Here is a 53,748-nt window from a genome sequence, read left to right as displayed (position 1 = left end):
TGTAGGTAAAATCGCTGCAAAATTAAATTATTTTTCTCCAAAAATTGATGATTTTTGCCCAAATCTTCCAAATTATGCGTGTTAGAGTATTGATTGATGTTCCTCTTGCATCCAGATGAATTTCTGCCTTGTTTTGAGAAAAGTCAATTTTTGGCCAATTTTGACTAAAAATGTAAGGCTAACCCCTTACATTTTTTTTCAATTTTGGCCAAAACATGAAATTTCTTGAAAGTTGCTAGAACGATGCCTTAAGGGCCCTGGAACGCATTCCTAATCGATTGCTGGACAGATGTGCTATTAAAGGGGAAATTCCGCCGAAAAATGTAGGAAAAATCGCTCAAAAATCAATGTTTTTTCCTTCCAAAAATTGATGATTTTTGCCCAAATCTTCCAAATTATGCGTGTTAGAGTATTGATTGATGTTCCTCTTGCATTCAGATGAATTGCTGCCTTGTTTTGAGAAAAGTCAATTTTTGGCCGATTTTGACTAAAAATATAAGGCTAACCCCTTACATTTTTTTTCAATTTTGGCCAAAACATGAAATTTCTTGAAAGTTGCTAGAACGATGCCTTAAGGGCCCTGGAACGCATTCCTAATCGATTGCTGGACAGATGTGCTATTAAAGGGAAAATTCCGCCGAAAAATGTAGGAAAAATCGCTCAAAAATCAATGTTTTTTCCTTCCAAAAATTGATGATTTTTGCCCAAATCTTCCAAATTATGCGTGTTAGAGTATTGATTGATGTTCCTCTTGCATTCAGATGAATTTCTGCCTTGTTTTGAGAAAAGTCAATTTTTGGCCGATTTTGACTAAAAATGTAAGGCTAACCCCTTACATTTTTTTCAATTTTGGCCAAAAAATGAAATGTCTTGAAAGTTGCTAGAAAGATGCCTTAAGGGCCCTAGAACGCATTCCAAATCGATTACTGGACATATGTGCTATTAAAGGGGAAATTCCGCCGAAAAATGTAGGTACTATCGCTGCAAAATTAAATTATTTTTCTCCAAAAATTGATGATTTTTGCCCAAATCTTCCAAATTATGCGTGTTAGAGTATTGATTGATGTTCCTCTTGCATCCAGATGAATTTCTGCCTTGTTTTGAGAAAAGTCAATTTTTGGCCAATTTTGACTAAAAATGTAAGGCTAACCCCTTACATTTTTTTCAATTTTGGCCAAAAAATGAAATGTCTTGAAAGTTGCTAGAAAGATGCCTTAAGGGCCGTAGAACGCATTCCAAATCGATTACTGGACATATGTGCTATTAAAGGGGTAATTCCGCCGAAAAAATTAAGGTAAAATCGCTAAAAGATATTAATTTTTCTCAAAAAATTGATGATTTTTGCCCAAATCTTCCAATTTATGCGTGTTAGAGTATTGATTGATGTTCCTCTTGCATTCAGATGAATTTCTGCCTTGTTTTGAGAAAAGTCAATTTTTGGCCGATTTTGACTAAAAATTTAAGGCTAACCCCTTACATTTTTTTCAATTTTGGCCAAAAAATGAAATGTCTTGAAAGTTGCTAGAAAGATGCCTTAAGGGCCCTAGAACGCATTCCAAATCGATTACATGTACTGGACATATGTGCTATTAAAGGGGAAATTCCGCCGAAAAATGTAGGTAAAATCGCTGCAAAAATGAATGTTTTTTCTTCCAAAAATTGATGATTTTTGCCCAAATCTTCCAAATTATGCGTGTTAGAGTATTGATTGATGTTCCTCTTGCATTCAGATGAATTTCTGCGTTGTTTTGAGAAAAGTCAATTTTTGGCCGATTTTGACTAAAAATGTAAGGCTAACCCCTTACATTTTTTTCAATTTTGGCCAAAAAATGAAATGTCTTGAAAGTTGCTAGAAAGATGCCTTAAGGGCCCTAGAACGCATTCCAAATCGATTACTGGACATATGTGCTATTAAAGGGGAAATTCCGCCGAAAAATGTAGGTAAAATCGCTGCAAAATTAAATTATTTTTCTCCAAAAATTGATGATTTTTGCCCAAATCTTCCAAATTATGCGTGTTAGAGTATTGATTGATGTTCCTCTTGCATCCAGATGAATTTCTGCCTTGTTTTGAGAAAAGTCAATTTTTGGCCAATTTTGACTAAAAATGTAAGGCTAACCCCTTACATTTTTTTCAATTTTGGCCAAAAAATGAAATTTCTTGAAAGTTGCTAGAAAGATGCCTTAAGGGCCGTAGAACGCATTCCAAATCGATTACTGGACATATGTGCTATTAAAGGGGTAATTCCGCCGAAAAAATTAAGGTAAAATCGCTAAAAGATATTAATTTTCTCCAAAAATTGATGATTTTTGCCCAAATCTTCCAAATTATGCGTGTTAGAGTATTGATTGATGTCTCTGTTGCATCCAGATGAATTGCTGCCTTGTTTTGAGAAAAGTCAATTTTTTTGCCGAATTTGACTAAAAATATCAGGCTAACCCCTTACACTTTTTTTCAAATTTGGCCAAAAAATGAAATTTCTTGAAAGTTGCTAGAACGATGCCTTAAGGGCCCTAGAACGCATTCCTAATCGATTGCTGGACAGATGTGCTATTAAAGGGGAAATTCCGCCGAAAAATGTAGGAAAAATCGCTCAAAAATCAATGTTTTTTTTCCAAAAATTGATGATTTTTGCCCATATCTTCCAAATTATGCGTGTAAGAGTATTGATTGATGTTCCTCTTGCATTCAGATGAATTTCTGCGTTGTTTTGAGAAAAGTCAATTTTTGGCCGATTTTGACTAAAAATGTAAGGCTAACCCCTTACATTTTTTTCAATTTTGGCCAAAAAATGAAATGTCTTGAAAGTTGCTAGAACGATGCCTTAAGGGCCCTAGAACGCATTCCAAATCGATTACTGGACATATGTGCTATTAAAGGGGAAATTCCGCCGAAAAATGTAGGTAAAATCGCTGCAAAATTAAATTATTTTTCTCCAAAAATTGATGATTTTTGCCCAAATCTTCCAAATTATGCGTGTTAGAGTATTGATTGATGTTCCTCTTGCATTCAGATGAATTTCTGCCTTGTTTTGAGAAAAGTCAATTTTTGGCCGATTTTGACTAAAAATGTAAGGCTAACCCCTTACATTTTTTTCAATTTTGGCCAAAAAATGAAATGTCTTGAAAGTTGCTAGAAAGATGCCTTAAGGGCCCTAGAACGCATTCCAAATCGATTACATGTACTGGACATATGTGCTATTAAAGGGGAAATTCCGCCGAAAAATGTAGGTAAAATCGCTGCAAAAATGAATGTTTTTCTTCCAAAAATTGATGATTTTTGCCCAAATCTTCCAAATTATGCGTGTTAGAGTATTGATTGATGTTCCGCTTGCATCCAGATGAATTTCTGCCTTGTTTTGAGAAAAGTCAATTTTTGGCCAATTTTGACTAAAAATGTAAGGCTAACCCCTTGTTTTTTTTGAAATTTTTGTCCAAAAAATGAAATTGCTTGAAAGTTGCTAGAAATATGCCTTAAGGCCCCTAAAACGCATTCCAAATCGATTGCTGGACAGATGTGCTATTCAAGGGGAAATACCGTCCAAAAATTAAGGTAAAATTGCTCAAAAATACCTTTTTGTTCCTCTAAAAATTGATTATTCTAGCCCAAATCTTCAAAATTGTGCACGTTAGAGGATTGATTGATGTTCCTCTTGCATCCAGATGAATTTCTGCCTTGTTTTGAGAAAAGTCAATTTTTGGCCAATTTTGACTAAAAATGATTGTTTTTTTTTTTAATTTTGGCCAAAAAATGAAATTGCTTGAAAGTTGCTAGAAAGATGGCATAAGGCCCCTAAAACGCATTCGAAATCGATTGCTGGACAGATGTACTATTCAAGGAGAATAAATGAAAATGAAAAAAATTAAATAAAAAATCACTCAAAAAATGGATTTCTTTTTCTCAAAAAATGGTATTTTTGCCCAAATCTTCAAAATTGTGCATGTTAGAGTTTTGGTTGATGTTATTCCATATTTTGGCCATTTTTGGAAACGTAAGGGTAACCCCTTGCATATTTGTCAATTTAGGCCACAAAATGAAAATGCTTGAAGTTGTTAGAAAGACCCGTCACCCCCCCCCCCCCAAAAAAAAATATAATTACTTTTTCTGAATAAAAAAATATCAATAAGTACATGAACGAAACAAAACAGATGGAAACAGAAGGCGGCATTGATTTTTGATGAGTAAATCTCATTTTAATGTTCTTTCAACCTGTATAAAATAATAACATATGTTCTTTGTTACAATGTTGCTCTGGATGCATAAAAATTCACGTTAAAAAAGGCACAAGTTTATATTATAAAATGGGACACCTTCTGTTTACACGGGTACGTTAAAAAGGATTGCTTGAAATACTTTATCCAGAAAAATAGCTGAATTAGTTACTTAACATTGATTGAAAATTGAATGGACAATTTCTTATGGTAATTACACGACTGTTAAATTGGGGGATGAGGAAATCTGGCCAATGTTGTCAAAAATGCAACATCACAGTTTTTGAAAAGCGGATAAACCTCTAACATGAAACAATGTTTAAAATAAAAATATTATAATGCTGTTATTAAGGAATAACTTTTTACTGATCATTAAATGCATGATTGTTTACGTTTTGTATATTTACATATCAACCAATTAATACACAAATAGTTTCAATACTAATAATCACATTACAAATGTACAATTATGAGGTGATTTTATTTTCTGAGAAAAAATTAAATGATTCAAAATTTCGCAAAAAGAAAAAGGAAATTGGTCTTCCGCCATCTATAGAGTACTCACTTTGACTTCAAAAGAAATTATCAAAAATACCACTGCATAGAAATCGCATGGACTGGCACAAAATTGAACAAAATAGCATTTTTTTCACACCAAGTAAACTGCAAAATGAAGAAACGATAAAAAATATTAGAAGCATTGCAAGACACAAATTCCACAACAGCCAGCTGAAACATAATGCAGGGAAAAATGTGTAGAAATTCCATCAGTATATGATTGAAGTAAAAATAACAATAACAATAAAAAATAAAACAATAATAAAGAAATACTTGACCCTGTGTTTTTTATTAAGCATTTCACAATGAGATGAAATGCTGTACTTAGAAGCAAGAAAATGGTATCAGAAATTCATAAATTGGTTTTGGTTCAATAAATTCCTTGAAAAAGTTGCTTTAGTCATTCTCAAAAACAAAATTGTTTCGTAACTACATGTAATTGAAGAGTTTATTTCCAATATGCAACATATCCATTTGAAAAAGGTGAATATTTTGCACGGTTATGAAACGTTAAAGAATTAAAACAGCATAACAGCTGTTTCTAAACTTAATTGTTCGCCTTAATGTATTCTTAAGTTGTGTTGAATGTAGAAGTAAAGATCGGGGGGGGGGGGGGGGGGGGGGCAGCATGACGTCAGTTTACATCAGTGGCTATGTGTATTACCATTCAGCACTCTAGTATTTTTCATCGGTTGCTGTGTGTTAACAATCAACACTCCAAACTCAAGAACCATTGAGTTTCAAGAACATAGGTCTGGGAGCTAGTTAGGCCAATGTAAAACATTCCTGCATGTCCGCACTCACGTAACAGTCGATTCTTGTTAATACAAACTCGTTCGGACCTAGCCAAGTTGTTTGTTATATCAGAATTTTATATTAAGAGGAACATCAGTTCCATTCATTGTGCACATAAATGCACAGTTGGGACCAAGGCTTTATGTTTGTTATAACCAGAATTTGTATTAACAGTGTTTGTGCTATAACGATCGACTGTAACAGCCTTCAAAATTGACTTTAGACAGCCAGCAGAGAGTGGGATTCCAAAAGAGAACAAAATGACGTACATCGCGTTTATGAAATAAAGACATCTATAGACCATTATCATGTTGCGGCCATCTTGATTTTTTTCCATTCAAATCAACGTAACCAAAGCAAGGCTGGAAGGGAACTAGTCTGGTTCCTTTTTGCACAAAAACCATTATCATTCAGTACAGTTATTGGATACAGGGAACATGACTGAAATGGTGGCAGCATGATCAAGGTCTATTGGAGTCCTCTCTTGACTCACAAAACGATTTAGCACTGCAACAGATATGCAAATGAGTTTAACAAACCAATGCATGTGATTGGGTAATGATAACCATGAATATGAATATTCAATACATGTACTTTCAAATCAATGACCATTGGTAAACAGTGTGGCAAAATTATCTCAAATTCATCACTAAAATGTCAATCCAATTGACTGTACGTGTATATCAGATTTAATGAGAATTATGACCACCCACATGATTATGAAAAACAATCAACTGAAATTTGCAAACTAAATCATATTTTTTTTGTCTGTGTTGTTCATAACTGAACTCCACAAGACGTGATTAGTGCATTACAAAAGCCAATGCTGTGAAAACGCAAGCAGAAGCTGCCACTCAGAAAAGTGTAATAAAAATAATGCTACACCTGCCAAAATGCAGGGGGGTTGCTCTTGCACAATAACACAGCCTGAAAGCGAAACACTACCATTTACATAGCCCACATCATGCCTCTTCCGCCTGCTGTTCCATCTTTGGTTCTTCCTCCTGCTGGGCTTCCTGCGTTTGTGCTTGCTCCTCTGGCTTAGTAGTCTCCTCTTCAGCCTGGTTAGTCTCCTCTTTGTCCTGGTTAGTCTCCTCTCCAGCACCTTGTGTTTCTTGCTCCTTTTGCTCATCTGTTGGACTCCTCCGCTCCTCTCTTGATTTTGTTCGTCTTCTTTCGTTCCTGGATGATTTACGACCTGAGCGGCTTGTTCCATTAGCTTCAGCTTCCTTTCTTCTCCGCTATAACAAAAAAAAGGAAATGGTCAAAATTTAAAGAAAAATTGTTTTGATCCTACAAAACTTTTCCATTTTAATTTGTTTTAAGACAGCCAGAAAAAAAATGGTTTAACCGATTTTGTCATTGTACCTCCCCAAAATGCCCTGCCTGTTACTTCTTAAACTGCATGCTCAAAATTAATGATAAATAAATAAATACAATAAATAAAAGTAAAGTCTGTCACGAGCCAATGTGGCCCATCAGACCGGTGTTTCAGCAGCATTAAAATGATTGAGAATATTCTTCTCCCCTGGATGGGATGCTATAGTCCATCGCAGGTTAATAACGGTACCCATTTGTACTCCTGGGTGGAGGGAGGCAAGTGGGGTGAGGTGGCTTGCCCAAGGACACAACATGACCAGCAGCTGGATTCGAACCCACTGATCATGATTCACAAACCCTATACCACTAGGCCACATTCCCCAAATACAGTGTTATACAATTTAATACGAGGGCTAATAAGTTCAGCACAGGTTCTAAAGCATTTGACTTTCTTTTTCAAAATGTAGTTTTTAGCATCGATTTGACATATTCCCATTTTGCATGTACCAGACACAAGCTAATGTATGGCACACTTAAAAAGGCCAGCACGCAACAAACTATATTTAGATAAATCATCAATAATTCAGCCATTGATAGACCAGCTGCTCCTTCGCAGTTCTCGGAAGTGTTTGATGAAGGCGGCTCTGTCTAATTATGACACAATTTTCTTACAAAAAATATTGATCGTACAGCCAGGTTGCATGTTGACACCCTAGAATTTTTCGAGCGCTTCGTCTTCACTAATTATTACCATCTTGTGCTTGAAGAGCCAGCATCGATTTGCAAGATGTATTTTTTGTTGTAATGGTTTGCTGTGTTTGGAGAATTTAATAATTATTCTCAAAGCCTTGGTACGCGTATGCTGTTAAATCCACCAAGTTGGATACAGCTAGAGGAAAAAAGAGGACTAAGAATTTTTTTGTGGGGGGGGGGGAGAAATATTTATATTTATCAGTTTAAATTTTAAAACTTAAAATTCCATCTTTCATAGTTTAAAAAATGTTGTCGAACTCAAATGCAGTATTATAATGACAATGGTACTGCTTGATTTGGTTTTTAAAAATATAATTTTGTCTCAAAAAGATCATTATGAAGTACTCAACCTAATAAATTCATAATGTTTATGTTAAGCTTTGATATTAACCCTCTTGCTTTTTAGCTGACTTGAAAAACTTCCTGGAATGTTTTTCATAAAAAATAATCTCTCACTCTTTTATTTGCACGGGACTAAATGTATCGCCTAGCTGGCTTGACAGTCTTTGATAAGTTCTGCAGTTTAAATGCAACGGGCAATTAAGATAAAAACCCTCATTGAAATTTTGATGTGTTGCCATGGCATCTCTGATAATAAGTACGGCTGGTAAGTGACGACCTTAGAACTAATGTGTTGCTAGGCAACTCGTGACAGTGGGCTAGAAAATGCTCATGCTAGTTGAATCAACAGGTCGATAAGTACCTACTCAAACCTACAAAAAATATGAATGACAATCAATACCAGTAATACTTAAGATGTGTAGAAAATAAAAAAATTAGGCTGAGGAAAATTATTGCCTATATGTCTAAAATGCAACGGGAAAAGAACAAATTACAAAAAAAATTGATATTTGACATAGTGTTCATTGCCATATGTTATTCCAATCTCTTAGGGTCATTAAAATTCTCGTACAACTTTAATAATTTCTCCGGGTCATTTTTTTGACATTGTGGTGTTTTCTGGAAAAGTGTGACTGAATACACACATTTAAATAATAACAGGAAGAAAAGGAAAACAGGGGGGTCATTTAATAAACAAAGGGAGAAGGTTTTGATTGTTTACAAAAAATTAATGAAGAATTTATTTCCAAAATGTAATAAACGCCGTCCTGTAATCTTTTGAAATCCTGCTCTCTCCTGGTTGTGCAAAATCAGTTTCGAGGGGTTTTATAGTTAAACACAATATAAAAACGAAAAACGAAGTTTAAAAACAGCTGTTATATTGTTTTATTCTTTAAACTTTGATAAACTGTAAGCAATTGTTTAACTTTTTCTCAAACGGATATCTCGTGTTTTGGAAATAAAGTCTTCAAAAGATCCTTTTTAATGAATTGTCTCTCTGACATGTGTGTGAGTTTCAGGCCAACCAGGGACATCCTGGGTCGAGCAACTGGGACCGACCAGCAAGGTTGACAGCTCTGCAACCAGGCTACAAACCGCGGACACATGCGGTAGAGTGAGTGAGTGAGTGAGTGTTATTTGAAAAATTCGACTCACCTCTTTGGCCTCTGCCCGCATTCTCTCTTGTTCCTCTTGTTCCAATTCCCACCAGTTTCTAGGGTAGCGAGCGATGTTATCCATAAATGCTTCGTTCTCCTCCCATTCCCGTTGCCACTGTTGATGGTTATACTCTGGCTCCCGCGCTAGGATACGCTTCAAGATCTCCTGGTTCTCCCGTGTCACTCGCAACAGCTCACGTTGTCGTTTCTCTTTGTTCAGACTGCAACGTAAAGATTCACTCCAAAGGTTAAACAGTTTCTTTAAGTATTTTACTGGACTGTTTCGGTACAGTTTGTCCTCTTTCACTTAAGTACTCTCTTTCATTGACATTAGAATCATCACAAGTTTTTCTCTGAAAACAAGGTTTTTATTTAATTTTATGAAGATGTTGGATCATCTGTGAGTGCAATAAGGCCATTTTTGAAAAAAAAATTAGAAATGAGGTCAAAAAGACTTTATACAATTGTTTTTAATTCAATTCAAGTGAAGTTAGACAATACTGATTTCATTTTATGAACGTGTTCAGTTATTTCCAAATCTCATTTTGATAGTTATGAAGCAAATATAGGATGAGGCCATTACCTTCTATGGATGTAGTTGTTTCTGTGGTCGACCCGTCCGGTAGTCCTCATAATCTCCGACATCTTCTCAAGAAGAATGCGATTGTCTCTCTCAATGACGGACAAACGCTCCTCCTCAAGCTGATTAGAGAAATAAAAACAGAAATAAAATGTGCGCCAATTTACAAATTTTCATACAAGAATTTAAGTTTCAAACACCATTCGTTCTTCAATATGATCCACTGTTCTTAACAAAATTGATAAGAAGAATAATGTTACATCTCAACGGTTGGCTCAACTGTTACATACCTATTTTACATCAGTAAAAAGTTAAATCCTAGTTGTTTGATAAGGTATGTGGTCTTTCACATACTCACTCACTTCAAAACTTAAGCAAGTTTAAAAGAAAATTAAGTTCATACATGTACATCCTAATCATATGCAGGCAGGTAAAATTTCAACTTCACAATTTTACATAAAAATAAAAATGACTCTTTCGTTTAAACCATCCTCACCTGTAGTTTCTTCAGCTTCAGATGTAGATGGACATAGGTTGTTGGGGCTTTTGTGTCAACCATCGGTTGGGCCTGGCGCACCTGTTAATAAAATTAATTGATTGATTATTTCTAATTCAATTCAGAAAAATAATGGTTCGACCAGACCAAGAAGTAAATATGATTTCTGTGCGACTTTATTCCAGTCTTCTGCCCAGCCATACAACCGTATACTTTTCTACACAGTTTACAAAATATATTCCTAAATTATTAATACAAAAGATCCTGAATTGAAAGGATTGCATTTTTAATTTTTTTTTTTATAAATTACAGACATTCCAATTATGTTTCAATGACAGAAATAAAAGCTATCATTTGTAACACTTAAAAGCAAATGACGACTTGTACACGCCACTGTTCCGCCTGAAACAAATCAAGTTTATCTATTTGTTCAGTGTACGTTGAAGGGTCCTTGAGCAAAGACTAAGCCTATCTGGGCAGGCTGAAGTACACGACGCAGAGTTGATTAATTGCGATGCCGATGAAACAAGTCTGGGAAAGTGCCCAGACTGCTTCGGTTTGAAGTGTTTACTGCTCATGGTCAGGTAATTAACAAGTCCCTCGATGGACTTTTGGGTTGTTTTCTGGGAAAAACATGTGTAAATATAGTACAATCTACAATGGGGTGCTTCTGTTTGGCAGATACTGAACTGATTTCTTCTGAGGTTTACAGCGAACGCAGAGCACAAAGCGACGCCGCTTGGCATTTCGCGATGTTGCCGCTGAGTTTTATACAGCAAGCATTAAACACAAAGTAAAAGGCAAAACACTAGGGGATGTATTTTGACGATAATCTCACGCATTTTTGATATCATTCCCCAATATTGAAAATTACGATACTTCAATATGATTAAAAAATTGATATCGGCGATAACGATATTGTAATAATATAGAACGATCGAGTAATATCGATGTATCGGCGGTGCTTACCCAGGATGCCTTGCCAATTATATTCAGCAGAATGCCACTTAAAACTTATGAAAGTAATTTTTTTACTTGTTAAAAGTTCTCTGCAATGAGGGTAATGGGAAACTCAACTTCATTTTGCCCCCAGTTATATATAAGAAAGGTTTTGTAAAGCTTAAAATCAAAACAATTGGCAACGAACACATCTAACAAAATGAACTTCTGAAAGTTTCACTTGATTCCGGAAAAAAATCGCACAACATGAGAGCTAGAGTGCAGCCAAAGTCGTTTGAAGTTCATATTTCAATAAGTTGGGGTATTCAACCTATCACAGTAAACACGATCTTCACTGTAAATGCATTGCAAGTGTTTGCAATGCCATCAACGAAACTTGGGTCAACTTGACCCAACTTGATACAAACCTTCTGCAGGTGTTCCTCGTAATATTTTTGGTCCCATCTCGCCTTCAGGATCCTACTCTGGCACGGCAGAGTCGACTGATAAGACTTATGCATGATTACACCCTGCTTCACGCCGTGTCTAGACGGTCTTAAAAAACAGCACTTCGCGGTGAAATTCTAGCGAAGAAACTACGAGAAATTACACCACTCTTGTTTGGGGTTCGTCCGGTGCAGCCAAACTCAATACGCCAATGTGTAATGCATACACCTGCGCCGCACGGTCGGTAACTAGGCAATCAATTATGCGGCGGCGGCGTGTGGCTTCTGTTTAGTCACATGACGCGGAAGTGTAACTACGGTGGTTACGAGGCTGGTGGCGCGACGACTGTTGTATATTGGCGACGGCTGTTTTGTGACTCGCACTTTTAACTCGGTGCAGGACAAAATGCTTACCCGGGAAATTTAAAAATGCTCTCCTTGGATGTGATGAAAAATAGCAATGGGATGAAAATATATGCGGATATTAAAATAAAGGACTCCCTAAAATTTAAAAAAAAAGAGGTGGGGGGATCATAATTAAGTTAAGAAAGTCACGAAAGGATGAACATTATAACATTATAGCATTATTAAAGGGTTATTTTATTTATTTGTCATTTCAGTCAATTGTTTCAGTCATTAAATTATTAAATGATTACTTTGAATTCAGTTATTCCATGGTGTTTTGTTTTTAATAAGTTAATGACATTAACAGGCAATCTTTAGCCTTTGGGCATAAACACTCCTGAGCTTTGCATAAAAACTGTCCACTAAAATAAAATTCACAATTTATCATTATATGTCCCCCACAGGGGGTACATATTGCATAAACATCTGCTTTCTGTATCAATTAAGCAATATATCATGTCATTTTTTATAAGCAATTAAAGTTAATGTGTCTGTTATGAAATACAAAAGGTACTAGTTATTGTAACAAATGGAAAAAAACATCTATCTATACATTAGAGAGTGGCCAGATATGTCATACTAGCAAGGATTTTTTTCAGAGCCAAAAAAAAAAAAAAAAAATTATAAATTTGCCACTTTTTTTGGGGGGGGGGGGGAGTAACACAAAGTAGTAACAGCTACGTGATATGCTATTAGAAGGTAAAATATTTTCACACATCAAAAAACGCTCCATTTTAGAACTAAGCAATTTCTAGCCCTGCTCCGTCCCAAGTTGGTTTTCCAGCCTCGATTTCCTTGAGCTTTTCTTATAATCTCTACTGCTATTTCATACCGTTCAAATATTTCAAATATTCAATTCAACTTCACATTTATTTCCATGCTTCTCGAAGAAAAATATCTATGTATACAATATACAAACTTTACTAGAGAAGGGTTAAACCATGAAGCAGTAAATATCAAATTAACAACAAAATAAAAAAAGCAAATAGAGCATGGTGCTGTTTTAATAAGCAGAAGCTTGTGGAAAACAGGCCACAGAAACAACACAGGACAAACAAACAAACAAACAAACAAAAAACCAACCAACAAACAAACAAAGACATTGCAATGGTAAGCACACACGAGACAAGGAACATTAAACTGATGATGTCAGAGGCAAAACGATGAATAGATGGCAAAAAGCTGTATGAGCAAAAAAAAAAAAAAACCAAACAAACCAACGATAAACAAACAAAAACAATATTTGAGGGATAAAGAAACGTAGTAGACTCAATCAGGAGAGACATCTCATCAGACCAGCTTATTTCATTCTCTGGTTTTACTACTGAATACCTTCACAGGTGTATAATGTTGCAAGTCCAACACAAGTCCAATCATATGTAAATCTCAAGTTCATCACAAGTCCAGTCACAAGTAACAGTGGATGAACAATAACAAAGGAATGCCTTTATCGAAGCTCCTTTGAATAGCTTGTGAGTTGAATCGGGCCTGGAGGACTTGTGATGGACTTGCAGGGACTTGTGATGGACTGGACTCCCTGCATGGTGTTACATTATGGAAGCATCGTGTGATATTTGACGCCAGGAAGAACACACAGCATCTCAAATAACAGGTTAGCGGCAATCAAGGCTGTGGTACCCAGGGGGTCATAGGCGGGACAAACCTAAAATAAAAAAAAAATCAACAACAATTAATCACAGATACCAAGTTGTAGTTCAATAATCAAGAGCCTTTCACACTATCATCTCACCTACCCGTGTTAAAATCACCAAGGGTCCCTTGGGGGCTTGGGTCAGAACGAACCCAGGTCTGCACGGTATGCCTTTCACACCTACACTAGTTTGTACTGTTTTTCTACCCAGGTTCAGAGCCTCCAATCCTGGTCCAGACTAGGGTTTAATTGTACCTGTGAATGCTGCAGCCAGACCCTAGTAGTATGTCATGGGCCAACGTGGCATGAAATGACTGACAATATATCCATTCCCCCTGGATAGGATGTTAGTTACTCCCAAGCTATTGCAGGTACCCGTTTAAAACTCCTGGGTGGAGAGAGGCCAGTGGAGGTAAAGTAGCTTGCCCGAGAACACAATTACCAGCAGCTGGATTCGAACCCCTGACCTTCTGATCATATAGCCACAAACCCTGACCACAATGCCACACTCCCCACACAGCCGGACACTATAGGGGCAGCCAAAATCTCAGGGTTTGATCCAGGTCAACACGGACATTTCTAACAGTGTAAAGGCTTTCAAAAAACTGAATTGTAAGTTGGTAGATAGTAGGAGATTTTACAACTGAGAACGATGACAACCTACCTCAACCATGTCCCCGCCGATGATGTTCAATCCCCTACAACCCCGGAGTATCTCCATAGCTTGAATGGTTGTCAGTCCGCCCAGCTCCGGTGTGCCTGTCAAATTGAACCAACAGGTTGAGGACATGTATTAAGCATTATATGACGTCACTAATCAGCAGATGCTTTTGCAAAAGAGCCTAGCCAAGCAGGCCCAAATTCACGGCTCTACCAACAATGAAATTCGGCACTACTGATCAAAATCTATGCTTACGTACCGCACTGTCCCGAAAAATTAATTATGGGCCAAATATAGAATGCTTGGTTACGAGATCTACGCATGCATAAAAGCAAAAATTCCTTGCTAACGTATGAAATGCGCTCAGAACAGCTATTAAAGTTAGCCCAGTTCAAAAACAACATGGGATGGAAATGCTGTTTGACATCAGGATTTGTTTTAAGCCGACCGCCAAATTTAAGAGAGTTTAGATCCTCACCAGTTCCCGGTGCAACTGAAGGATCCAAAGCGTCGATATCAAAGCTGATGTAGACTGGGATGTCGGGCCCAATCATCGCCCGGACCTCATCCATGAGAGGGACCATAGACTTGTACCAGCACTCCTCCACGACAACCACCTTGACACCCTGAAAAAAAAATGATGGCCAGTGACATTATTTCTTTTTCGTCACTGTCAATGAGCCCCCCGTCTTCAATTATTTTCTCATGGTCATGATCACTATCATTATATCGACATTGTCTTCAGCATTGCCACTGTTATCTATTTGCCTACTGTAAGCCCATGGATGCAAGGGTGCCCGCTACAAAGGATCAAGACCTGTTATGATAAAACAAAGAGGTATGGGGAGTTTTAAGCTGTGACAGTGAAGCACGACAGGCAGACACTGAGGCACAGATATGCTGATGGAGCAAAAACACATTCCAGAGCACCCATTCTTGTTTTACTCTACTCTCGGGGACAATGCTTTGTGTTTTCTTTTGTCCCTGTAATATAACACTCGCCCATAGACTAAGCACACAAACTTACTACAGAGGATTGTTTCCAACAAAAGACCCAACTCCCGAGGACTGAAAGGATCTGTTGTTCTCCCTTTGTGTGTCGGTCCTAAGGGGTTATGTAGAACACGTACACAATCACTAAGCTTTAACACAGCTTACCAGATCTTTCTGCCATTGATGGCAGTTGGCAGAGACCTCGGATCCCCGCAGACCGATCTGGACCATCTTCTTGGGATCGATAATCCCTTCTTCTAGAGACCGACGGAACGGCGTGCCGTGTGCAATCTTCTCTCCTAACATGATGTCCTCGCAGTCGTTGTGAGCGTCGATGTGCACCAGTCCAATCTGGCCATATTTCTCCTGAAAGACGATCGAGATAACAGATAACTGCTGAATTCTTAAAACTACAGACTGCATGTTTTTTGGCATGACGAGGAGTTCTAGGTGAGACGGTCCCAGGCGGTCCCCAGGGACTTATGCTTTTGACACACTTTATTTGAATGACAACATGTAACAACTTGGCTCGGGACAGGATGACTTGTGAGTGACTCATGTCACTGATTTGTGAGGACTTTTTAGCACGCTTAACGCCGGAGGACGTGTAAGTATATTCGCAGGGGCGGGTGACGGGTTAAATCATCAAGCTTTCACCAAACCCGGCAGTGGACGTGTACACATGTCATGGTTCCCATTGGATTTGCACACACCGTGCTTTGAACTTGAGCTTGGCCACTGTGCACGGCCTGTCGTCGTAGCAAATATCGCTCCGTGGCGGGGCCGCAGAGTGTTGCAAAATATGAAGTTGCGGTGAGAAGTATTGTACAAAAAATGTACAAATGACTCTCAAGAGAGTCAGTATTTGTGGTGTTTGACTTGATTTTAAAATTTGGCCACTAAAATTTTGTCTTTTTAAAAAGTGTTTTTTTTTCCGGCCGAATCGCGTCCTCACTGGACGATAACTCCATCGATCCGAAAAGACTCTGGTTCACTTTGATTTACCTTGACAGCTTGTAGTATGGGATAGGTGAGTGTGTGGTCTCCACCCAGAGTCAGTGGTGTACAGCCGGCAGCAAAGATCTTGACGTAGGCCTCCTTGATCATCTGAACGGCCTTCTTGAGATCGTAGAGGTTGATGTTGACATCACCAATGTCTGCCACTTGGAGGGACTCATAAGGAGCTGCCCCTACTCGGAGACCAAAGGAACTGTTTTAGAGTTGAACAAAGAAATTGACTGGGGCAGGGTTTGAACCTGCAACCTCTGGATTGCCGTTCCAGTGCTCTACCAACTCAGCTATCCAGCCCTATGTCGGTGGTTCCCTAGTTTATCAGTGTCTTTGTTCAAGGGACACTAGTCATCCGAAGCCATGAACTCATATGCCATGTAGCCAGGGATCACGCCCAAAGTCATGATGCAAGCAACATTAGCAATATGCTGCAAACCTGGGAAACAGCAAATACATGTAGGATCACTCCAGATTCAGCTTATTTTATTTATACCAAAATAGCTTGTGTGATTTGAGGCTATAAAACATGATGAGAGTACAAATTGGGAGAAGTTTGAATTTTCACATGTGGCTCTATCATTCAATGTTTAAAGATTGAAGCGTTTTTCTCTAAAGTCTTATTTACCGATTGTGTTGACGTTTCGGACGAGAACGGATTCCATCCTGATTTGGCGGGGCCCCAACCTAGCTCCTGAACGGTTGGATGTTCCTATGTCCAACGGTATGCCCACAAAACCAACATCAAGTCCTGAACAAAAAAAAGCAGGGAGATTTACAATTAGGTAACATCAGTGATAGAAACATTTCAATCAACAATGCGAAATTATCCATCAAATTTAGCAAATGGGACCTTGTAATTCACGGTAAATCGGGGTTAGGAAGTATAATGCCGGCGCCTGCAAAATATTCACTGCCTTTATTCGACCAATCAACTAGCTTGTCCGCACCTTTTGGGTCTTTTTGGAATGGTAGTCGGTACATGGTAGCAATTCCACCGGCCCTTGCACACTCCATGCCGTTCAATGGTTCGTTGAATGGTCGACCGTTTTTAGTTGGGCAACTTGAGCTAATGTGACGTGTCTGTGAAACACTTCCATTGATCAAATGTTTCAACGGAAAATGTAGCCGTGATGATAACATTCTCAGGTACCCCGCCATCTCTGTATGATAATGAAATACAAAATTAATATACAGTTCAGTTACATACAAGCACAATGCATTTTCTCCATTGTTGATCTATATTTTTACTCCATCCAAAAAAAAAGCATAAATTAATAAGAAAACGAAAATGAAACTATTTTTTAATAAATATCTTTAGCAACAAAGAAGGTTTGATATTATCACTGCGGAAAAAAGTACCAAAAAAAGGGCTAATCGTGAATACCTACTTCTACCGCGCCAGGACGAGTACTCGATCGAGTATATGAAAACCACGATTAGAACAACGAGTAGCAAACACTACTCACGAGTACTCGGGATACTCACCGAGCAGCCCAGCACTAGGTTTGGAGGAATTTTTTTAAAGGGAAATATAAGTTGAGAACCAATCGGTTGATAATCTGGTTCCAATAGCCAAAGATCCTGACGTTGACTATGATCAGGTCAGGGAACCAGACGGTCCACTGCCGTAACAACTTTTTGTTGAAGTAACGTTTCATTTCATTTTATTTCCTTAGTGCTCCTTGGCTTTGGAGGATCTTTTCTTGGGAAACAAAATCCGAGAACCATTCGGTTGATTTGTACTCTGTAGTTTGGTTCCAAGAGCCAAAGATCCTGACATGACATTGAATATTGTCCGGTCATGCAGGCCAGGGAACCAGACAGTTGACTGCCGTAACGATAGCTACTGACTGCGAAAGTTAAACCGCATGCCTACATTTATCATGTTTATAGTTAGTACATCCATCACCCATGATAAAGAATGTAGCTGCAGTAAGTACTAGTACTACTACTAGGGTAAGACCGAAATTTGTACTGTCCCTGAGCACACATACTATCATTCTAACAACAGGTGTTCCACATTACACCCCAAGGTCTTCACGTCACTCTTTTCCAAGCAATACACCCACAGCATACCAAGACTGTGATTTAACCCTTGTACAGGGGAAAGTGACCTCATAAGGGTACTCCCCCAGACTGACCATTACGTCAGTCTATGGTCAGTCTACCTTTACTCAGAAATGATGTCATATAAGTTATGTTTTCCTTATATGACATCATCTCCTATTTTCACTCCAAGTGGTCCCTCTGAAACTGTATAAAATGTCCACATTTTCCCACTTTATTGAGTTCTTCTTCTTCTCCCTGGGAAACCAGAGGCATAGCCATAAGCTGATTGGCATCAGGTCAACTCGGACCCAAACCAAGTCGGACCCATGCCAAGTCGGACCCACGCCAACTCGGACCCACGCCAACTCGGACCCACCACCAACTCGGACCCACTACCAACTCGGACCCAAGACCAACTCGGACCCAAGACCAACTCGGACCCAAGACCAACTCGGACCCAAGCACGACCAACTCGGACCCAACAATGACTTAATCATTAATTTCAGAGATTATATTTATAGGTCATCTTAATGTTACAGTGCTTATATAGTGAAGATATTTTGTAATTATATTGGTCAGAATTGGGCTTTTAGTTTTGTTGTTTGATCATACTATGTTGATTTTGCTCTCTTATTACTCATTCACTTTTTTTATGTAACTTTTCTTTTATAAATATATTATGGAACCCGACATGTATTTCCAAGCTCTATCAATTACCCGAAAAATCCGAATTTGTCCTGCCCGCATCCAAGTTGTAATTGATTGTTTTTTTAATAATTCACATGCTGTCCTTGAAGTTTGTGGGTTTTTTATACGACATTGTTTAATTTTTCATATTGTTTTTTTTATAACTTTTTTTTTATAAATATATTATGGAACCCGACATGTATTTCCAAGCTCGATCGATTACCCGAAAAAAATCAGAATTTGACTTTTTATACTTCATTTATTATGGAACCTTCGTTTTCCTTGAAGTATATGCAATGGTGTTTATGGATTTTTTTTTAAATACATGTACATGTAGAGATTAGAATAGACTTTGTTTTTATACCTTATTTATTTTATTTAATGGCTTATAATGTTTACTTATATTTATTGAATTAATAATGTCATGTTTGAAAGTGTTCATGTTTCAATGTCATACTTTCCAATTTATTTTTCTATGAAGATCTGTTCTCAATTTATGTGGTTGAATTAAAAATGAAATAAATTGCTGTTAAATTGAGCAAGATGGCGTGAATGATGTCAAATATGAAAATGAATAATTGGTTAAACTTTAATTTTAATTACTTTCGGTTAAAGCGCAATATGTTTCAATGGAAACAAATAATAAAAATAAATAATTAATTACACTTTTAAAGCGCATTTCAAAATAGCATTTCAATGGGCTTAACAACCACGACAAACTGCTGCAATACAGATATTTTACCTGACGACTACAATGAAAATTTATACTGAACAGCATGATAAGTCATTAAGTGGACAAATTTCATGAAATTGTCGAATGATTGAAAACGCTGTCGAATGATTGTAAACGATGGGTCCGAGTTGGTCATGCATGGGTCCGAGTTGGTAGTGGGTCCGAGTCGGTTGTGGGTCCGAGTTGGTAGTGGGTCCGAGTTGGTAGTGGGTCCGAGTTGGTAGTGGGTCCGAGTTGGCGTGGGTCCGAGTTGGTAGTGGGTCCGAGTTGGCATGGGTCCGAGTTGGCTTGGGTCCGACTTGGTTTGGGTCCGAGTTGGATCGAAACCAGCTGATTCAGCCCTATGCTCTGGCCAGTCTTCATCTACAAAACTCTTCAAAACCTCTGTCTTCTGTCTCCAACTTCCGTATTCTACCCAGCCATACCCATAAGCTGATGCAGCCGTATGGTCTGAGGTTATAGTTCTGCATACACAATACCGGTAGAATATTGAGTTCTTGAAAATAAACCAGTTTTCCATATAGCTGAGCTCATAGTCATTACCAGTGTGTCTTTGTATAGTCTTCGTAGTCATCTGTTCATCCTGCTCTAAGCCACAGCTACCCTATCCTAACATATGAAACAAAGCAAAGGCTATAGCCAAATCTATATGTTACACTAGCACTAGTATCCAGACGCCACTTGTTTGTGTACAAAGCCTATTGCCAATTGGCGAGTCAAGTGCATTTTCAAAGCATTTTCAAAACAGAATTGGAAATGTTTCTCAGTCCCAGATTCATGTCTTTTCAACATTGTTGCAATGACTGATGGCATTCAGTTTTAGACAAAATATGATTAACAAAAGTGGCTTCATGCAGGATGCAACATTCTTAAAACCAAAACAAAAACTGTAATTTATTGCTCACCAATATGTCACCTCGATCAGTTAGCTCGTAGTGTATAGCCACGCGATGCATGTAATGCTGACCTTTAGCCTCGACGCGACGTTCCTAGATGGTGACGTCAGTCATACCACATGGGGATTCCCCAAGTTATGAAAACTGACGACTTGGCGGACGGTTTGGGGGGGGGGGGGGGGAGGGGTAAGGGATGGGAGAGGGAGGGGGGGGGGGGGCTATGGCTATGCTGAGATTGTTTGGGGGAGGGGTGATGAGGCCGGGGGGGGGGGGGCATCATGGAGATTTACGCCCATCGTGCAAAATAGGTTTAATTAAGTTGAACTTGCTTGTATTTTGTAAACACGGTATAAATCAAATGTCAACCTAATTTTTTTTGCTGCATTGCGAAAACAAAAAGTGCAGATCACAATATCACCTATTGACATAAAAGTTTTCTCTATCTGGACAACCAATAAAGCAAAAGCAATTGTAACAATATAGCACTAAACACATTCATATTTCAAGCGCTAAAACTATATGTTTATTCTTCCAAGTAAATATTTTCGGATATAGCGTAAATAAGCTGGTTATAGTTTGAAGTCATAGAATAAAGACATTATTAATATAGGCTTGGATAAAATTGATACGTTTCTGTATTTTTAAATTCTTGATTAAAATACTGAGCTTGCTAATCTACTTTAAATCCGACTAAATCCGAATAAACTCTACATAAACAAAGCTGACGTGTACGATTATAATTAACCTGATTAACCTGATGAGCTGATCCATTATGCCCCGCCCAATGGTATTTTGACCAATCACAGCCGTGATTCGTCTCCGACATGCGTGCACGCGCGCATGACGCGCACGCACGCACCCAAAGTGTTGCATTGGAAGGGCGCGCGTATTGTTGACCACGTGTGCAGTGGGCGGGCCCTCATGAATCGGTCTCAAAATTTAGCTAAATAATTCAGTATTTTACACTCAGAAATACAAAAATGTATGAACATTGTCAGATCCATTTACTAAAGAGTACACTGCTGTTATAATGCCAAGATTTTTACAGTGCGGCAGCTACCAAAATGTTAAGGTGTTGTTTTAGCTACATGTTTCAGAAAGAAAATAAACAGTGCCCAAACATTGTCCCTATTTTTGCACCGATTACTGCCATTATATAGTAGAGCATAAAAAGTGCCTGTACATTTTGTAATTCTTCTGCAAAAAAAATACAGGGTGTTGGGTGAGTTGTTAGCATTACATTCAGGAACATTTTATCACAACAAGAAGTCTCTCTGCTTTTGTTAGGTTTTTTTTCGCACAGCTTGTTATAGAAAATGTTACCTGTATCAATGCGCGCGTGTTGTTGACCACGTGTGCAGTGGGCGGGACCTCATGAATCGGTCTCAAAATTTAGCCAAATAATTCAGTATTTTACACTCAGAAATACAAAAATGTATGAACATTGTCAGATCCATTTGCTAAAGAGTACACTGCTGTTATGGTGCGGCAGCTACCAAAATGTTAAGAAGGTGTTTAAGCTACATGTTTTGGAAAGAAAAAAAACAGTGCCCAAACATTGACCCTATTTTTGCACCGATTACTGCCATTATATAGTAGAGCGTAAAAAGTGCCTGTACATTTTGTTTTTTTCGCACAGCTTGTTCTAGAAAATGTTACCTGTATCAATGCAAAAATAAAATAAAAGAATGGGATGTCTTTGCTTATAATGTGCCAATAAACGCGATCGAAAAGAAAAAGCCAAAATTAGTAATATCAGCGTCTTGGTCTAATGTAATTATTTTAAATACCATATGAATGCTTTAATAGAGTACACTATATCAAATGGATACATAATTATTACTGTAACATACATCTTGACTAAAAAACTGAACTTGCTCATCTCCGTAATTCTTTAAATCCCACTAAATTTTCTACAAAAACAATAGAAGCAGAACATTCTCTAAAATGCGATAATTAAAACGTATACAGTATAGGCTTAGAAAACATTCAGTCTGATATTATTCTTTAAAAAGCATATAATATGCTAATACATGATTAATATATCAAATGGATACATTTTTTTCTGTAACTTACTTCCCGATTAAGATACTGAGCTTGATTATGTAAATGGTACTAAACTCTACAAAAAAGTAAGCTAGTTCAAATGCTCTACAATGCGATTATTCAAACGCTTTTATAAGTATATAATCCTAATCAAATTAATACATATCAATGCAAAAATTGTACATATTTCTGTGACTTTCAAATTCCTTAATTTTGTTCAGTCTTTTCCATCATTTTAGAGGGTAACAATTAAATGCCCGAACATTTTGCAATTTTGGTAGAAACAAAATACAGACTGTCGGATGAATGACCGTTCATGTTGCAGTGAACCCTTTGCTACAATTTCAAGTATCTCTCGTATTACTTTTTTGTACTACCTTTGTTTTCGCAATGTTCACTATAACAACGTGTATTGATGAAAGTCGTTGTGGCACATAATTATTATAACTACAACAAAATTCAGAAAATGGTAACTATCTTCGCATAATGTGACAATAAATGCGAGTTTTGATCGTCGAAACAACAGAAATTAACAACATCATCACTATAGTCTGATACAATTCTTTTAAAAGCATATAGGTCTATATAGGCTGAAACAGTATTAGTATGTCAAACTGTGCTAACTTCCCGATTAAAATACTGAGCTTGCTTATCTACAAAAATACTAAACTATACAAAATCATAAGCTCGTTAAAACGCTATAAAATCCGAAATACCTTTTTTTCTTCGAATTTGATGTTTCTACTTCTACATTTCTGATTTTAGATACTGAGCGTGCTAATCTATATAATACCTTAATAAAATCCACGAAACTCTATAAGATTTATTGCAAAAAAATGAAAGAAGTGATTGATTTCCTTTGTTAAATTAATCTGATTAGCAATAATTGACCTATCACCGTTTGCGAGTTAGCCACGCCCCAGTTAGACAACCCCATGGAATTTTTGTATGCTAAGATTTGTTTGTCTCAGATACTGAGCGTTCCGCGCCCGTTTGTATATCATGTATTTGGACCATATTTCACAAGCTGTGTTACGCAACTCTAACGCGATTCTACCACGATAGGTCAATTATAGGCCGATCCCTAAGTATTTTGACCAATCACAGCCATGATGCATGTCCGACATGCGTGCACGCGCGCATGACACACACGCGGTACGCGCACGCGCGCTCCTTGAACATGCAGTGTGCCATTGTAATTGGAGAGGCGCACGTGTTGTTACCAAATGGATTGGTCGTTTGAGACGTAGATTTTAAAATGTTCCTATTTATGATTTCGCAACACCCTACTCATGCACACACAAAAATATATCTATAACAGACGGTGTAATATATTTTTAGAGTACACTAATTATTATTTGAGTATACCGATGGTAAAAAAATGATCAGCGCGCAGCAAATACGCATTATGAGCAAAATTCTGATGATCATAATTTTTGTTGAAATTATTCAGCATTAGGCTCTTGGAAGGAAACACACTACAGCTAACAAATCTGAACACTTCCATTGAACCCTTCTTTGGGGGCAATGATGCTCACTGATGTCATAGTTGATATGTATTTTCTAATCCAGTTCTTTCTCCGTGTAAGTCATTTCTAGTATTTTAAAGGCATCTTTTTATTGAATAAAAACATAAAAACAAAATTGTTTCCTTTTTAAGATATTTTCTGATATTATTGTGCTAACGTTTTTACAATCATTATTCATTATGTACAGGGTGTCTTTAAAATGTCGAACCCTAAAAAATTATCACCCCATTTTTCATAGCCATTAAAAACATAAACCCGGGTCCCGGGTTTTTTTTTTGAGACACCCTTTTTAATATTTTGCGTCCTAGATTTACACAGATATGATATTTTCAAAGATTTACTCATCCATCAGTCGTCGTTTAGTTTTGTGCTGCGGGCATGGCCTCAAGTTCAAGTACATGTATTCAATATTCTATATTTATTGTGCTAGTTAACGTTTTAGTGATGAAACCAAAACTGTATAAATGAGAGCCCACAGAGACGAATATTTTCAAACATTTAGTATTCATTCATCGATCGTAGAGGTCGTTTGTTGTGATGAAGGCTTGGCCTCGACTGGGATTTCTTCCTTCTTTTGCGGTGGTTTCTTGCGTAGTTTCTTGAGGCAAACATCCAGGAATGTGTAGAGATAAGGATTGATGGAGGAGTTGATGGGAAGGATGAAGACAACGCTCCAGACGAAGACCTCAGGATTGTTCTCGACCACACCAGCCTGGAAGAGAATTCCCATGATAATGACGGGGATCCAACACAGGAAATCTGTCAAGACAATGGCCGCCATCTTGACGGCCATCCGAACCTCGCTTTCATCTCTCGTGCTGCAGCTGCGCACTCGTCTGGCTGTCACTTTGACTTTGACAAAGATGGCGACGTAGCAGGCCAGAATGAGGCAGAAACAGAACAGATTGACACCCAGGAACAGAACGATAGAAAAGACCCAGGTAGCGGACTGGCTGGTCGGTACAGGTCTGGCGAGGGTCACGTTACCGAATCTTTCAACAGGTCCGACGATTGGCTCTATTTTATATTCTGTAATGTTGGTCGTCAGCGGTAGACCAATGCAAACATCTGAGAGACCGTAAGCGTCAGACGCCTCATCCGAAGCCAAAACTGTAGAGACCACGGCAAGAATGACCGTCAGGAGCCAAACGAAGCCCACAACAATCTTAGCCACCTTGAAAGTCAGACAACGATTGGTGAAAAACGGGAAGACAATAAACATGAATCTCGCGACGCTGATGAGAACTAAGAGAAACACAGACGCTTCGTTGGCCATGATGGAGATGAACCCTGCTGCTTTACACGCGGGGCTGGTTCGCCACTTGTCAGACTCCTCGAAATAACGGGCCCCGAAGTACATATCAGCCCCCGCTATGATCAACATGTACAAGCCCATCAGAGCATCAGCTGCAGCGAGATTGAACACCAAAAACGAATTAATCATCCCACTGGCACGGTTCCCCGTCTTCTCCCGACACCTCCAAACCATGACAAAGAGATTACCAACGACTGCGCTGATGCCCAAGATCCACATGAAGACCTTCAATACATCGTGGGGTACCAGCTGACAGACAAAGAGTTCGGGAATCTGAAACCCCTCTATGCACTTTTTTTGTAGATCTTGTTTAAAGTAACAGCACAGATGAAAGTCACTCACAAATCTAAAATAGACAGGAAATACAAAAAAAACAGCAGACTATATTTTACAGGAGATCGTGGGTTCGAATCCCGCCCGAGTAATTTAGCTTCAGAAGTCTATTTTCTGTACTTCTGACATGCAAGTACCTAAATAACAACGCATAATAACAATTATAACAACAATTATAACCCGGTTGTGACTCCGTCCCTGGATTGGACATTTTGGGAGATATCCCCATAGACTTCTGCACGAAACTTTTCAAACTTAAATGTGGCCTAATCCAATATTCCCTTGTCCTTTTTCCCACGAATTTCGGTATGTTTACTAAGTAGACCACGAGCGACAAATATAACCTAATTGTGACATTAACATTTTGCCTTTTAAGGGGGCTGTGACATTAGGGAGACACGAAAATGTCTCCCTAATGACTGATGTCTCCCATCGTGCGAAGAAATGACGATAACGCGTCTCCTTAGTGGTACCATTACACGTATAATAATAATAATAATGATAACAATTTTATAATAACAATAAATATAATTTGCACAAACCTAAAATGTCACCTAACGCAAGTTTACTTTATCCTTTTTCCACGAAATCTACGGATCGGGGAAGAATAACTTATACTCCGCTAATATTTTCTGTGTTTTTTGCTTTTGCATACAAACAAATTCTAGATTTTTTTTCTGGGTTCGGATACTGAATTAATGACACTCGAGAATTAGCACACTCACGGAAAGGAAAATTTGTCACCGAAGTCTTCAAAAGCACCCTCTTTTACCGTCGGCAGTTTTGAACTAGGCGTTACCAAAATTATTCTGAAAATTGTAAGGAAATTTGGAAGCAACAAACGTTATACCACTTTGCCAATATCATGAATCAAACCATGCATTTCAAAAACCAAAAAGACATAACCTATGAAAAAAAATTGAACGCGATTTGTATTAAAATATACTTACAGTGATGTCAAATTGTCGAGTCCTGCAAACGCGTTGGCTTCAACTTTTGTCAGGTTTATATCAATTAGTACGCTAAAAGAAAATATTAGACGAAAACGTTACGTTATACCCACATCGAATGCATATTCCAAATTGTGTGTTATATTATAGTAAAATTATATTCAGTTAGTTCCCACGTGAAAGACCCAACCTATTCTAATTATTAAGTTTGTGAAAGATTAGTCAAACACTTACAGTGTTGACAAACTGTCCAACCCATCAAACACGTCATTCTTCAAATCTGATTCTTCATTACTTGCCGCCTGCATAATTCTAAATTGAAACAGGACACATTGATTGATTAATTATTCCAATTTCAGAAGTGTTTGATCTTTGATTAAGTCATTTTCTTTCTCTTTGGATATGACACTGGCATATAAATTATAAATTCCAATATACATATAATGCCAACAAAATTATGTGAATCTTCGTGTGTATATATATACCACATCATGGCAAATACATTTGGAAGACTGATTGGGTGCGTTAAAGTAAGCGATTTGTCGTTTAGAAATCCAGGTTTCGTCTATAACTTGTTTGTTTTCGGATCTTTTACGAATTTCGGCAGAATTTAGTCATGCGAAATTTATCGTAAACAAAACAAACGAATAAAGAAGCATACTTACAACATCTCCAACTGTTTAAGGTTTTCCACCTTGAAGGTCCCACTCTGAAGAGAGCTGAAGTTTACCCTGTAAAGAATCCTATATACAAACGTAGAAATTTATAGATGAGATTTGTTTCGATTATTTCGAATTGTTTATGTAACCATGCAAGGTTTGATCCTCCCCCTTCACCCCAGCTCACTATGCGAGGAGTATTGCTTTTGCACTGAAAATAGGAAGTTACAACTGGATTGACAAAACATTTGTTGTATACAGTGTGTCCCAGAAAAAGCGGGTCCGGACACGTAAGTGGTCATATCTAAAAACAAAAAAAAACAAAAACAAAAAAAAAACTATGCACCTCAGACTAAAGTTTGTTTCTGTTTTTCTTTGCTCTTGATGTTGTTTTTGTCTGTGAAGAAATAAACTGATTTGATTCAATATTTTTAACGCTATGACTAGAAACGTAAGTGCTCTTCAAAATCGAAATTTACACATTTTCCCGTCAACAATTGGCATTACATTCATTTACAGGATAACGACGGCTAAAATTTTTAGGGCAACCGGAATAATTGCTGGCTGTTGTTTATGTTTTAGTTTTGAATCGGAGCATTCTACGTCTGATAAACATCGTAATATTAAATTTTATCAGATGCAGATTTAATGAACATTACAAATAAAAAGGGGTTATGAAATAAAAACCTAGGCCTAGTCTCTTCTTGTTTGCATGCGAAATGTGTTCGTGTGTGATACAGGTTCGTAAATTTCGATTTTATGGAGCTCTTACGTTTCTAGTCATTGTTTTAAAAGTGTTCAATCAATTCGGTTTATTTTTCCACAGGCAACAAACAACGTCAACAGTATGAAAACTACAAACACAATTTAAGTCTCACATAAATATTTCGTCGGTGGTTTCACGAAGTGAAAAAAAACCTTAATGTCATGCAAACAGGTCATTCCGAGATAATCTCCTCTGAAGTTAATCATTTTTTTCAAAACACCTTTTCGACTAGTATTTAGTTATGGATTTCAGAAATTCTTGCATTGTCAAGTAACGTATGCTTTGTTCTTTGCTTATGCAAAGTTGTTTATTAGGTCTGACGTCACTGCAGCGCGCGCACGTCTGTTCTTTATCGACTTCGTTCACGGCGTGCGCGTCCAATCCCATCCTTACGCGTGTGTAGAGAAATGCTTTATTCCTCTGGCCCTGCTAACGAGTTAAGTTTTGTCACTTCGTAAAAACAGAAAACACGGATTTTAGCATTTTGTCAAATGTTTGTTCACGATAATTACAATAGTAAACAATATTTCGCTTTGAAACTCAGCCAAATTCTTCCTTTTGTCAAATGCAATAAATTGGTAGGCAAAACTCAAAATCGTGAAAACACCGACGATTTGTTTAGATATGGCCGCTGATTTGTCTGGGCCCGCTTTTTCTGAGACACACTTTATTTTGAGGAGTTTTTATAAAGTTATATTCGAGATGTATTGATTCTGTTTTGTATTGTGACGTACAGGGTGTGTGGGCTACCGTCCAGTTCCTCTAACCCGACACTTTCCGGGATCAAGTTTGCACTTTGGCATACGTTACAGCGACATGTAAATGGCTTCTGGGAAAAAAACACTAGACTGCAATACTCCTTGTTGCTTGGAGGACAGGACTGGTTTTCTGATGGACACACAAAGAGAACGCGATTAGTGTAAAATCATATACATCCATCAAGCTTTAACACATTGGCGGATCTACGGCGGCTATATATTCCCCTTTTTGGGCTGCAAAAAAACCAAAAAACAAAACAGGAAAATCCTGCAGAAAAGTAAATACCGGCTACCGCCCCCGGCAGCTATACCCCCTCCCCCTCTTCCGCCCATGACAGTTTCTGTTGCACGTCGCGTCGATCTGAAAACCTCAATAAGGAACATTTAGTTTTTACTCAACACGATTTTCGAAGGTGGCGATGAAACATAATTATTCGCAAAAATTCCACGTTGTTCAAAATAAGGCAAAATAAGTTTCGTATGGAGCTGCTGTTTGGGAGTGTTTGAACACAAAGATTTGCAAAACTTAATCCAAAATAGCCAAGATGGACCTTATTCACTGCACGAGGTAGCCAGTTTTTTCTGAAAGTATTTCATAAATTGTTAACTGTTGAATGGGATGGCCATTTGTGCAGCCTTATTTTACTTTCATTGTTTTCTAAATCTGGCTTAAAACATTAGGGAATGTTTAATTACAAATTTTAAATTATTCATTTAAGCAGACTTGAATTATTTAGTAATGTGCTTGCTTTCATTTCTCTTCGCAAGTTCCAAAAATGAAGATTTTACCTCACTTTCAATTCAATATGGCAGACTCGTGAATTCAGCCCATGGTTCTAAGTTGTTTGTCGGAGACCGCATAAATCGGCTAAGTAATGTTACGCCTATTTATATATCACTGTAAGGACACCAAACCAATACATTTATGAGAGTCTGGAATGTTTACTGAACAAACTCATTACCATTTTCATATTGCTGATTGCCAGGACATTTCCTGCACACAGACTCATCAATTCCAAATGGTCTGTGGAAATCGGAAACCGGACACCCTGCACATAAGTTGAATATTAATGAGAACAATGTCATACATCTTTATGGCTAAATTTCAAATATTATTTTTTTTAAACCCATTAAATAACTAGTTTAGTTCATAGTCAGGGACGAACCGTTTAATCCCTACAAAAATGGGACAGTGTAAGTGGGAAAAACATCGGTTGCAGGTTCATCAAAATTTTGTTGTTACTCTTTTGCTAAAGGGCATACATTAGTCAATTCCAGTTTTGGTGCGGTTACTTTTGAAGTAATCACCTGAAACGGTGACTCATTTAAACTAGTAAATAGGGCATATAGGATGTTAAATTACAGCAATACTTACCCGGCCAAAGCAAATTGCATCGTGTGGCATTGCTCAAACAAACGTCTCCCCCAACTCTATTCACACATTGGAAATCAACATCTGAGCAAATTACATAAATGAAAGCAAATTTGCATTGTTAAAATCACCCGTATAGTAGAAAGGTGTTGCTTTGAGAACGTTAATTCCGAATTTTCAGATTTGCTTTTAAAAAAAATCAAACTTTTATTTTGTCAAAAGTCTTGGCAATTATGAATGCAAGATTTTTATATACTTGCATTGCAACATTACTTTCGTAGCATGCACCACGCGTTAATGTAGTCAATTGCATCACAAGTCCATCACAAGTCATTTTCATTATGGCGTAGCCATGGGGGGGGGGATTTTCTGTGCCCCCAGGTGCCCACACCAAAATACTGATAATGCCCCATTTTCTTCCCCAACCAACAATTGTTTTAGTAAGTTGTATTTTTTTTTCCAGTTAGCCAAAGGCTTACTGTTTACAATTTCTTATGTCAATGGATAGCGAGGCATTATGGGGCCCAACTGGGAAAAACTGCAATAGGACGTTTGCGATATGTGCCCCCCATGACATTCTGATGCCCCTCCCCCTGTGCCCCCCCCCCCCCCACCACCAATACAATACTAGCTACGCCACTGACTTGAGACTGAATGACGTGTGTTTGAATTCTGGTGACTTGATTCCGCCAGCACCCACCGTTTTCTTTCATCCATGCTGACTGTCGTTCTTGGCTTTCTTGCCTCACTGTCACGTTAAACCCTCGGCAGGACCATTCATGGCCACTCAAAAACCACATCCAGGCCTCGTGACTGTTAGACGTGACTCGAGCACCGCCGACACCGGTCAAAATCCCAGAGAAACCTGCGATGTAAGGTTCACTAATAGACAATGGACTGATCCCGTTCCCAATTTGCAGTACGTCACCTGATGCAATCTCCATCACATCGAAGTCGAAAGTCACCCTGGATCCACTGTCGACTCTGATCAACCACATGCTGACAGTGTCGTGTAGGTAGAAGCCATGGGCGTAATTTGGGGACTGGAACGACCACCTGGGAGCCTTCTCGGTCATTGACACAATATGAATGCCATCGGGAATTTGAGCTAGATGGAGGATAATCATGACCCCCCCCCCCCCCCAAAAGAGGGAAAAAAATAAGAAAAAATGTCATTAATAAAGAACTAATTTTGATCTTTCTTTACGAGGCTATGGTGACTGGAATCTGCATTGACCAAATATAGTATATACAGCAGTCATACGGTTGCGAAGGGCGATTTCTAAAGGTAACGTAACACTTCATATTGAACTACATGTGCACAGACATGTTCACGTTGGCGGGTGAAATCTTTGAAAATTAAGTTCTCCCGTTTGGAAGACCGTATCTTCATGCAACTTTCAGGGCTTACTTTCCTCATAATGATCCAAGTATGTGCTAAAAATCGTTGTGATGTGTTCATTACTTTCGTTGAAATTGGAAAACTATAGCCTGTGCCTGGCTGACGTTTACAATAGCAGTCAATCTTTTCAAGCCTCACGAATATTACTAAGGTTTCATATCCATTATGGTGTGCAGTAAAATTTTTGAGAAAAGCCTCCTTCACGAGTTATTAATTGATTAATTGCAGATTTGCTCCATGCACTCAACTTAGTTGTGCAGAGTCGTTAAACTATTTCTTTTATGGGAAAAATCATGCAGATATATCCTATTGAAATGAGTGTATTCTCTGATGTGCTCCATGGAGAAATGCTTTAAAGTGCCTCATTTTTTTAGACAGTTTACAATGAGCTTACTGTACAGGACCATGTATGTACAGGATTCAGAGATATGGTAAGGGCCCAAGCAAAAGTTTAAATCTTTTTAAATTTGGATTTTTTCCACCAATTCTTTTGACCCGCCCATCTACCCCTATTTTCGATTAAAAAAATTGATTTGTCATTAACACGGCTTGCGCTCTCATCGAGCGCAGGCCCCTTTGTGAAAGGTCACACCGCGGTCACACATTGAGTGTCGAGATGGGCGAAGTAACTTGAGTGCGCGCTGGGAGTCAGCTAGTGGATGTCTGGTCTGCATCGGTTGTCAGGCGGTCATGAGGAGTTCATTGCTCAAGTTGCCAGAGCGCGCGCAATGCCAGAGCACTGGCACAAAGACCGCTCAGTTTCGGTTTGGTTTTCGCTTGATACAGTCAATGATTGTCGGGGCTCTCGTTCACGCTATGTGTTTCAGGATTTTAGTGTTCCAGAAAATCGACTTATTTAATTGCTACTCTTTAACTGTAATCGGAATGACAACAGCAATAACATGGAACGAGAATTTGCCCGACTTGAGGTAGTTCGATAAAAACGCAGATCGCCCCGTTTAATCGCTTAGACGACCGCCCAACTGGGAGGAGGTGGAGTCCCAGACGTATCGAAACGTTTTGGCCGAGGCGACGATTCCGAAAGCTTGACATGATGATGATCTGGTCTGGAACGATATTGCGTAGGGGCTAGACGAGCGAGCATGGGCTAGCAACGCCGACAGAGAGTTGTTGGCCGGACGGACCGGCCAAACTCCGGAGTGGGTCAAGGTACTGGACTCGGACATCACGACATCGAGCTGCCTTTAGCAGTGCAGTGTGCTTTCCCCTCCCCGGCCGAGCACGGGAACCCAAGACAAACGGGTTGCTCACCGTTCCACCGGAATCGGGCGTGACCGGACCACGGCGTTACTTTGACAACCGGCGGCGGGCCACATGTCCTGAAGTCCGTGGAGTGTCTTCTCATGCATACCGGGTGAGCAGATTCCTTTACCACTGTGTAATACCTGAAGCTCAGATAACAATGGGTGTGGGGCCGAGTTGACTGGGCATGTTCGTGAGTTTCCGAGTGTCCTAGAATTAGCGCACACTCCAATTAATAAGCAACAGGTTCAGACCTACCCTCCTTTTAGTGGAGCTAGGGAGCGTTTTGCATGCAGCTTTGCTTAGTACTTGCTGGTTCCCCCGTTAGTGTCTTGTCGAAATTCCAGGTAGAATCAAGGATGGTAAATCTTACCACAATCAGAATAACGTAGAGCAGACGTTAACATGAAGGGGATTGTGGGGATTTTATTAGGCCATGTGAGCGCTCGTAGTCGTAAGTTGTAAGTGTAGGCATGGAGGAAGGAATCCTTCCTCCATGGTGTAGGGCAGACCAACTACGGGTAATCCCTATAGAGAAAGACGTAGGTTTCAACACAACGTGAATGCCGCATACCAATGTATGAGACATACATGACATAACGTCACCAAAAGTTACACTTTATCAACGACGATGAGAAGTGAAAAATTGTAGAGCATGGCAAGTTTGAGAATGAGGGGGAGTTAGATGGACACAACTAAATGCCAGGTTCCATAACATTAACACTCTACTAAGGTAGTACCTAAGCAAAAACTGCCAGCAACAAATTGGTTTGGTTGTCGGATAGTTGCTGCAGGCAGGCTTGGGGGTTGTAGCTTGGGGCTGCAAGCCACAGAGAGCAACCGTTTCTCACTAGGTACCATTGAGCAAACGGTTGGGAGCATAGTCTGATAGGGATGTATGCAGAAATAAAACGCGTAAATAGCACAATGTCTGCCCATTGATGCCGCCTCAACACCATCAACATGGTTTTGTCAGGGAAAGCAGGACATTATGTGTGTGGGGAGAGAGCTCAAGAGGGGCACATTTAAAAAGAAATAAATTAATTAATTAGTAAATAAAAGAAAAAAAAAAAATGTCCCCAACAGGGATGCCGAAAGCTTTCGCGTGCAGTTCTTTGAGGACTGCCTCAAAAGGTAGCAGAAGAATTAATTGATAAAACTATTGTTGCCAATTTTATTGCTATCATAATTGCAAAAGCCATGGTGCCAATGGCGTAGGCTATAGGGAGACGGGAGGGGCGCCACCAAACACGAATACGTGTCACTTTGCCCAGTTCCTGGCTAGTAGTTTCAGATGGAAACAGGCACGCGGGAGCCCCCGGCCCCTTCCCTTTGGTGGGTGAAATCCACGGTCGCAGAAGATTAACTACATAAGTACATAAATAGATAATTAAATAAATGAATCAATACATAGGCCCTACATACGAGCAATTGTCATTAGCGTGTGCACATTTTGGCGCCACTCACGTGTCAGTCAAGGTGCTGCCTAAGCAAATTAATGGAACAGAGTATTAAAGTGAGTAGGGCACTGCAACCGGCCATATTGTGGGTCATAGTCAACGATGGGTTATTAAGTGTTAATCTGTGACAAGATGTGAATTGCCCTAATGGTTACTAGGTCCCTCACAAAAGCTCTGTTTTTGATCCATATACAGGGTGCACCCCGAGGATATGGCAAGCGCCTGGCAGCCTCATCCCGATGAGTTAAGGTCGGCGGGGGCGGCCACAGGATCGGTGACCTGGGAACCACTAGTGCAGTCTGCAGATTCCTTGCTTTGGAAGGAGTGGTGGGCGTGTCACCAGCACTTTACACAGAACTTGCAGACCAGGCTGTGGGGAGTCGAGGCAAAGCGTTGCCGTCAGATTGTCGGACATATTTTGTGCGGACAGTATTGTGTCGTTGCCCAATCGCCACATACACGGTGGTTTTCGAATGTCGCGGGCGATTGACGGACAGCCCCTGCCAAAAAGCCCCGGGGCTTAACCGGACATGTCTACGGAGGAGTTGGACATTTTTCATCACGGTTTGATTGGTTGCACGCCGCGCAACAAACCCTCCTCAAGTCGAACTCTTAAAGGGGCTTACGGACTTGTGCAGCCCATGCGACAGACTATTACATAAACTGTTTTAGCCCAAACACGTCCGGTACCCTTCAGCACCGGCAAATTTGGGGCACAGTGAAGGGGACATTGAACAAACCAAAACAGGCAATTGTTATTCCGTAATTCAGCGGTTGGTAACACTCTATACGGAGTATCGAATGGTTGTTGAATGTAGGGACAACGGGGTGTCCAGTAACTTATATTTGTTTCAAGGCTAACGTGTGCTAAAGCAAGATCACCCACACACACACTTACACATCACAGGACGGGCGGTTGAACCGGCTATTATGTTGAAGCCTTACGATTATTGTAAATGCAGGAATGGTGGTCGCATCCAATAGTGTATGAAGCCCAAGCATGGCGGTGAGCCGCCCGGTCGAAGTTCGTTGACTGAGATACATGTAGTAGCTTAAGAGGTATATAGGGGCGATATGGAACTAAATACTTAAGACTATTACCGCACACGTTCATTAAGGGCATACAGTCACAGATATTCACCAGATTGTCAATGCATATAGTAGCGGCATCATACGAGTATATGCCACATGTTATTAACAGTATTGTGGGTTGCTCCCGAAACACGTAACCGATCATGACTTAGGGGTTAGGGGTTGTCCCCAGTTGAAGTAAAATTGCAGTTAACGTCAACGCATGAGTTATCATATGAACCATACTTGTGAATGGGTGCCTGCAGTACAGGGAATGTACATCATTGGCTTTTGCTGTAATTTTCAGAAATGAACTATTTGAGGGGTTAGTATAATAGATCAATTATTGTTACACTGATAGGTTTGAAATTTTGTGTTCGAAAATGCTGGAAAAACCAAGACAAACAAAAATGTTCAAGTAGTCTGGTTCCCTGACTCCACTAAAGATAAAATGGATCAGTTTATAGATGCCAGAAAATTGTAAGGTAAGGGAACCAGTCTAGATGCTCTGCACCCGTTAATGAACATGTAACAAATAGCAAACACAATTTAGACTGAAAAAAAAGGTAAATTTGGAGCAGTAGTTGAAAACTAGTTAGGTTTTTCCAACGGTGGTCGGCCGACCACCGTTGGAAATGTATACAAAAATACAATTTTCTTGAAAATGATTTCACACCTGGTGCCATAATTTAACAGGATGCTTTAGACTGTCATTTACCAACATCCTAGTAAGGTATTTTGTAAAAACTTGGTAGCTTTATTTTTCGATGTTTGCAAATGTTGTACAAGTCATATGTGCGGGTTAATTAAGTGTTGTCTTCAATGGAGTCACATACTCACGTTGTAAACGCACACAAGGTTGATTGCATTACTGCTTGTAGTCGATCATTTATGGATACCAGGTTGGTTAGAGACAATTCGTAGTGTAGTAGGGCATATGACTATTGAAGGGATTATACTTATTTTGCTACTGAATTGTGATTAATTGGCAAACCAGCCGATTGGCGACAAAACATGGTAGTTGATCATGCGGAAGTGGTATTACTAACAAGAGGTGTAACACATAATTGCATTTGCAGTCGATCGTGACTTAGTGGTAAACCAGGTTCAAGTTGTAGTCAATCCCGACTTATTGGGTAAACCCAGGCTTGTTACGCCATCAATCGAGCAGGTATTACGGTTACACTTGCTGTCGATCATTTGACTGATTAATGAATTATTCGGAACAGTCGTTCAGGATTTGATGGCAAACCAAATTATAACAAAATTGTATTCGAAGTCAATCAGGAGGCATTGCTGAACCAGGTTGGTTAAAAACAAGTGGTACGTTGCCGTTCAGGCCTTAGGGGTATTGGTTGTTATACAATATTCGGTATCCGCTCATGTCGTAATGGTGAAGTGGACAAGGAATTTCATAAAACACAACCCGATCAACTCCTGGCTATAATTACATATCATGCGGTTGAGCGCCTTCGATGACTTATCAGTATAGTTGTTTTTTTCCCGGATTTACGATTGTATAGGCGTTCTGGTTCTGGCGTGAACTGCACTTCACGTTGGCTTGCGCCACTGAGGGGACACCCATTTAAATTAGACATAAAAAGGGTCATAGGAAAAGTAACCTCGTAATGCAGTCGGTAAATGGGAATCCAATCTTCAGGTTGGCATGAGATAGCAAGCTTGGGGCCAAAAATAGGTTCTCATTTTTCTCAACGAGTTTTGAGTTCTCGTAGCCGGCGACTATATCTCGATTGGCTACCCGAGAGTTACGTGAGCGGGAAGTAAAAGGCTGGAAAACTGATGTGGATTTTCAATGATGCGAAGGTTTAATTAATCCCAGACACGTGACATTGTCAAGTTGGCAAATTAGATAAAGCAAAGTTTGTGTTAATAATTATCCACAGTAGGCTGTAACATATAAGGACCCGTGGTGCGAAATCAGACACCAGCACGATCCAAATTATTGGGTAATGTGTATATTATTAATTTCCTAGATTTTGGGTTTATCCAAGGATTTAGTTGAGAACAGTATTTAGTTGATCACATGTCTTTGTTTTCGTATAGCCTCCAGTAAATTACCAGTCGGCCACAACTGGTTCACCAGGCCACAAAAATAAAAAAAATAAAAAAAATGGAGGTATGGGGGTTTGGATGGTTTGAGCCCAGGGAGAGAGAGGTGAGATGGTCCATTTGTCAAATTTTGAGTGGTAGGCCAAGGGTCAGCACAAACGGACGAGCCACTATCGCCGGGGGTGCTGGCTCACGTCCATTATCCTTGGAATGATGGATCTCAACCAATCTCCCTCCATGGGCTCTTGTGCTGCGGATAAGTGATTTATCCGCAGCGTTTATCAGCTTGCGAAAAGCGATGGCGCTTCTAAGTGTGAGAAGCGATTGCGCTTATTTTTGCGACAAGCGACTGCGCTTCTAAATGTAGGGACATCTATAGTCCCCTGGGACTTGTGAGAAGCGATTGCGTTTCTAACTGCATGTACGGATATCCGTAGTCCATTGGGACTTTTGGAGAAGCGATTGCGCTTCTAACTGGACGGATATCCGTAGTCCATTGGGACTTGTGAGAAGTGATTGCGCTTCTAAATTAGTGTAGGGATAGCCGTATAGTCCCTTGGGACTTGGGTGAAGCAATGGCGCTTCTAGGTGTAGGGATAGCCGTAGTATTGGAATGTTATAACTGTTAGCATGTAAGTGGTAACTATGGGAATTTATTTAGCCATGCTGGTAGTTACATGGACCTGTCATTTATTAGAACTGGTAGCAGGTAAATTGTACAGGTGATTGTTAAACCATGCTTGTTGGACTGTTTCAAGCGAATAAATGGTTGCCGAGTGACCACAGTGCTTTTCTCCGGTGTGATTCTCTTCACAACACGGCTTGCGCTCTCATCGAGCGCAGGCCCCTTTGTGAAAGGTCACACCGCGGTCACACATTGAGTGTCGAGATGGGCGAAGTAACTTGAGTGCGCGCTGGGAGTCAGCTAGTGGATGTCTGGTCTGCATCGGTTGTCAGGCGGTCATGAGGAGTTCATTGCTCAAGTTGCCAGAGCGCGCGCAATGCCAGAGCACTGGCACAAAGACCGCTCAGTTTCGGTTTGGTTTTCGCTTGATACAGTCAATGACCCTCCTCCCACCCCGATCTCCTAATGCAGGGTTGTTGCTTTGAAACAATGGACCCTCTGTAATCTCAGATAGGTATTGAAAGGAATTTTTTACCGAGTTTAAATGATATTTTTGAATTCAATGGGAACGTGTACAGTAGGTTTTGGATGACGGGGAAAGGGTTCGGTTCGGTATGAGTAGCGGGCCGGATGGTTTGAGCCCAGGGAGAGAGAGGTGAGATGGTCCATTTGTCAAATTTTGAGTGGTAGGCCAAGGGTCAGCACAAACGGACGAGCCACTATCGCCGGGGGTGCTGGCTCACGTCCATTATCCTTGGAATGATGGATCTCAACCAATCTCCCTCCATGGGCTCTTGTGCTGCGGATAAGTGATTTATCCGCAGCGTTTATCAGCTTGCGAAAAGCGATGGCGCTTCTAAGTGTGAGAAGCGATTGCGCTTATTTTTGCGACAAGCGACTGCGCTTCTAAATGTAGGGACATCTATAGTCCCCTGGGACTTGTGAGAAGCGATTGCGTTTCTAACTGCATGTACGGATATCCGTAGTCCATTGGGACTTTTGGAGAAGCGATTGCGCTTCTAACTGGACGGATATCCGTAGTCCATTGGGACTTGTGAGAAGTGATTGCGCTTCTAAATTAGTGTAGGGATAGCCGTATAGTCCCTTGGGACTTGGGTGAAGCAATGGCGCTTCTAGGTGTAGGGATAGCCGTAGTATTGGAATGTTATAACTGTTAGCATGTAAGTGGTAACTATGGGAATTTATTAGCCATGCTGGTAGTTACATGGACCTGTCATTTATTAGAACTGGTAGCAGGTAAATTGTACAGGTGATTGTTAAACCATGCTTGTTGGACTGTTTCAAGCGAATAAATGGTTGCCGAGTGACCACAGTGCTTTTCTCCGGTGTGATTCTCTTCACAAAGATCAAATACTTGTCGTTTATCTGCGCAGAATTTTAAGTCTGATTGGGTTGAATCTTAGTACGTAAATTGGGAGGGAATGTGTTGTAGATACATATTTACGTGACTTCGTGATTTTACCCGGATTTTGAATTTTTTTTTAAATTTTCAGCATTTTTTAACATTCTTGGCTTTGTTTGCAAATATAATTTCAAATCAATTTTTTTTTAGAATAAGATTTTCATGGAATCTTGTTCGTACGTTGAAAAAATCATTCACATAACTGCATATGGACTAAATAAAAATTAACTCATCAAAAACAAATCAAATGCGGAAAAGCCATATGATCCGTTTATCGAATGGACATAGTTCTACTTTAAATTCAGTTTGAGTTGATTCGATTTATTGTTTTCCAGGCTTTCAAATGAACTTAACCACAAATAAACTAAATATTTCAAAAGAAGTATAAATGAACTAAAATAATTCAAGCTAAATTTGAATAAAATAGAAACAGATATAATCTGAACTGCACGACAGTAAATAATAATAAAAAATAGAAATGTGTTTGTGGACATTGAAAATACTCTGTGTACGTGATGAACAATTAGTGACGTTACTACACATGTCATATAATAACAGCACAGTATACGTACATGTCAAGTAATACGACCAAATCTAGCATACAGTTCTGTAGATTTAGGCCTATTATAGAAAAATATGCCCCTTTAAGGGACGTCACATGACATTTGATAATGACATCACTTGAATTTTTTTTTATCTATAATACATCTCGGCATGCGTACCTATCAAGTTACAATCCTATCAGACGTTTGGTTCTGTCTTTTCATCTGTAACACATCCCTATATGTACATGTGCATATAAAGTTACCACCCAATCGGAAGCTTGTACTTCAGAAGTTATAGCGATTTGAAAAATACACATTTAATATGACGTCCCGTAGCACAGGATGACGTCATCGTTACGAAAATCATCGGGACCATCTTCGGCTGGTGGTCTAAGTGTCGCAGCCAAGCGTAAAGTCAACCAGACATGAAAGTGCCAAAGTGTAACGGTTGAAGAACAACGTGTACAAAACCAATGAGGAAAAATGCATCTTTAATGTGACGTAACCTGGCACCTGATGACGTCACGATCACAAATTTCTTGTAGGACCATTTGTGGGTGGTGATCTAAGTATGCACCAAGTCGGAAGTCGATCGGATTAAAGTACCAAAGTGGAATGTTTTAAACGTGTACAAAACCTATGGGGGAAATGCAGCTTTAATATAACGTAACCTGGCACCTGATGACGTCATGACCATGAATTTCGTCTAGGACCATTTTTTGGTGGTGGTCTAAGTATGTAGCAAGGCTGAAGTCGATCGACTTTACGAAGGTGCCAAAGTGGAGTGTTTTTAAACATGTACAAAACCTACAGTGGGGAAAATGCAGCTTTAATATAACGTAACCTGGCACCTGATGACGTCATGATCGCGAATTTCGCCTAGGACCATTTTTTGATGGTGATCTACGTATGTACCAAGTTGAGAGTCGATCCAATTTTCGAAAGTGCCAAAGTGGAGTGTCTTTAAACGTGTACAAAACCTATGGGGAAAATAAATGTGACTTTAATATTTTTTTTTTTTTTAAAGGGCACTTGCACATCCGTTGTGAAATGTAGACAGGTTTTTTTTCTCCGGACACTTTGCCTCCGTAAAATAAAAGGGGGGGGGGGGGCTAGTATCATCTGTCGACGGGGCGCTTATGTGCACAATTATGCACATAAAGGGCCAATATATGGTGCTTTTCAGGGCGATACATGTGCGAAATTCTGAAAAAAGGCACCCAAAACGGCAGATGCCACAAAAAAGGGCACCACTTCTTTTTTAAAAAGGGCACTTGTTCAGAAAAAGGGCACTTCGTAAAAAAAAAGGGCATTCTCTACAAATTATTGGGGGGGGGGGGGATCCTCTCCAATAATTAGCACGCCCGCATCGTACCAACGAAGACCAATCAGCTTGAAAGTAGTACATGTAGTTGTTACCTGTCAAATTGAATCCATCAAGCTACAGGTAGCTATTCAATTCATGCATGTGCCCAACAGTTCGGTGTAGTACAGGGCGACAATTAATACATGCCCAACTAGTTGTACCAAAAAAATCAAATTAATGATTTTAATGCTCGAATAGTCTTTGGATATACCCCAACTTAAAAAAAATGAACAGAAAATTAAAGATGATGAAATATGCGAAAAGTTGATGTGTGTCTCAAGCATAACTCAAACACCTCATCAGAGAGTTTGTATTTTTCCTGAGTTTCTAGAATTGGGAGCATTTATTATCAGGGTTTTTTGGCAGTTTATTTACTGGTCTGCACCCCTAGACTAGCCTTCACCTTTTTCACACTTCATGGGGCGAAGTGGGGATGGGGCGAAGTGGGGATGGGGCGAAGCGGGGATGGGGCGAAGTGGGGATGGATCGAAGGGGAATGGGGCGAAGTGGTGATGGGGCGAAGTGGGGATGGGTCGAAGGGGAAATGGGGCGAAGTGGTGATGGGGCGAAGTGGGGATGGGGCGAAGTGGTTAGGGGTGAAGTGACATGGGGCGAAGTGGAAATGGGGCGAAGCGTCCGACACCCGTGACTGGAGCCGGCATTCGACCAAGCGACACAGCTTTGAGACTACATTGTACTTGATCAGAGGAGACGCGCGTATTGACCAGGCAAAAGAGCGACTTCGTCATTCGGTATAAGTGTGTAGTCTCCAATCAGTTCGCTTCGGGACTTGGTTCCGTCGAAATATTCACGCTTTTTATGAGGCTAAGCTTTCTTGAAGACATGTTACTTACATGTACATGCATTTCTTTTGTGTTCTTTACAGGACAAAATTGCGCCCAACCCAAAAACTACCCCGCAACCTGAAAATCACCGGAAATGCTTGAAAATGCCTCCTGACCCACCTACAACAAAACCATTGGTTAACCCGCTTCCGCCATCCAAAAGAAAACAAATTTGAAACAAAAACAACAAACAAACAATGCAAAACTATAACAGTCAATTTTTTGGACTCGGAAATGTTGGTATGGGCTATAAGACTATGAATTAAACTACTTACCGTAGCTTGAACTTGCCAACACGCACAACAAAATGATCTCAAAGCCAAGATACCTTTTCCTCAGCATGGTTGAAGTCGTATCAATCTACAGGAAGACAATTGTGTCGAGTGGAATTAACACTTGGTGTGATTCCTTGACATGTGGTATGGGTTGACAAATGATTTAACTAAAGAGAAAACCAGGGCTTACATAATTTTACACAAAACCTAAACGGACAAAATAAAAATAAATTCATGTTTAGACCAGCAGATTTGAAAAAAAAATATATATTGAAATATTTCGGAGGTCTAAGAATTATTGAAGCACACGGTCGGAAATGGAAAGGCGTGTTTTTTCATGAAGAGACCGAGTAAATAATGGTACTCATACATGCGGTTAATATAAGGATAGTAGAAGTAGGCCTATTACATTGATATAAGACGAATTTGATCTCTGAATGATGTCATTCGGTCAGCAATAGCTGAGACAAATTCAATCTATATTGACAAATATTCTTGACCAAGTACTTAAAAAAGGTTGGTAAAACTTTGAAATCGAATAATAAATGACTACATTGATTTTGTTAAAAGCACGTGAAATTCTTCTTGGACAAATTTGAATATTAGGATTGGTACATTGAAATGAAATTCAAATAGCCGGGAAAACCAAAAATTTTATAACGTTTATGCCCCTCGGTGTTAAAATAAAAACATGAAAGACGACAAGAAGCATCTTATCAACCATAACAATCATAGAAATGCAACAGTGTCATACTTTTATCAATTAAACAACTGAGATAAAAAATACTAACATAATACGTTTGGTTAAATTGCCAACTGTCCGTGCAAAAACAAATGCATCTAATGATATTTTGGAACTTACCACAGACAATGCTCCAATGTCTGGTGCTTCTCGCTGCAATGTTGGTTGTGGTGTTCAGACCGAAATTGGAAGCATTCTATACCATTTAGGCGTCATTTCAGTAAATGGTAATAAAACACTGCCTGAGTTTAAAGCGTTTTCATACGACTGTCGTCATTTCAGTTGGTCATCAAAAAACTGCCGAAAGGGTTTTATTGATGTGTTTTGTCTGAATTGTATGTCTATAACACTTCATGCGCAATTGCTTTTTGTATTATTTCTATGAATTCAGTTTAGTCGCTGTTTTTATTTTGTGAGGGAGTAAGTATTATAGAGGACTACTGTACAGTAGAAATAAGCTGCTGGTAGCTTTTTGTTTTACAACACCTCGGATATACGTGGTATTAATGGAGAGTAAATAACTTCTGATTGGTCGAGGCTCGATCACGTGGCGGTATATTAACATGTGACCGGCTTCAAGAACAAGCGAATCAATGGCCCCTGAACCAGCATTGAGCATCATGTGAGCCAATGATTGGCCAGTCCTACGGTAGCTTGTAATAATACAGCAGTGCAATGGCTCAAAGTTGCGTGCGCCGTTTTCCAACTTTCAATGGCAGAGTATAGTTGAAGTAGGCCTATAGTTTAGCCCCCCCCCCCTAAAAAAAATCGATTGACTGAGGTTTGAAGTTGAGCCATTCAGCACCATTCCCAGTGTGTGACGGGTTCTTTCTGTCTGTTGTTTTTCTGATCGATGGAAGGTGATGTTTTTTATAAGTACCTGTGTCTTTGTGGACGAGGAATCAAGGTGTGGCACCACACACTCATAGACCTTATTCGCCAGGAAACCATTTTTGGCGTTTCCTGAATTTCGTCAGGTGCCCGGCAAAAGGGCATAATGAGCCTTCTGACGCGAATATCACTTTTCAAGAACATTTCATTGAAAGGCTCCATCGTTCCCCCACGCGTTTTATAAATCCACTGTTCTTCCAAACAAAATATAAATCGTACACATTTTAAATTTAAAATTTGTCACACTTTTTTGAACGACTTGTGTTAAAAGGTAGTAAGAATGATTAACACGCGATGGCAGCAATTTCCAATGACAAACCTGCGATGACCTTATCGCCAAATATCTTCCTCATGACATACTCTGACTGTGTGCCAAATACCATGCTTGTATCATCAAAGGCACTATTCCCCGAAACTATTTCCCGTATCTGCCCAACTATTGCGGATTTGAAGTTGCTTGAAAGCTAACCCCTTCTCGACGGGATCTGTTATCGTCCATCTAAACAAACACACTTGTATGAAACATCAGCAGGAGGCATCGTTGCATGGTTGTAGGTTGACGTGTGGTCGGGTGTTAACCTGACCTGATTGTCTACTTTCATTATTTGTGAATGCTATAAAGTTGGTTATTTTAGCACTTCGTACAACTGCTGGTCGGGTTTTAATATTCTGTGTTTTATCTCAACGTTGTCTGTCTAACACTTCATGCGAAATTGATTTTTGTATTAATTCTATGAATTCATTTTAGCTACTGTATTTTTAATATTATAGAGGACCACAATGAACACAAGCTGCTGGTGGCTTTTGTGTGTGTTATTCTCGATATTAAACGCGACGCCTCGGATAGGCCTTTACATTGTATTATGTGTCCATAGTTTTTATTTGACTGGTAATTTGCTGTTTATTGTTTTTGTACGATATCCATGGAGATTTTCAAATGAAAACAAACAGACAAACACCCCAACAAGCAACAAACAACAATCATCCAATGGCATTTGAGCACCCACGAAGACGAACCATTGAGGCCGGTTACACTAAAGTTACAGACGCAACCTCGTCCACAGGACTTACTTTATTTCAAACCTCGTTTCCAATAGTAAGCCCTGGGGTGGGAACTTGCTCTCAGTGTATCCCGTTTCGATAGTGCCTGAGACCTAATGACGTCACGCTTTGTTTACATGTGCGCTTTCCTATGTGGTAGACGGTCCCCACTTTATCCGGCGTCCCGACTTCGCTCCTATAGGAAAGCGCATCAAAGCCATTACGTCATTAGGTCTCAGGTCTATATTTGGCAGGTAATGGATTTATATCGAGTTCCAACGAGTACTACGTGTTTTCACGTTCATTGTAAATATTACATCCACACCTTCTCAACAATAATCCTTTCCTTTCCTATATGCTCATATTATTATGCATTGTGATACTGCATATTGGCGGGATAAGAGTGTAACATTTTAACTTTGTTCTTTTTTTGTTTTCGTAACTCACGCCGCAATGGGTACGGATTGATCCTATTTTCACCCCAGACACCACATACAAATAAAAACGCTGATGTAAAGCACAGGCAGGCACCAGACTATTCCTCATCTGCATACGTATCCAACTTTTTTGGATATGCAAATGATCCAATACCAGGGTGAGAGAGCGAGTGGAAGCGTACTGCTCGACACCCAGGGAACGAGGTTGTTACAGCCGACCTTTAGCTCATGTTCCTAGATGGTGACGTCAGTCATACCACATGGGGATTCCCCATGTTTTGAAAACAAGCTCATTCACGTGCTCGTAGCTGCAGAACAAGGTATGGGGTAGATTTGTCTCGACCGTGTCGACGACTTGGCGGGCGGAGGGCTGGGGTGCAAGAGCGGAAGCTATGCCGATATATATTTTTTTTTTTTGGGGGGGGGGGGGAATTAGCGGGGGGGGGGGAGATCAAGGGGGTGGTGGTGCAGGAAGGGGGTGTTGCGTACAATAAAAAGAGGGATGGTCTTTCAGCCCCTCCTATCTCCCTGTCTCCAAGACAAAAAAATGGGCGGGGATAAATCCTTCTATCATGGAGATTAAAACTCCCATGAGGTGCAAACCGGTTAAAGTTCAACTTGCTTACATCCTAAAAATGTCTACTTTCATTGCAATGCGAAAACACAAAGTGCAGAGCATAAAAGTTATCTTAAAATAGGGCTATCTGGACAACAATTAAAATAAAAGCAACTGTTACAATATAACACTAAACACATCCATATTTCAAGCGCTAAAACTAAGTTTATTCTTCTTCCAAGTAAATAGTTTCGGATATAACGTAAATAAGCTGGTTTCAAAAATGAAAGTTGCCAATTCATTATTTTACGAGGAAATACACTGCCGATTGTTTAGAATTTAATTGTTACTGCTGGAACAACGGTGCCCGAAATTAGTCATGTAATATTGTAGACGGTTGCCTTAATTTTAGTGGGGAAAAAAAGTGCCCTTACATTTTACAAATCTTTGGCGGACACATGCTGCCAGCTAAATGAGTTAATTAAACATTAACTTTGACATACATGGACTTAATACAGTGTATTATAGTGCAATAAGACTTTTATCTGTCGATATTTCTTTGTATTCTTTTTCACACAGCTTATTCTATCAATATTGAGCACATTCATTTGGAGAGAGTCGTTGTGTGACGGATATTATGATGAAGTCTATAATAATTATCAAAAATGCTATATACTCCAAACATCAATAAAGCTTATAAAGACATTATTAATATAGGCTTGGATAAAATTGATTGAGTTTCTGTATGTTTAAATTCTTGATTAAAATACTGAGCTTGCTAATTTACTTTAAATCCGACTAAATCCGAATAAACTCTACATAAACAAAGCTGACGTGTACGATTATAATTCAAATTAACCTGATAAGCTGATCCATTAAGCCCCGCCCAATGGTATTTTGACCAATCACAGCCGTGATTCGTCTCCGACATGCGTGCACGCGCGCATGACGCGCACGTACGCACCCACAGTGTTGCATTGGAAGGGCGCGCGTATTGTTGACCACGTGTGCAGTGGGCGGGCCCTCATGAATCGGTCTCAAAATTTAGCTAAATAATTCAGTATTTTACACTCAGAAATACAAAAATGTATGAACATTGTCAGATCCATTTACTAAAGAGTACACTGCTGTTATAATGCCAAGATTTTTACAGTGCGGCAGCTACCAAAATGTTAAGGTGTTGTTTTAGCTACATGTTTCAGAAAGAAAATAAACAGTGCCCAAACATTGTCCCTATTTTTGCACCGATTACTGCCATTATATAGTAGAGCATAAAAAGTGCCTGTACATTTTGTAATTCTTCTGCAAAAAAAATACAGGGTGTTGGGTGAGTTGTTAGCATTACATTCAGGAACATTTTATCCCAACAAGAAGTCTCTCTGCTTTTGTTAGGTTTTTTTCGCACAGCTTGTTATAGAAAATGTTACCTGTATCAATGCGCGCGTGTTGTTGACCACGTGTGCAGTGGGCGGGTCCTCATGAATCGGTCTCAAAATGTAGCCAAATAATTCAGTATTTTACACTCAGAAATACAAAAATGTATGAACATTGTCAGATCCATTTGCTAAAGAGTACACTGCTGTTATGGTGCGGCAGCTACCAAAATGTTAAGAAGGTGTTTAAGCTACATGTTTTGGAAAGAAAAAAACAGTGCCCAAACATTGTCCCTATTTTTGCACCGATTACTGCCATTATATAGTAGAGCGTAAAAAGTGCCTGTACATTTTGTTTTTTTCGCACAGCTTGTTCTAGAAAATGTTACCTGTATCAATGCAAAAATAAAATAAAAGAATGGGATGTCTTTGCTTATAATGTGCCAATAAACGCGATCGAAAAGAAAAAGCCAATATTAGTAATATCAGCGTCTTGGTCTAATGTAATTATTTTAAATACCATATGAATGCTTTAATAGAGTACACTATATCAAATGGATACATAATTATTACTGTAACATAAATCTTGACTAAAAAACTGAACTTGCTCATCTCCGTAATTCTTTAAATCCCACTAAATTTTCTACAAAAACAATAGAAGCAGAACATTCTCTAAAATGCGATAATTAAAACGTATACAGTATAGGCTTAGAAAACATTCAGTCTGATATTATTCTTTAAAAAGCATATAATATACTAATACATGATTAATATATCAAATGGATACATTTTTTTCTGTAACTTACTTCCCGATTAAGACACTGAGCTTGATTATGTAAATGGTACTAAACTCTACAAAAAAGTAAGCTAGTTCAAATGCTCTACAATGCGATTATTCAAACGCTTTTATAGGTATATAATCCTAATTAAATTAATACATATCAATGCAAAAATTGTACATATTTCTGTGACTTTCAAATTCCTTAATTTTGTACAGTCTTTTCCATCATTTTAGAGGGTAACAATTAAATGCCCGAACATTTTGCAATTTTGGTAGAAACAAAATACAGACTGTCAGATGAATGACCGTTCATGTTGCAGTGAACCCTTTGTACAGTTTCAAGTTGAGTATCTCTCGTATTACTTTTTTGTATTACCTTTGTTTTCGCAATGCTCACTATAACAACGTGTATTGATGAAAGTCGTTGTGGCACATAATTATTATAACTACAACAAAATTCAGAAAATGGTAACTATCTTCGCATAATGTGACAAAAAATGCGAGTTTTGATCGTCGAAAACAACAGAAATTAACAACATCATCACTATAGTCTGATACAATTCTTTAAACAGCATATACGTCTATAATAGGCTGAAACAGTATTAGTATGTCAAACTGTGCTAACTCTCGATTAAAATACTAAGCTTGCTTATCTACAAAAATACTAAACTTTACAAAATCATAAGCTCGTTAAAACGCTATAAAATCTGATATACGTTTTTTTCTTCAAATTTATACATGTTTCTACTTCTAAATTTCTGGTTTTAGATACTGAGCGTGCTAATCTATATACTACCTTAAAAAAAATCCTCGAAACTCTATAAGATTAATTTCAAAAAATGAAGAAAGTGATTGATTTCCTTTGTTAAATTAATCTCATTAGCAATAATTGACCTATCACCGTTTGCGAGTTAGCCACGCCCCAGTTAGACAACCCCATGGAATGTTTGTATGCTAAGATTTGTTTGTCTCAGATACTGCGCGTTCCGCGCCCGTTTGTATATCATGTAATTGGAGCATATTTCACAAGCTGTGTTACGCAACTCTAACGCGATTCTACCACGATAGGTCAATTATAGGCCGATCCCTAAGTATTTTGACCAATCACAGCCATGATGCATGTCCGACATGCGTGCACGCGCGCATGACACACACGCGGTACACGCACGCGCGCTCCTTGAACATGCAGTGTGCCATTGTAATTGGAGAGGCGCACGTGTTGTTTGAGACGTAGATTTTAAAATGTTCCTATTTTATGATTTCGCAACACCCTACTCATACACACACAAAAATATATCTTTAACAGACGGTGTAATATATTTTTAGAGTACAAGAATTATTATTTGAGTATACCGATGGTCAAAAAATGATCAGCGCGCAGCAAATACGCATTATGAGCAAAATTCTGATGATCATAATTTTTGTTGAAATTATTCAACCTTATGCTCTTGGAAGGAAACACACTACAGCTAACAAATCTGAACACTTCCATTGAACCCTTCTTTGGGGGCAATAATGCTCACTGATGTCATAGTTCAACTTTTCACTTATCAATTATGAAACAAAATGTTGATATGTATTTTCTAATCCAGTTCTTACTCCGTGTAAGTCATTTCTAGTTTTTTAAAGGCATCTTTTTATTGAATAAAAACATAAAAACAAAATTGTTTCCTTTTTAAGATATTTTCTGATATTATTGTGCTAACGTTTTTACAATCATTATTCATTATGTACAGGGTGTCTTTAAAATATCGACCCCTAAAAAATTATCACTCCATTTTTCATAGCCATTAAAAACATAAACCCGGGTCACGGTTTTTTTTTTTGAGACACCCTTTTAAATATTTTGCGTCCTAGATTTACACAGATATGATATTTTCAAAGATTTACTCATCCATCAGTCGTCGTTTAGTTTTGTGCTGCGGGCATGGCGTCAAGTTCAAGTACATATATTCAATATTCTATATTTATTGTGCTAGTTAACGTTTTAGTGATGAAACCAAAACTGTATAAATGAGAGCCCTCAGAGACGAATATTTTCAAACATTTAGTATTCATTCATCGAGTCGTAGAGGTCGTTTGTTGTGATGAAGGCGTGGCCTCGACTGGGATTTCTTCCTTCTTTTGCGGTGGTTTCTTGCGTAGTTTCTTGAGGCAAACATCCAGGAATGTGTAGAGATAAGGATTGATGGAGGAGTTGATGGGAAGGATGAAGACAACGCTCCAGACGAAGACCTCAGGATTGTTCTCGACCACACCAGCCTGGAAGAGAATTCCCATGATAATGACGGGGATCCAACACAGGAAATCTGTCAAGACAATGGCCGCCATCTTGACGGCCATCCGAACCTCGCTTTCATCTCTCGTGCTGCAGCTGCGCACTCGTCTGGCTGTCACTTTGACTTTGACAAAGATGGCGACGTAGCAGGCCAGAATGAGGCAGAAACAGAACAGATTGACACCCAGGAACAGGACGATAGAAAAGACCCAGGTAGCGGACTGGTTTGTCGGCACTTGTCTGGCGAGGGTCACGTTACCGAATCTTTCAACAGGTCCGACGATTGGCTCTATTTTATATTCTGTAATGTTGGTCGTCAGCGGTAGACCAATGCAAACATCTGAGAGACCGTAAGCGTCAGAATCCTCATCCGAAGCCAGAACTGTAGAGACCACGGCAAGAATGACCGTCAGGAGCCAAACGAAGCCCACAACGATCTTAGCCACCTTGAAAGTCAGACAACGATTGGTGAAAAACGGGAAGACAATAAACATGAATCTCGTGACGCTGATGAGAACTAAGAGAAACACAGACGCTTCGTTGGCCATGATGGAGATGAACCCTGCTGCTTTACACGCGGCGCTGGTTCGCCACTCACCAGACATCTCGAAATAATGGGCCCCGTAGTGCGCATCAGCCCCCGCTATGATCAACATGTACAAGCCCATCAGAGCATCAGCTCCAGCGAGATTGAACACCAAAAAGGAATTAATCATCAGACCAGCACGGTTCCCCGTCTTCTCCCGACACCTCCAAGCCATGACAAAGAGATTGCCAACGACTGCGCTGATGCCCAAGATCCACATGAAGGCCTTCAAGACATTGTATGGTACCAGCTGACAGACAAAGAGTTCGGGAATCTGAAACCCCTCTATGCACTTTTCTTGTAGATCTTGTTTAAAGTAACAGCACAGAAGATAGTCACTCACAATCCTAAAATAGACAGGAAATACAAAAAAAAAAAAAACAGCAAGAACTTCCAGGCAGACTATAATTAACAGGAGATCGTGGGTTCGAATCCCGCCCGAGTAATTTAGCTTCAGAAGTCTATTTTCTGACATGCAAGTATCTAAATAACAACGCATAATAATAATTATAACAACAAATATAACACGGTTGTGACTCCGTCCCTGGATTGGACATTTTGGGAGATATCCCCATAGACTTGTGCACAAAACTTTTCAAACTTAAATGTGGCCTAATCCAATATTCCCTTGTCCTTTTCCCCACGAATTTCGGTATGTTTACTAAGTAGACCACGAGCGACAAATATAATCTAATTGTGACGGTACAATTTTGCCTTTTAAGGGGGCTGTGACATTAGGGAGACACGAAAATGTCTCCCTAATGACTGATGTCTCCCATCGTGCGAAGAAATGACGATAACGTGTCACCTTAGTGGTACCATTACACGTATAATAATAATAATAATAATGATAATTATAATAATAATAACAATAAATATAATTTGCACAAACCTAAAATGTCACCTAACCCAAGTTAACTTCATCCTTTTTCCACGAAATCTACGGATCGGGGAAGAATAACTTATATTCCGCTAATATTTTCTGTGGTTTTTGCTTTTGCATACACACAAATTCTAGATTTTTTTTTCTGGGTTTGGATACTGAATTAATGACACTCGAGAATTAGCACACTCACGGAAAGGAAAATTTGCCACCGAAGTCTTCAAAAGCACCATCATCTACCGTCGGCAGTTTTGAACCAGGCGTTACCAAAATTATTCTGAAAATTGTAAGGAAATTTGGAAGCAACAAACGTTATACCACTTTGCCAATATCATGAATCAAACCATGCATTTCAAAAACCAAAAAGACATAACCAATGAAAAAAAATTGAACGCGATTTGTATTAAAATATACTTACAGTGATGTCAAATTGTCGAGTCCTGCAAACGCGTTGGCTTCAACTTTTGTCAGGTTTATATCAATTAGTACGCTAAAAGAAAATATTAGACGAAAACGTTACGTTATACCCACATCGAATGCATATTCCAAATTGTGTGTTATATTATAGTAAAATTATATTCAGTTAGTTCCCACGTGAAAGACCCAACCTTTTCTAATTATTAAGTTTGTGAAAGATTAGTCAAACACTTACAGTGTTGACAAACTGTCCAACCCATCAAACACGTTATTCTTCAAATCTGATTCTTCATTACTTGCCGCCTGCATAATTCTAAATTGAAACAGGACACATTGATTGATTAATTATTCCAATTTCAGAAGTGTTTGATCTTTGATTAAGTCATTTTCTTTCTCTTTGGATATGACACTGGCATATAAATTATAAATTCCAATATACATATAATGCCAACAAAATTATGTGAATCTTCGTGTGTATATATATACCACATCATGGCAAATACATTTGGAAGACTGATTGGGTGCGTTAAAGTAAGCGATTTGTCGTTTAGAAATCCAGGTTTCGTCTATAACTTGTTTGTTTTCGGATCTTTCACGAATTTCGGCAGAATTTAGTCATGCGAAATTTATCGTAAACAAAACAAACGAATAAAGAAGCATACTTACAACATCTCCAACTGTTTAAGGTTTTCCACCTTGAAGGTCCCCCTCTGAAGAGAGTTGACGTTTACCCTGTAAAGAAGCCTATATACAAACATGGAGATTTATAGATGTGATTTGTTTCGATTATTTCGAATTGTTTATGTAACCATGCAAGGTTTGATCCTCCCCCTTCACCCCAGCTCACTATGCGAGGAGTATTGCTTTTGAACTGAACATAGGAAGTTACAACTGGATTGATAAAACATTTGTTGTATACAGTGTGTCCCAGAAAAAGCGGGTCCGGACACGTAAGTGGTCATATCTAAAAACAAAAACAAAAAAAAAAAAAAAAAAAACTATGCACC

The 53,748-nt window shown here is 39.1% G+C and overlaps 4 protein-coding genes and 1 long non-coding RNA gene across 5 annotated transcripts; 1 reads left to right on the top strand and 4 right to left on the bottom strand.

The window, feature by feature from the left end:
* Positions 1 to 6,103: 6,103 nt before the first annotated feature.
* LOC119724261 (sperm axonemal maintenance protein CFAP97D1-like) lies at positions 6,104 to 11,853 on the bottom strand. Its single transcript, XM_038195231.1, has 5 exons — positions 11,580 to 11,853; positions 10,213 to 10,293; positions 9,720 to 9,838; positions 9,135 to 9,357; positions 6,104 to 6,805 (listed from the first exon to the last, which is right to left on the bottom strand). Exons 1-5 carry the CDS (start codon positions 11,670 to 11,672, stop codon positions 6,527 to 6,529), a joined length of 795 nt encoding a protein of 264 aa, XP_038051159.1. The 5' UTR covers positions 11,673 to 11,853; the 3' UTR covers positions 6,104 to 6,526.
* A 1,630-nt stretch (positions 11,854 to 13,483) lies between these two features.
* LOC119724260 (agmatinase, mitochondrial-like) lies at positions 13,484 to 20,760 on the bottom strand. Its single transcript, XM_038195230.1, has 8 exons — positions 20,693 to 20,760; positions 17,266 to 17,478; positions 16,944 to 17,066; positions 16,313 to 16,497; positions 15,473 to 15,673; positions 14,793 to 14,940; positions 14,318 to 14,412; positions 13,484 to 13,665 (listed from the first exon to the last, which is right to left on the bottom strand). The coding sequence occupies exons 2-8, from the start codon at positions 17,474 to 17,476 to the stop codon at positions 13,555 to 13,557; spliced, it is 1,074 nt and encodes a 357-aa protein (XP_038051158.1). The 5' UTR covers positions 17,477 to 17,478; positions 20,693 to 20,760; the 3' UTR covers positions 13,484 to 13,554.
* Positions 20,761 to 24,755: 3,995 nt separating this feature from the next.
* On the bottom strand, positions 24,756 to 27,164 carry LOC119725036 (G-protein coupled receptor GRL101-like). Its single transcript, XM_038196401.1, has 2 exons — positions 27,091 to 27,164; positions 24,756 to 25,919 (listed from the first exon to the last, which is right to left on the bottom strand). The coding sequence occupies exons 1-2, from the start codon at positions 27,162 to 27,164 to the stop codon at positions 24,764 to 24,766; spliced, it is 1,230 nt and encodes a 409-aa protein (XP_038052329.1). The 3' UTR covers positions 24,756 to 24,763.
* A 5,196-nt stretch (positions 27,165 to 32,360) lies between these two features.
* Positions 32,361 to 35,349, top strand: LOC119724258. The gene is made up of 2 exons (XR_005270632.1): positions 32,361 to 33,188; positions 34,732 to 35,349. It is a non-coding gene; the product is annotated as an uncharacterized LOC119724258 (long non-coding RNA).
* Positions 35,350 to 50,435: 15,086 nt separating this feature from the next.
* On the bottom strand, positions 50,436 to 53,050 carry LOC119725035 (G-protein coupled receptor GRL101-like). Its single transcript, XM_038196400.1, has 2 exons — positions 52,977 to 53,050; positions 50,436 to 51,788 (listed from the first exon to the last, which is right to left on the bottom strand). Exons 1-2 carry the CDS (start codon positions 53,048 to 53,050, stop codon positions 50,636 to 50,638), a joined length of 1,227 nt encoding a protein of 408 aa, XP_038052328.1. The 3' UTR covers positions 50,436 to 50,635.
* Between the last annotated feature and the right edge of the window lie 698 nt (positions 53,051 to 53,748).

The sequence above is a fragment of the Patiria miniata genome, unplaced genomic scaffold (assembly GCF_015706575.1).
Source record: "Patiria miniata isolate m_02_andy unplaced genomic scaffold, ASM1570657v1 HiC_scaffold_18, whole genome shotgun sequence".
Lineage (NCBI taxonomy): Eukaryota > Metazoa > Echinodermata > Asteroidea > Valvatida > Asterinidae > Patiria > Patiria miniata.
Note: the sequence above shows the minus strand (reverse complement) of the source record. Positions and strands in the feature narration are given on the sequence as shown.

Excerpts from the sequence above, each read along its gene's own strand:
- LOC119724261 (XM_038195231.1), bottom strand. The coding sequence starts at position 11,672 with ATGCATAAGTCTTATCAGTCGACTCTGCCGTGCCAGAGTAGGATCCTG. Across the intron at positions 10,294-11,579 it reads ACGAGGAACACCTGCAGAAG|GTGCGCCAGGCCCAACCGAT; the intron begins GTTTGTATCAAG and ends TTTTATTAACAG. Across the intron at positions 9,839-10,212 it reads TGAAGCTGAAGAAACTACAG|CTTGAGGAGGAGCGTTTGTC; the intron begins GTGAGGATGGTT and ends TTCTCTAATCAG.
- LOC119725036 (XM_038196401.1), bottom strand. The coding sequence starts at position 27,164 with ATGCAGGCGGCAAGTAATGAAGAATCAGATTTGAAGAATGACGTGTTT. Across the intron at positions 25,920-27,090 it reads TTGGACAGTTTGTCAACACT|ATTTGTGAGTGACTTTCATC; the intron begins GTAAGTGTTTGA and ends TGTCTATTTTAG.
- LOC119725035 (XM_038196400.1), bottom strand. The coding sequence starts at position 53,050 with ATGCAGGCGGCAAGTAATGAAGAATCAGATTTGAAGAATAACGTGTTT. Across the intron at positions 51,789-52,976 it reads TTGGACAGTTTGTCAACACT|GATTGTGAGTGACTATCTTC; the intron begins GTAAGTGTTTGA and ends TGTCTATTTTAG.
- LOC119724260 (XM_038195230.1), bottom strand. The coding sequence starts at position 17,476 with ATGGCGGGGTACCTGAGAATGTTATCATCACGGCTACATTTTCCGTTG. Across the intron at positions 14,413-14,792 it reads TTCAGTTGCACCGGGAACTG|GCACACCGGAGCTGGGCGGA; the intron begins GTGAGGATCTAA and ends TCAATTTGACAG. Across the intron at positions 13,666-14,317 it reads TCGGCGGGGACATGGTTGAG|GTTTGTCCCGCCTATGACCC; the intron begins GTAGGTTGTCAT and ends TTTTTATTTTAG.